Source organism: Meles meles, chromosome 3 (assembly GCF_922984935.1).
Source record: "Meles meles chromosome 3, mMelMel3.1 paternal haplotype, whole genome shotgun sequence".
NCBI classification, from domain to species: Eukaryota; Metazoa; Chordata; class Mammalia; order Carnivora; family Mustelidae; genus Meles; species Meles meles.
Window position 1 is genome coordinate 41,636,832 of NC_060068.1, and position 72,089 is coordinate 41,708,920.

Below are 72,089 nucleotides of genomic sequence, written 5' to 3' on the forward strand. Positions count from 1 at the left end.
CCTCCTTAATACCCACCACCAGGCTCACCGCTCCCCCAAAACCTTCAGTTTGTCTCTCAGAGTCCACAGTCTCTCATGGTTTGTCTCCCCCTCTGATCTCCCCCAACTCACTTCTCCTATCCATCAAGGGAACACACTTAGGTCTTAGGAGTCAGAAGGGACTTTAGTGATGTAATCTATGACTTTTTTTGGTATATCCCTATTACTCAAAATGTTTTTGATGTCAGTATAAATAAATAACCTTGAATTAAAAGCTACAATAAAAGCTACCAGCACATAAATTCACATTTACAAATAGCACAGAAAATACCCCCCACACATCCTGAATTCTCTTCTTTAACAGCCATACAACCAAGGCAAACTTCTTATGTCCCCAAACAAACAAACAAACACAAGCCAAGTGTAGTTACCTAAATTATATGTTTATATTTTCCTTGAAATGCCATCCAGGGAACCTTATGCTGAATCTAGAGGCAACTGGTAAGGCACAGCAACTATTGTAGTTGGAAAAATTCCAACTTATTTATTTATTCTTCCATTTCTTCTCCCCCCCCATCTCCTTGTCTTTAATCTTTTAGCCTTCAAGCTTTGTCCAAAGTAACGTCATCCTCCATTTCAAGTTCTCATTATGTCTTTGTTTATTTTTTCCTCTTAATCTTAAGTAGTAACTTCTTATTCCCTTTTGGTGGGGGGATCCTCCTTGATAGAAGCAAGGTGCTGAGTGAGCCCTCTGAGCAGAAGCTTCTTTGGGTGTCAGCAACTCATGAATGACTTCCTTCAAGGTGGTGATAAAGAGGAGATGTGGCAGGGGTTCGGGAACATTTGATTTCTCTACATTGATCATAGTCACATCACTGAAAGAATAATTATCTCTTTATTACTCAAGATTCTCTTAATCCATTGGACTCTCAAATCTAGATTCTTCCTGAGATCTTCCCTCCAGATTTAGCTGGTTAGAACTCAGGTTTTGCTGCTGATTTCTATTTACTTCATTTGCATAATAGTATCATTAATGGGACAGCTTAAGCTGTAAGCAGAGCAGTGGAGAATGGTACCTGTTCTTCTAAGCTGTATTAGTGTCCATGAATACCTAATTTTTCTGTCTTTTCAGATACCTTAGATGGTGCCCCTCTCAGCTTACATTAGTTTGGGCAGGGCCGTGATTAATCCTGGCAAATGGGTGATGTGTGGAGATGATCTGAGTCACTTTTAGGCCAAGGGATTGAGTTATCAAAGCAAGAGTCTCTCTTTCTGTGCCCTCTTGATCATGGAGACACATGATGAAAGCAACCTGATGGCTGACCTGCCATAGGGAAGACAGAACCTTGGAAATTCACCTGGGCCCAACGCAGACTTTCTGTGAGAAATCAGCCTTTATTACATTACACTGCGGAGACTGTGGAACTTAATCCTGCAGGATAACTTGACCTATTCTTGTCACTTTGCTGGAACTTCTCCTAATTAGTTAAACTTGACATGGTGTTCTTGTCTCACCTAATGCTCAAGGTCCCAGGAATATAACCCCCCTGCATAGATAGCCTGTTTCTCTATCTTGTGTTCCCAGTGCCCTGTTGAATGGCACCTATTTTCTAGAAATAATCAACACATTTTATTTCTGCTAAGTAAACATAAAGCAGTAAAGTTAGTCATAACTTCCATTCTATAAAACCTGTTATTCCATGTTAAAAACTTATTTCACAGACTCATCATTTTTTTCCTTCAATGCAGTAAATTTTTCTCTTCATCAAAATTACATACCCACCCCTAAAATTATAAATTCCCCCAGAATACATGAAAAACTTTTGTCAACTATATTTCTAAGCTATAGCGAGGGATTAGTTATATTATTGATGTTTCTGTGTAATAATACCTGGCAGGTGTGAGCAGCACATTGTAGGCTAGAGTTAAATTCAGTAGGCGGAGAAGTCCCAGTATCTGCCTTCTGCAAGCTGGGGTCCATTGTGCAATTTAGTCCAAAGGCCTGAGAACCAGGGGAGTTGATGGTGTAAATCCCAGCTGAGGGCCAGACAAGAGGAGGCGGTCTGTCCCAGCTCAGTCAGCAAGGTAGAGGAAAAAAAAAAAAAGGTGAATTCCTTTTGTCTTGGCCTTTTGTTCTGTTCAGGCCCTCAAAGGATTCCGCCCACCCTCAGAAGGCTTTACCTAGTCCACCAACTAAAATGCTAATCTCATCTGGAAACGCCCTTACAAACACAGGTAGAAAGAATGGTTCATCTGGATACTCTGTGATGGCTGAAGTTGACATATAAAATGAACCATCATATCATATTATTTTAAAATATTTTTAAAAAACACTTTATTTATTTATTTGTCAGAGAGAGACAGAGGGAAGGGGAGAAGCAGGCTCCCTGCTGAGCGGGGAGCTGAAGCAAGACTTGATCCCAGGACCCTGAGATCATGACCAGAGCTGAAGGCACATGCTTAACTGACTGAGCCACCCAGGTGCCCCCCACCCTTTTAAAACATCCTACCTTATTATTTTATTATTATTATTTTTTAAGATTTTATTTATTTATTTGACAGAGAGAGAGAGAGATCACAAGTAGGCAGAGAGGCAGGCAGAGGGAGAGGGGGAAGCAGGCTCCCTGCTGAGCAGAGAGCCCCAGGACCCTGAGATCATGACCTGAGCCTAAGGCAGTGGCTTAACCCACTGAGCCACCCAGGCGCCCCCTACCTTATTATTTTTAGAGTTAAGCCAGCAGGTATGTTGAGATAGTTGTTTTTTTGTTGTTACTGGTGCTCTTGTCACTGTCCCTATATATTATCCATAACAGAACAGGAAACAGGTACAGACAGAAAAGGAAGACAAGTTTCAGAAATATTCCGTTATTTGGCCAATGTCCCATGCTTGGTAAGTTGCAAAGCATGGATATGGAATCTGCGTCTTTGAACTCTAAATTCTTTTTTTTTTCTTTCCTGTTGGCAAACCTGAATGCCACTAGAGGCAGAGCAATGAGTCTCCTTACCACAGCTCACTGATCTTTCTAAATCTGTGACATTTTGCAGATGTTGAGGAGGTAAAGCAAGATGATTCTGTTTTTCTCCTTGCTGCCCACATAATGTGCTTGAGCTGTGGCACAATCCATAGTACAATCTTACACTGGGTATCTCTAGGTTTCTTTTTTCCCCCTCTTAGTTTTCACTCATCCTAATGGCCAAAATCCAGTGTTAATCTTTCTCTCTTAGTGTCCTTTGTCGAGAAGTATTTTCACCACGGGACATGTTCTCTCACTTCTTTACAGGCAGCTTTTTTTTCTCAGTAGTGAGCACACTATGCTAAGGGATATGTCAAGTTTATTTTATCTTCTTTGGGTATTTGAAGTTGTAGTAAAAGGACCAACTACCTAGAGGCATCACCCTCTCTGGTAGGGTTCTGTGCTGCTCTTAGATGAATGAGACCCATTTAAAAGCACCTTTGCTGGGCTCCTCATGAAAGGACTCTTACAATATTAAAGGTTTAAAAAATTTAAAACTTTCTTTTTAAAGTCATTAAAGCTCTTTTTTTGTCAGAGCAATGATGTCAATGTTAAAATGTTTTTTAAATGACAGTAATTTATAGTAAATAAGTTTACTGTCCTCACTCCATCCTGTCCCCAGTCCTGTTCCCCAGAGGCAATGAACTTACTTCAGTTGTTTCTCTTTTGAGTTCTTTTAATCATTACCTCCATAACTGCAAATAATATACTTACTTTTTAAAAATTTTGATTTATGATCATTAGAGAATAGCCACTTCGTTCCTAAAAATGAGAATTTATCTTCCTTGCACATCTCCTCCCTCTGTGCCTCTTCTCTCTTCTATTGTTTTTATAAATTGTAATATTTTTAATTTTTTTAGGGTATGGAAATGTTCTGTGTCTAGATACTTAGTCATCAAATTTGATTAAATGATACACTTAAAATTTGAGCATTTCATGAACTATAAACTGTATCACAAAAATGGTTTTGAAATGCATATGAAATGTATTACTTAAAAAAATTGGGGGGGGAGTATAATTAACATGCATGTTATATTAGCTTCCGGTGTACAATATAATTCAGATTCAGCAATCTGTATATTACTCAGTGCTCATCATAGTAAGTGTACTTTTGATCCTCTTTATCTATTTTACTCATTCCTTTCCCCCTTCCCTTTTGGCAGCCACCAATTCTCTGTTTTGTTTTTTTTTTATTTTTTTAATTTTTTTGTTTCCATTTTATTTATTTTTTCAGCGTAACAGTATTCATTCTTTTTGCACAACACCCAGTGCTCCATGCAAAACGTGCCCTCCCCATTACCCACCACCTGTTCCCCCAACCTCCCACCCCTGACCCTTCAAAACCCTCAGGTTGCCCCAACCTCCCACCCCTGACCCTTCAAAACCCTCAGGTTGTTTTTCAGAGTCCATAGTCTCTTATGGTTCGCCTCGCCTCCCCAATGTCCATAGCCCGCTCCCCCTCTCCCAATCCCACCTCCCTCCAGCAACCCCCAGTTTGTTTTGTGAGATTAAGAGTCATTTATGGTTTGTCTCCCTCCCAATCCCATCTTGTTTCATTTATTCTTCTCCTATCCCCCTACCCCCCCATGTTGCTTCTCCATGTCCTCATATCAGGGAGATCATATGATAGTTGTCTTTCTCCGATTGACTTATTTCACTAAGCATGATATGCTCTAGCTCCATCCACGTCGTCGCAAATGGCAAGATTTCATTTCTTTTGATGGCTGCATAGTATTCCATTGTGTATATATACCACCTCTTCTTTATCCATTCATCTGTTGATGGACATCTAGGTTCTTTCCATAGTCTGGCTATTGTAGACATTGCTGCTATAAACATTCGGGTACACGTGCCCCTTCGGATCACTATGTTTGTATCTTTAGGGTAAATACCCAGTAGTGCAATTGCTGGGTCATAGGGTAGTTCTATTTTCAACATTTTGAGGAACCTCCATGCTGTTTTCCAGAGTGGTTGCACCAGCTTGCATTCCCACCAACAGTGGAGGAGGGTTCCCCTTTCTCCACATCCTCTCCAGCATCTGTCATTTCCTGACTTGTTAATTTTAGCCATTCTGACTGGTGTGAGGTGATATCTCATTGTGGTTTTGATTTGTATTTCCCTGATGCCGAGTGACGTGGAGCACTTTTTCATGTGTCTGTTGGCCATCTGGATGTCTTCTTTGCAGAAATGTCTGTTCATGTCCTCTGCCCATTTCTTGATTGGATTGTTTGTTCTTTGGGTGTTGAGTTTGCTAAGTTCCTTATAGATTTTGGATACTAGCCCTTTATCTGATATGTCGTTTGCAAATATCTTCTCCCATTCTGTCAGTTGTCTTTTGGTTTTGTTAACTGTTTCCTTTGCTGTACAAAAGCTTTTGATCTTGATGAAATCTCAATAGTTCATTTTTGCCCTTGCTTCCCTTGCCTTTGCCGTTGTTCCTAGGAAGATGTTGCTACGGCTGAGGTCGAAGAGGTTGCTGCCTGCATTCTCCTCAAGGATTTTGATGGATTCCTTTCTCCCATTGAGGTCCTTCATCCATTTGGAGTCTATTTTCGTGTGTGGTGTAAGGAAGTGGTCCAATTTCATTTTTCTGCATGTGGCTGTCCAATTTTCCCAGCACCATTTATTGAAGAGGCTGTCTTTTTTCCATTGGACATTCTTTCCTGCTTTGTCGAAGATTAGTTGACCATAGAGTTGAGGGTCAATTTCTGGGCTCTCTATTCTGTTCCACTGATCTATGTGTCTGTTTTTGTGCCAGTACCATGCTGTCTTGATGATGACAGCTTTGTAATAGAGCTTGAAGTCCGGAATTGTGATGCCACCAACTTTGGCTTTGTTCTTCAGTATTCCTTTGGCTATTCGAGGTCTTTTCTGGTTCCATATAAATTTTAGGATTATTTGTTCCATTTCTTTGAAAAAAATGGATGGTATTTTGATAGGGATTGCATTAAATGTGTAGATTGCTTTAGGTAGCATAGACATTTTCACAATATTTATTCTTCCAATCCAGGAGCATGGAACATTTTTCCATTTTTTTGTGTCTTCCTCAATTTCTTTCATGAGTACTTTATAATTTTCTGTGTATAGATTCTTAGTCTCTTTGGTTAGGTTTATTCCTAGGTATCTTATAGTTTTGGGTACAATTGTAAATGGGATTGACTCCTTAATTTCTCTTTCTTCAGTCGTGTTGTTGGTGTACAGAAATGCAGCTGATTTCTGTGCATTGATTTTATATCCTGACACTTTACTGAATTCCTGTACAAGTTCTAGCAGTTTTGGAGTGGAGTCTTTTGGGTTTTCCACATATAGTATCATATCATCTGCGAAGAGTGATAGTTTGACTTCTTCTTTACCAATTTGGATGCCTTTAATTTCTTTTTGTTGTCTGATTGCTGAGGCTAGGACTTCTAGTACTATGTTGAATAGCAGTGGTGATAATGGATATCCCTGCCGTGTTCCTGACCTTAATGGAAAAGCTTTCAGTTTTTCTCCATTGAGAATGATATTTGCGGTGGGTTTTTCATAGATGGCTTTGATAATATTGAGGTATGTGCCCTCTATCCCTACACTTTGAAGAGTTTTGATCAGGAAGGGATGCTGTACTTTGTCAAATGCTTTTTCAGCATCTATTGAGAGTATCATATGGTTCTTGTTCTTTCTTTTATTAATGTGTTCTATCACATTGATTGATTTGCGGATGTTGAACCAACCCTGCAGCCCTGGAATAAATCCCACTTGATCGTGGTGAATAATCCTTTTAATGTACTGTTGAATCCTATTGGCTAGTATTTTGGCGAGAATTTTTGCGTCTGTGTTCATCAAGGATATTGGTCTGTAGTTCTCTTTTTTGGTGGGATCCTTGTCTGGTTTTGGGATCAAGGTGATGCTGGCCTCATAAAATGAGTTTGGAAGTTTTCCTTCCGTTTCTATTTTTTGGAACAGTTTCAGGAGAATAGGAATTAGTTCTTCTTTAAATGTTTGGTAGAATTCCCCTGGGAAGCCGTCTGGCCCAGGGCTTTTGTTTGTTTGGAGATTTTTGATGACTGTTTCAATCTCCTTACTGGTTATGGGCCTGTTCAGGTTTTCTATTTCTTCCTGGTTCAGTTGTGGTAGTTTATATGTCTCTAGGAATGCATCCATTTCTTCCAGATTGTCCAATTTGTTGGCGTAGAGTTGCTCATAGTATGTACTTATAATTGTCTGTATTTCTTTCGTGTTCGTTGTGATCTCTCCTCTTTCATTCATGATTTTATTGATTTGGGTCCTTTCTCTTTTCTTTTTGATGAGTCTGGCCAGGGGTTTATCAATCTTATTGATTCTTTCAAAGAACCAGCTCCTAGTTTCATTGATTTTTTCTATTGTTTTTTTGGTTTCTATTTCATTGATTTCTGCTCTGATCTTTATGATTTCTCTTCTCCTGCTGGGTTTAGGGTTTCCTTCTTGTTCTTTCTCCAGCTCCTTTACGCGTAGGGTTAGGTTGTGTACTTGAGACCTTTCTTGTTTCTTGAGAAAGGCTTGTACCGCTATATATTTTCCTCTCAGGACTGCCTTTGCTGTGTCCCACAGATTTTGAACTGTTGTGTTTTCATTATCATTTGTTTCCATGAATTTTTTCAATTCTTCTTTAATTTCCTGGTTAACCCATTCATTCTTTAGAAGGATGCTGTCTAGTCTCCATGTATTTGGGTTCTTTCCAGCTTTCCTCTTGTGATTGAGTTCTAGCTTCAGAACATTGTGGTCTGAAAATATGCAGGGAATAATCCTAATCTTTTGATACCGGTTGAGACCTGATTTGTGACCCAGGATGTGATCTATTCTGGAGAAGGTTCCATGTGCACTAGAGAAGAATGTGTATTCTGTTGCTTTGGGATGAAATGTTCTGAATATATCTGTGATGTCCATCTGGTCCAGTGTGTCATTTAAGGCCTTTATTTCCTTGTTGATCTTTTGCTTGGATGATCTGTCCATTTCAGTGAGGGGAGTGGTAAAGTCCCCTACTATTATTGTATTATTATTGATGTGTTTCTTTGATTTTGTTATTAATTGGTTGATATAGTTGGCTGCTCCCACGTTAGGGGCATAGATATTTAAAATTGTTAGATCTTCTTGTTGGACAGACCCTTTGAGTAGGATATAGTGTCCTTCCTCATCTCTTATTATAGTCTTTGGCTTAAAATCTAATTGATCTGATATAAGGATTGCCACCCCAGCTTTCTTCTGATGCCCATTAGCATGGTAAATTGTTTTCCACCCCCTCACTTTAAATCTGGAGGTGTCTTCACGTCTAAAATGAGTTTCTTGTAGGCAACATACTGATGGGTTTTGTTTTTTTATCCATTCTGATACCCTGTGTCTTTTGATTGGGGCATTTAGCCCATTAACATTCAGGGTAACTATTGAGAGATATGAATTTAGTGCCATTATTAGCCTGTAAGGTGACTGTTACTGTATATTGTCTCTGTACCTTTCTGATCTACTACTTTTAGGCTCTCTCTTTGCTTAGAGGACCCCTTTCAATATTTCCTGTAGAGCTGGTTTGGTGTTTGCAAATTCTTTCAGTTTTTGTTTGTCCTGGAAGCTTTTGATCTCTCCTTCTATTTTCAATGATAGCCTAGCTGGATAGAGTATTCTTGGCTGCATGTTTTTCTCGTTGAGTGCTCTGAATATATCATGCCAGCTCTTTCTGGCCTGCCAGGTCTCTGTGGATAAGTCTGCCGCCAATCTAATATTTTTACCATTGTATGTTACAGACTTCTTTTCTCGGGCTGCTTTCAGGATTTTCTCTTTGTCACTAAGACTTGTAAATTTTAGTATTAGGTGACGGGGTGTGGACCTATTCTTGTTGACTTTGAGGGGGGTTCTCTGCATCTCCTGGATTTTGATGCTTGTTCCCTTTGCCATATTAGGGAAATTCTCTCCAATGATTCTCTCCAATAGACCTTCTGCTCCCCTCTCTGTTTCTTCTTCTTCTGGAATCCCAATTATTCTAATGTTGTTTCGTCTTATGGTGTCACTTATCTCTCGAATTCTCCCCTCATGGTCCAGTAGCTGTTTGTCCCTCTTTTGCTCGCCTTCCTTATTCTCTGTCATTTGGTCTTCTATATCACTAATTCTTTCTTCTGCCTCATTTATCCTAGCAGTGAGAGCCTCCATTTTTGATTGCACCTCATTAATAGCTTTTTTGATTTCAACTTGGTTAGATTTTAGTTCTTTAATTTCTCCAGAAAGGGCTTTAATATCTCCAGAGAGGGTTTCTCTAATATCTTCCATGCCTTTTTCGAGCCCGGCTAGAATGTTCAGAATCGTCATTCTGAACTCTTGATCTGACATATTACCCATGTCTGTGTTGATTAGGTCCCTAGCCTTCGGTACTGTCTCTTGTTCTTTTGTTTGTGGTGATTTTTTCCGCCTTGTCATTTTGTCCAGATAAGAGAATATGAAGGAGCAAATAAACTACTAAAAGGGTGTCAAAGTCCCCGGAAAAATGCGCTGTAACCAAATCAGAAGAGACCCCAAATTGTGGGGGGGAGAAAGGGGATAAAAACAGCTTCTGAAAAAAAAAGAAAAAAAAAAAAGAAAGAAAAAAATTTAAAAAATAAAACAAATAAAAAATATAAAAAAGAAAGAAAAAATATATATATTTAGATGAACTAGTCAAAAAATGTTAAAAAAGAAAAGGGTAAAAGTTTTAAAAAAAATTTAGCAGAAGAAGAAAAAAGAAAAAAGAAAAAAAATTGAAAAAAGAAAAAAAAATTGAAGTAGCCACAAGACTAAAGAATCATGGGGAGAAAGCCATGAGTTCCGTGCTTTGCTTTCTCCTCCTCTGGAATTGCTCTGCTGTCTTAGGAATTGAATCTGCTTTCTCCTTGATAGATGAACTTCGTCCTGGCTGGATATTTTGTTGATCTTCTGGGGGAGGGGCCTGTTGTAGTGACTCTCAAGTGTCTTTGCCCGAGGCGGGATTGCACCGCCCTTACCAGCTGCCGGACTAAGTAATCGGCTCGGGTTCGCTTTTGGGAGCTTCTGTTCCCTGAACGCTTTCCGTAGAGTTCCGGAGGACGGGAATGAAAATGGCGGCCTCCCAGTCTCCAGCCCGGAGGAGCAGAGAGCCTGGGGCCCCACTCCTCAGTGCGCCCCCAGAGGACAGCACCCAATCACTCCCGTATCCCCAGCCTCTAGCCGCGCTCCGAGCTCACCCAGCCCGCGACCAGTTCAAGGTAACCCCGAGCTGAGAGTTTAGTCCTTGGCTCTGTCTCTCCAGCCGGCTTCTCCATTCTAATACCTGCGAGCTCTCCAACACTCCGACACCCCCGATCCTTCTGTGACCCTGCGGGGTCTGGGGCCACGCTGGCCCCGCGTGGGCTTCACCCCGGTTTAGCCCCTGGAGCAATGTCCCTCAGTGGAACAGACTTTTAAAAGTCCTGATTTTGTGCTCCGTTCCTCTGCCGCTTGCCGGGAGCCGGCCCCTCCCCCCGCGGTCTATCTTCCCGTCGTTTTAGATTCACTTCTCCGCCAGTCCTACCTTTCAGAAAGTGGTTGATTTTCTGTTTCTAGAGTTGCTGTTCTTCTTCTCTTCGCTCTCCTGTTGGATTTGTAGGTGTTTACAATGTTTAGATAAGCTATCGAGCTGATCTCCTGCTACCTGATGTAGTCTCAGGCTGCTACTTCTCCGCCATCTTGACTCCTCCCCCCCAATTCTCTGTTTTTAAGAGTCTGTTCTTTCGTTTCTTTTTTTCATTTTTCTTTTGCTTTGAGTCTTGAAATCCACATATGGGTGAAATCATCTGGTATTTGTCTTTCTCTGTCTGGCTTATGTCACTTAGCATAATATCCTCTCGATCCATCCATGTCGTTGCAAATGGCAAGATCTCATTTTTTATGGCTGAGTAATACTCCCTTCTTTACATCTTCCATGTTCTCTTTATCCATTAATCACTAGTATTTAAAAATTAATATATTTTACAATATATAATATATTTTAAAAATCTATTGGTTCTTCTTCTAACTTCCAGTCATATCCATATTTTGCATATTTATGTATTTGTGTGTATATATATATGTGTATATATATATCTATTTTGTATCTGTTTTTAGTAATCTTTGAATCCTTCCTCCATAAGATGGATGTTTTAGAACTGTTAAATTTTCTTACTTATTGCTCTTTCTATCGCTTAGCTTCTGAAGGCTATACCTCTGCTTTTGTATTTTTCAGATTGAAAGCATTTATGATTTATTTTGTAACCACAATTAATCTTATCAATTTCTATATGATTCTTCTATATGGTTTTCATTTTCTTAGGTTTTTTTTTCGGATTTGTTTTCTTTTCTTCAAGGTTTTCTTTTCATTTTTGACTTTTTTGCAGTTTGAATATGTGTAGGTATAAACTTTTTTGTATGTATCCTGCTTGGTATTTTCTGAGCTGTATTTGTGGTTCGGTGCCTTTCATTAATTTTGGAAAAAAATTTTTTGAAGCTTTTATTTATTTATATGACAGAGAAAGAGAAAAAAAAAAAACAAGTTAGGAGGGGTGCAGAGGGAGAAGCAGACTCCCTACTGAGCCAGGAGCCCAATGCAGGGCTCAATCTTAAGGACCCTGGGATCATGACCTGAGCTGAAGGCAGACAACTGACTAAGCCACCCAGGTGCCCCGATTTTGGAAAATTCTCAACCATTAGTACTTCAGATGTTTTTTCTATTCCTTTTTTTCTTTTCCTTCTGCAATTCTTGTTATGCAGATATTATACCTTTTATAATTATACCACATTTCCTGGATACTCTGTTCCATGTTTTTATTTTTGTTTCTCTTTGCATTTAAGTTTGGAAGTTTCTGTTGACATATCTTCAGTTCCTTGATTTTATCCTTAGCTGTGTCCAGTCTATTAATGAACTGAATCAGACATTCTTTCTTCTTCTTGTATTTTTTTTTAAATTTCTAACATTTCCTTTTGATTTTTTCTTAGTTTCCATCTGTCTGTTTATACTACCCATCTGTTATTGCCTGTTGTCCACCTTTTCACTAGATCCCTTAGCATATTATTTGTAATTATTTTAAATTCACAGTCTGATAATTCCAAAATCTCTGCCACATCTAATTCTGATGCAGTCCATTCCAGATAAGTTTTTTGTGTTCTTTTAGTATCCTTTGTAATTTTTTTGTTGAAAGCCAGTCATAATGTTTTGGATAAAAGAACAGAGGAATAGAGACCTTTAGTGGGATGCTTTATATTTATCTGGCTAGAAGTTAGTATTTGTTTACTATTGATAGCTTGTGGGTGGTATCAGAGTTGAAAATTTCCCCTGGTATCGTTGTTTTTGTTTTCCCTGTTGTCTTTGTTTTTTCCTGGCCATTCCTGAGTGTGATGATTAATTTTATGTGTCAGCTTGACTGAGATACAGAGTGCCCAAATATTCAGTTAAACATTATTTCTGGGTGTGTTGGTGAGGGTGTTTCCACAAGAGATTAACATTTTAATCTGTAGACTCAGTAAAGAAGAGTGCCTTCCCCAAAGTGGGTGGGCCTCCTCCAGTACTCTGAAGACCTGGATAGAATAATAGGTTGAGTAAGAAGGAATTCTTTCTCTCTCCCTGATTGTCTTTGAGTTGGGACACCCATCTTCTCCCGCCTTTGTGCTAAGACTGAGACTGAACTTTTATACCATCAATTTACTTGAATTTGCTTTTTTCTCCTAGAAATCTGTTGGGCTAATGACCATGCCCCACCCTCTTTTTTCTGGCATTGTTTTTTTTATTTTATTTTATTTATTTGACAGAGAGAAATCACAACTAGGCAGGCAGAGAGAGAGGAGGAAGCAGGCCTCCCCGCGGAGCAGAGAGCCCGATGTGGGGCTCGATCCCAGGACCCTGGGATCATGACCTGAGCCGAAGGCAGAGGCTTGAACCCACTGAGCCACCCAGGCGCCCCTTTTTTGGGCATTGTTACAGGGCTATTCATTTTGTATGTTTATGGTACTCTTTCCATAGAGTTTTTGATGGAATGCAGATGCTTACTTTTTCTCCTTGAATCCAGAATTTTGGTTATTCATAATTCATCTTATTTATCTAAATGAGATTTTAAAAATTCACATAAAAATTCAAGCAACACACAATCATATAGAACAAAAACTTCATATGTGCCTTTATCTCTTACCTGCTTTTCCTTTACTTCATTCCCATCGGCTGACCTTTGCCGTATATAACCCTCTTTTCCCACCCACTGCCCTCCTCATGTTTAACCACTGTAAATAGTTTGGTAGATAGCTTTGTGGCCTTTTTTTTTTTCCAATGCATTTTGAATCAAATGTAATTATAAAGATTTGTTTCATTTTCTAATAGATGAGATTATACTTTATATGTTGTTTATGTAGTTTGCTTTTTTAGGAAGATTATTAAATAATATGTTTTAAATATTGAGGCATAATTAAATACATTTCTTCCCCCAAATTAACTGATACAAGTTTGGATTTTATTATTTTCCTTAGTATAGCTATATTGTATGTCATAGGTCTGATAATATTTCATAATTATCTGATAATCATTTTGTAATTTAGAACCTACTTACTTTTAATTAAACTATGCCACTTGAACATTTTTGTCTATTATAATGAATTCCACAAAAATAGAAATTCTAGGCTATTTAACATCAAAGCATTTCAACTTTTATTATTCTTGTTTTATAAAAGAAGAAACTGAAGCTCAGGAATATTGTGATTTTCCAAGGTCACATGGTCCTCCTTCCTGTTTCCTGACTCACTCATCAAAATTAGTCCTTCTCTCCTATTTTCTCTTAGTAAATGTCATTCTGTACGTTCCCAAGGCCAGAAACCTAGAGTTACCCTAATATCGCCTATATCCTTATATTCTATATTCAATTCATTCCAGGTAGGAGGGCAACTCAGGAGTTGATTTGGACATAACTTTTATGTATCTGTAAGGTGAAGTTGTCGAGAAGACAACTGGGGAGTTGGAGTCTGGAGTCTAAGGAAAGGGTCCAGCTGGACCTGCTTATTTGCAAGCCTTCTGCACACAGGTGAAAAATGAGCCTTGAATGTGAATTAGACTTTTTTTTTAAAGCTTTTATTTATTTATTTGAGAGAGAGCGCAGAAGAGAGAGTGAGCAGAGGGAAGGGGCAGAGGGAAAGGGAGAAGCAGATTCCGCCTGAGCAGGCATCTCATTGTGGGACTCAGTCCCAGGACCCTGAGATCATGATCTGAGCTCAAGACAGATGCTTAACTGACTGAGCCACCCAGGCACCCCATGAATTACTTTTAACAAGTTCCTTCGTCCACAAAAGAATCACTGCCTCTGAGAGACTTTACTGTCTTCCCTGACTACAGCAGGTCTTCCTGTAGTGAGCTAACATACCACCATATACCTTCCTTCCCTTCATGGAACTTTACCATGGTAATAATCTCACTTCTATTTGTGTTTATTAACATAGGTTTATCTCCTGGGCTAGACCATACATTCCATGAGAGGTACCTATACTGTGTTTAACGTTGTCCCCTTGAGTCCTCACTTTTTAGGGAAATCCCCAGCATAGTACTTAATGAATAGTTCTGGAGTAAATGAAGAGCAAAGAAAGGCAGTGAAGTGGGGTTTTGGAAAAAAGGGGAGGTAGTGGGATATGAGCAAGCAAAGGGCAAATAATCTTTATTTTCTTCCTTACTTAGCTCAGGTTCCTCCTAGTGAGAATATGTGCCTTTACTGAGCTGGAACTGTAGTATTAGAGAGAGTGAGATTAAGAGTGTGCAGTAGTGTTGTGCCTTTGAACATTTCTGTACCCTGTTTTGCATTATCTCTTTATGGGTTAGGTTTTGGTATGATAGTATACTTACAGGAAATCATTAATTGTGAGAATGAAAATATAAGAGCTTTGCTTGCTAAAAAATATTTTCATTGGCTGGGAAAATTTTCCTAGTGTGGGAACATTCCTAGGATGGCCTTTTGTATATTCACTTGAATAATTTCTGATGGTATCAACTAGATCTTTTGTAAAGGACTTGCCAAAAAGTGAATCTCTGTTCATTTAAAAATCATCGATTTGTGTGCAGGGAAAATTGCCTGTCATGGTTTGAAAGGATTATTTATGGTTTCTAAACATTCATCTTTCCCAACTCGCCTCATATATTGCCTTTACAAAATGGAATTTTAATTCCATTAGAATGTTCTATTGTCCGATATATACACCTTGTTATAACATGATTACATTCAATTGCTCTGCTTGCTATATTAGAAAATGACAAAACACATCAAGTAGTTTTTGACTTTTTACTATAATATGTATTGGTGACTATGACTAATGCTATTGGTGATCACCTTAAAAGATAATCACTAGGAACAATAATGTTTTGCACTGACCCAAGAAAAAGTAGTTCATGGTAATATAGAAGAGAGTAATAATGGAAAATGATTATATAATATACTCTCCAAGGATAAAGGCTTGCAAATGGAAAAAAGAAGGGGAGAGTTTAAATGACATCTCTTTGTATTTGAGTCTTAGAAATCGTTTCTTTGGTTTATCTTGGATTTCATTGAGTTTGATGTTAAACACACATGACACGAATAGAACATTGTATGAATATGATTTTTTTTTTTTTTTTTTTTGTAACTCAGTGTTCTGGAATTCCTTTGCTTCTTGACATATGTTTCTGTATCAATGTGGTGCTGGTTGGGGGTAAGGGACAGACTGAAATGTGACAAAATTGTCTCAAAGGTGCCTTGTACCTGAGAAATTATGATACAGAGATGCAACCATTCTGAAGGGTACCTGTCAAATTTCAGAAATTGGCTTTGTTGTGCTGTTTGGCCAAATGCTTGCTTCATAGGAGGAGACACCATCTGCTTGAGGCATTACTCACAGTGAGGGATACATGAACAGTAATTAAGAGGAGATGCAGCATAGGTTGTTAACAACTAAAAAAGACTTTGGAAGAATTTGACACTATGCATGAGCATATAATTAGGAAGGACACTCAGATGCAGAAGTTTGAAAGGAAATGTATACCTTAGGTATTCAAATCTGAATTTATTTTTGAAGACCAATTTGTATTTTTTCAGGCAAGAGCAGTCTGTAGAATTTTAAACATCTATGTCTTCCTTTCTCTTTTGTCTTCTTCCACACCTGAGAGTGATGATTTTAGTAACATTGCTGTGTTTTTTGGCCATGACCTTTGAGTTAGAATCTCTGTGGTTCTCTATAGCTACTTTGCAGGAGCAAGTACCTCTGGGGCAGTGGCGGGGGAGGGGGGTATTTATACCTTTAGCCTGTTCACTAACAAGGGCTTAGACAGGTCATTGACTTTAGAGGGAATGAGGTCACTGATGCAAACGGTTTTGATCTTGTCTTTCCATTGTATTTTGAGAGCTACACCATAGAACGAATGTATCTTTCCTTCAGTTTCTGCTGGTAGCTTCAAGTGAAGGAATCTTTTCCATCAGGGAAGTTTTATTTTCAGATAAAATATACAACAATGGCCAAGTGTTGGGATTATTATAAAATTTGTCAAACAATAGCATGTTTTATTAGGATGTCATGATAACTCGTGAACTTTAAGGAGATGTTGGCAGTTATTCCTCAGTTTTAATGACAGTGGAGATATGTTTCAATCAAAAGATTTTAAAAACACTATTGTGTCAGCACCAGAAGAACTTACCAGGGTCTATGTAAATACTTAAGAGATTTATTTTTACAAAAAAATGGCAGTTTTTGTAATGTTTGATTACTCGTCTTTCCTACTAAAATGTAAAACCTGTTGGTATTAATGATGGTATAGTTTAGTTTTTGTGAAAAGAGTGTATGTATTATGGGAAAACAGTTTATAATTTTAGCTTTTTGATGGAATGGACTAATTCAAGGAAATGAATCACACATTTATTTTGAGTCATATTTCCCCCCAAGAATTAGTCTTCAAACTCCATAAGGGCAGGAGCCATGACTGTTTTTTTCACCTGTGGCTGTCCATAGCCTGGGAGAAATAGTGTTCTCAATAAATACTTGTTTGTGTAGGAGAATGGGTAAGAAATAAAGGGAGACTGAAGACCAGTATTATTTAGGTGGCGTATGTAATGAAGACAATCACCGAGTTCTTGCCGAATGCTCAGCATCAGGTAATGTGCTATTCAGATATAAAGTTTAGGTTTCTGCTGCTCATTTTAGACAGGGGAGAGGAAAAATGAGGCACGGTAACAGAAAAAAACCTTCTCTGCTAAAAGTCATTACCATGGATGACAAGAACAGATTGATGAAGAAACTGTCAAGGTGGTTTTTATATAAGTAATTTGCTTTGTAAAATAGGTGTATTTATGAAGGGTTATGTTACTTGATAATAAATTCTCATAATTAAGGGGAAATTACTACATAAAACAATTCATACTGAAGAATTATAAATGTGATAACAATGATTTATTCTATATGTAACTGAATCAGTTTTCTTTCAGAAGAGCATAAAATGTAGAATAGTAATGGAAAAGACACACAGTGTTACTTAGGATAGAACCAAAGATCTCGTTTAAGAGAGTTCTTTAAAGAACTAAAGATTTCTTTTATGTTGCTGTATGGAGCCTTCCATCTTGGAATTCTTACAGAGTGCTCTCAGTATCACATCTACGCTTAGAAATAGAATGCGAATTTCATTACATGAGGCAAACCAGACTAATTTCCTCAGTCTTTTCTAAGGTGGTGTCTTACTTTGTTTTTTCCCAAGAGTATATTGACCTGAAGTCAGGTTGGGCCCAGCCATCTATCCATAGTGTGTGTGTGTATATATATACATACATGTATATGTGTGTATATATATATATATATATATATATATATATATATATATATATGTATATATGTGTATATGTGTGTATATATGTATATATGCGTGTGTGTGTGTATATATGTATATATGCGTGTGTGTGTATATATATGCGTGTGTGTGTATATATATGTGTGTGTGTGTATATATATAGTCTGTATTTTATGTATCTATATGTATATATAGAGTCTATATCTCTCTGTGTGTCTGTCTCTATCATCTCTGTCTGTGTCACTCTATCTACTTACCACATCTCTGTTTAAAAATCCCTGGAAAGATTCCTGAACTTAGAACTTTACCAAGAGTTTTTTGAGAATAATTAGAACTAAGCTAAAGTCATTACTGATGAAAGTATAAGAATATGTAAAGATCTTTAGTGTAAGATTAGAGTTTCTCCTGTTTCTGGCTCTGGTGGGAACTGTTCATTCATGCAGATAGGAAGATAGTTCTGACCATTTCCTGATAGCCTTCCTGGGTGCTTGGCTTGTGACAGATACTTAACAAACACTCATGGAAATCGTCAAATATCCACCTTTCAAATGCCCAGGATCCTTTTGTGTATCATACGCAGATTCCCAGGCTTACCCATAGGTTGTATCCTGTGATGCTGACATTTTGCTCTGGGGCCCTTATTTCCTAAATGAGTGAGTACTTATAGAATTGTAAAAAGAGTACTTACTACATTATAAACATTTAATAGGCACTATTAAATGAAATAGTAGGTAAAGTTAGTACCTACTCTAGAAAAGATAGAGTACTTATGATATAGTAGGGTTAGTACTTATGATATAGTAGGGTTTAGGGAGCAGATAGAAAATTCATTGATGTTTCAGTCGTTGGGCATTAGGAAGCAACGTGTTAGTAGGTGTGAGTCTAGATGGTAGAAAATAAGCTAAAGAGGTAACTGTCAAGGACCGCAAAGAGACCAGGATTTTACCCTACCTTCAACCTGACAGTTTAGTCACAATTTCATGGATGGTGATCAGTGGACTTCTGGACTCAGTTTTCCTGTTCACAGGATTTGTGGTCAGTTCGCTAGTTCTTTTGACTCTAGTCCATCCAAACTGCAGATTGAAAAGCCATTGAAATATTGGGTTTAGCCATGTTAAGTCTGGAGCGTAGCATGAGCTCCTGACAACATTGGTAGCACTTTTTTTTTTTTTTTTTTTTTTTTTTTACAGCCCTCTCTCACATCTTGACGGATGTTAGGGTTAGGGATCCAACACCCTATTTTTTTTGTGGAGGATTTTAAAAAATTCCTCTTTATAGGGATCCTAGCATTTATTGCTGGCTTCAAGAGTTGAGTCATAGAAACTCTGCTTTGACTCCTATTTATCATTTTGGCTTTGACTCCATTTCAAGTTGATAGAGATACCTATGCATATTTAAATTTGTATCCTTTCTCTTTATACTTTGTCATCTTCTCTTTCTGTTTGGAGTAGAAAGGGTTAGTAAAATGTGAGGTGACTGCATCATCTTGACCGATTTATACTTCAGGGGGATTTTAGAGCTGTGATTTTAGGCCAGTATCATCTTCTCTTATCTCATTTTATAATGCACATGAGCATTTCTTTCTAATTTGGTGTGATGGTCTTTGCGCATGGTAACCGTTATATCAGCTGAGCGGTTCCAGTGGTAGGAGAGTAGTCATTTTGATATTACCATCCAGCTGTAGCGGATTAGCATGCATGTGCTTTGAAAAACTTATCTCAAGAAAAAAAAATGTTTTTACTGCATTTCCTCCCACAGTAGGAAAGTTGAGCTGTTTTTTATTTTTCATGTCTCCAAAATGGAGCATCAGCCATCTATATTAGATTAAATGTTAGGTTATAGCATTAGAACAATTCTTCTTGGGAAATTTTGTAGAAAACAGATGGTTGTTAGTCCTACCCTGTGGCCAGAGAAGGGATAAAGTCATCTCTTGAAGTGTCTCCCTGTCTCAATATGTTAGGTGTGAGATGAAGGCAGAATGCTGGTTCTCTTTACCGCTCAGAGTAGATGCTGCTTTCTTCATTTAGTTATTCCTTTACAAGGGAGACTTTACCAATTAAAGTTCATCACCTAGTATAGGTCACAGCTCAGTTTGAGGCAGATTTGTCACTGTTTTGAAAAATTTGAATCATTTATGGCTAAAGCACCTGTAGCATTAGTACAGCAGTTTATTCCGGGATTTACTCCATTATTTTATCCAATTTTCAGATTTGTTGAATTTCACTTTTTTAAATAAACATTTAGTACAGTTTTAACTAGTATGTTGGTGAACTGTACTTGGTTTTATGAATATAGGGACCTGTTTAACTACACATGGCATAGTCACATCTTCTATTTTTAAAGTAGACATCAGTCATTTGCCACGGATTCTTTGTTGCCTCAAAGAGACATTCTTAGCAACAATGTTGTCAAGGGAACACACTGAAACTGTTACATAAAAGAATGTCTCTTTGAGGAAAATCTTTTAAAATGATATTTCTATGTTTTCCCAGATTGTGTGAAATTATAATTTACAAGCAATTCAATTTAAGCAAATAAATTATCAGCAGTCTATGTAATGGTATAGTTCTGGAAATATCTGCCAAATGCAGACATTTTTGAGTTTGAAGTTTAAATAATTAGATATCACTAATATAGTGCAAAGACCTGAGCAAGAGGATATTTAAAAAAATTATATGATGTCAGGTTCCCTTGTTAAACATACTAAATTTCAGTGAAATCTTCAATGTGCAAATGACTTAAGTTCTTAGAAGAATTAAAAGATGGTAATGTTCTGTATTTCCATGTTGAGAGAACATCTGAGGGAGAGAAAAAAGGCAATGAATACCTTTGAAGGTATACATTTCATTCAAAGACCTTAGGAACTGAATAGGAAGTATCATTAAATAGCAAGTACATTATTAATGTGTTCAGGCAACCATGTTAACAAACAGCAGTGGAAGACTAGAATGGTCACAGACTTCTGTCTTTAGCACTTGCTTGCTGTCTTTTTTAAAATTTATCTTCTAGAATTTAAGGCTATAACCTTGAATGAAGAATGCAGAAGAAGATATCCCAGAATATAGATCACATATGTTTTGCTAAAAAGTGTGTATTGGTATGCATTATGTAATAGAATATTTGAATTTGAGGGGAGTGAAGAGATCCTTCAACAGATGAGGAAATGTGCCAAGAAATGCAAAGAAACTTGCCTAAAGTTACTTAGGAACCAAGCCAGAAATAGAACCTAGTTTCCTGATTCTCAGTTCAGTGCTATTTCCATGATACTTTTGGCTGAGGGAACTTGGGTTACCACTTTTCTGTGATTCCTTCCCATCCATTAGCACCACTGATCTCCAACTGAAATGTCAATTCCATCTAGCATTTTGAATGTTATTTAAGTCACTCCTTGTGGGATGAAAGAAAAAAAATGTAAGAAGTAAAAAAAACTTTTTTTTTTTAAGAAACATATAGGAATTCTCAGTAGGCCTTTATGATATACCAGGAAATGAAAGACTTTCAAATATAAAGGAAATATAATAGTCCAGATAGATCTTGAGAGTCAAAATTATGAAAAGGGATAAGTTTTGGCTGGAGGCAAAGTGAAAATAAGATGGTATTCTTCGTGGCTTGTCTTTGAGAACATCCGCGTCTTGACTGGCTTTGTTAAGTAGACTCGCATAGTGAGTATCATGACTGACAGAAGAGTATTTACACTCTTGCCTTTCAAGGCAGCAAAGACATTGATTGCTTCTCATCAGTGATGAATTTTGGTTGATAATTTTATTCACTTGAAAAGACTGTGTATTATTTTTTTTCCTCTGGCTGTTTAAAAGACTTATTTTTTTCTGCTTTAAGTTTTCAGCAAATTTAGTGGTATGTGCCCACATGGGGTGTTCGTTGTAATTGTCCTGCTTCGTTTTCAGAGTGCTTTCTGAATCTGTGACTTAATATGTTTTCCTCACTTTTGTTTTTATCAGTTTTGACACATCTCAGCTAGTATCTCTTCAAATCTTCAAATATTGTTTCTTCGTCATTTTCTCTTTCTCCTCTGGGTCTCCAAATACAGGCAGGTAATACCTTTCTACCAATATGCCATTCATCACTTGCACATTTGTTTCTCTATTTCCCATCTTTTTTTTCTTTTCCAGACTATAGCTTGCATATGTTTCTTGCAGGTCACCAATTCTCTCAGTAGCCATATTTCACACTGTTGTAACTAGTATACTGATTCTAAATTATCCATTAGCTTATTTTTGTTATGCCTTTAGTTATTTGCTGTATTCTATTTACTTGATTATATTGGATGTATTTATTTTAATGCTGTTGTCTCATGATCCCCTGAGTGACTACTTTGCTAATATTTATTGAATATAATTTTAGGATTATGATAATGTTATCTGTTGCAAAAGAGAATTAATATTTGTTTCTGGCAGGTAGATAGGGATAGGAACACTCACAATTCCAGTTCACTTTAATACAATCAAGGGTGGAAATAATTAAACACCGGGCTTCTGTCGTTATGAAAATTATTTTATTTCTAATTTCTAATTATTCCTAGGTTGCCAAACTTAGCTGTGCCAGCCCAGTGGATGGCTCATCAGATCACTTCTCCCTACCCCCACCAACCTACTCTTTGTTGTTTCTTGATTTTCAGGTTTTTGTTCTCGTAACCTCATGAATGGGACTAAAAGTTCTGCTGAGCTTAGCAGGGTTTTCTGTTAAAATGGGCACACACGCTTAGGGCACAGCAGTCCTCCAAGTCCAAGTCCTCAGTCTGAGGTTCCTTCTTTTCTTAGATCTTGTCCTCCTAAGTCTTCACTGCCTTAGGGGTTCTTTGATGCTGTTATATACATTTTGGTTTATTTTGTCTGAAATTTCTGGTTTTTTTTTTCAGGAAAAAAATGGATTCAAATGACCTAGTCTTCCATCATTAGAGGTGAACCTCCCAAATTTTATCTTTGATATTTGTCCCATTTTTATGTACTTGAAAAGTTCTCAATTTTTTAATGTCAAGACTTCTGGGGAATGAGGCTACTGTGCATGTATTTTTTTCCTTTTTAACTAGGAATACGAAGCTATGACATACCAAAAAAAAATTTAACAGTACTTTTAAATCCTTTCAATATGTGCAGGTTGAAATTTAGTAGACTTTCTTGGGGGTGTGGAAAATATACTATGCTATGTCTTTCTCATGATTCATTTAATACCAGAATTGTTTTAGGTATTCCAGAAATTCAAGTAATATCATTTTTATTTCCTTATTAAATATTTTTATTGGGACATACTTTGTAATTATAGAGTTTTTCTGTTGTTAACGTACTGTTGAACATTGTGTAATGTTCTTCAAATAGGAGGCTGTGAAGAATCAACTTTAACATAATTAAAACATCTCATTTCCAGTTTTCAGAAAATTACAAATGAAAGAAAAAGCTATCTGCTATTATAAATAATTTATTAGTGTATATGAACATTACACATAACTAGTTATGTGTATATATATAAATTCTTTTTTTTTTTTTTTTTCCCCCTTTTATTAATTTTTTCAGCGTAACATATATAAATTCTTTTACCATACTTTAGATTTACAAAATTGAATTACTCAGAATTCTTGGTCCATGATACTCTTTTATTATTGACTCATATAGTCCTTATAATTAAGGTAGTAATTCATAATAAATTAACATCCATAAATTTGATCTGAAAATTAGAACATTTACTATAACTTCCATGTATTTATTTCCCTAACCTCTCTTTATTTCTGTCCCCCTCACGCCGCCTTTCAACAAACAAACTTTCCTGAACGTGTGTTTAACATATATGCCTACATGATACACTGCTTTATTTTAGTTGCTTAGTTGTTTTTTCTAGAGTCTTGACTCTTGACAGCATGCTGGTTATTGTCCTCTGGGACTCATTTTATTATTCTGTTTTTCTACTAATATTCTTATTTTTGCATATTCTAATTTTTAAAATTCTGCGAATTTACTATTTATATACTCACCTTTGTGGGCATTGAATGTTCTGTGCTTTATGATACAATGAACAATTCTGCTATGAAAATTTTTGACATCCTACCTTGCATATATTTACAGGATCTTCATTGGTTATATTGATACTAGATTTCTAGGATTTATAAAATGTGAAGGTTCATATTTTAAAAATATGATTGGGTCTGGCCAGCCTGTTATCATGGGCTGGTTAGGTGTGGGTTCCACTGAGTCTCGGGTGTACTCTTGTTGGGTCACTGGGCTGGTCCCTGGGTGGCAGCACTCTTGCTGGATGGACCATGGTAGGGCAGTGCTGGAGTCAGCTTGCAAAGCTGTTTCCAGGACAGTAGTCAGGTCCGAGACCATCAGGCCTGGTATGGTATAGAGGGATGGGGCTCATTCTCGGTGCCCTTGCTGAAGGGGCTGATGGCATGACTGAACAAGTGGCACTACAGCTGAGTCCACAGGGGGACTGGGACCACAGTCAGTGGTTCTGCCTTCTCATAGTGACCGTCTTCAGTCTTGGGCTTTGTCAGAGTTACACAAACTCTTACTTGGGTCCCAGAGCTCCCATAAAGGCACTTTAATGGAAAAGCTGCCAAATACTTGTTTTTGTCAGAGGATGTGGGCTGGGAACTTCCTGTTCTGCCACTTTGCTGATGTTACCGCATGAGAAATCTTATTGATGCCTGGACTCTTCTAATGCTTGTTTTCTTGGATTTGTCGATTTTTGCTTATTGAATGTATATAAAATGATACATTACTATGGCTTAGATTTGAAGTCTGTGATTATTAATGAGATTGGGCAAACCTTCAATTCTTTGCCCATATGTGTTTCCTCTTCTTTGGAATCCCTTTTCATGTCCTTTGCCTAATTTCTCCCATTGGGTTATTTGCCCCTTTCTTACTGTTTTGTTGGAATTCTCATTTGTATCATTGACACTAATCCTTGAGTTTTATGTTTGCAGATTTTTTTTCCCAATGTATACCCAATGTTTTACTTTCTTGATATGTCATTTGATAAAAATTCTCATTTTAAGATAACCTTTAGAGGATATAGAAATTTTTTTTTTTATGAAGGAATAATTTGTCCAGGTCACTGGGAAAAATTGCTTCCCACTTGGGTATTAGAGGGTTGTGAAGCACCAGCATCTTTCTCTCCAATGTTCACTTTCATTCTGATGTCTCCAGAAATGGGTACAAACTAACCGTAAATCTCAATGTTATTGCTAAGCGAGCTGAGTTGAAGCCTGACTTTCCTGTATCTTGGATCCATGGCTCATTCCTATCTAAGAAAAAGAGAACTCTGTGTTAAGGCTCACAGCAAAAGAGGCAGAGCTCCAGCATACGGGCCCAGTAGGCATTGGTGGGTGGAATAATTACGCTGCTTTTATTGCAGCTCTCAGCCAGGTCTAGAGATGGTTTGCAAAGGCAGCTAAGTCCATGTGGGCCACAAATAGCTAGTAGGAATTTTATGCCTGGCGTACAAATGCAGGGCCTCATCAGCTGCCTCCAGTTCTGTTCCTATTTCTGTGAGCTGTATTCAGCACCAAGAGAAGGCCCTGTGGAGCTGCCGACTGCTGGGAATCACGTGGTTTGGGCGCTGAGTGCTTTCTACTCCCGTCCCAGTTCCCCGGGCTCATATGGGCTCTAAACGTGCTAATTATAATAACTCTGACAATGGTTTTTTTATTTCAGAGACCTGGATTTTGGTTTTACCCTTAGGAGGTTGGAGAAATTCACTAAAGAAAAAAAAGAATGGGTAATCTTCGTATGTAGTGAACAGTGCAAAATGTTAACGAAATTATTGTACATCCTGTCTAAAGAAGGAATTAAAATAGGTTGTACCTTATACATTTGCCTTCTGGAGTGGCCTTATTTGCAATTTGAGAAGGATATCTTAGTTTAAAAATGTGCTCTGGATTTATTATTAGAGCAGGAATTTTGGGAAGAGTGAAAGAAAAAGAAAAATAAAGTTGAATAGGCAAATTAAATTAGAGGGAAGAAAACATGTTCTGAAGAGAATGATTGAACTCTTAGAGGTCTGACGGACTAGATAGGACAAATTAAAGAAAATAAGTATTCACTCAACTACTCTTGAAAGTGAGACCATAAAAGAAGGATTTTTTCCCTTTGATTGTTCTAGGATAGGAGAGGGTGACTGGGGCCTAAGCAAGTATCATTGGAGCATAGTATCGGGATCACAGAGAGTACATTGAAATGGTTATGCTGAGGGACCCCAGATCTAACAAACTCTTGGAAAATGTCCTCTTAAAGTTGTAAACAGGGAGTCTTTAATGAGGACTAACCATATGGGTACAGAATACTTGGACAGATTTGAAAGGGAATGAAGGAAAAAACCAGCCTTTAAAAAAAAAAAAAAAGAAGAAGTACTTAACTTTCAGTGGGAATAGAGTTATGGCCTCTCTTGCCCAAAGGAGATAACCCCACTGGAAGGAGAGGACAGCGGAAGATCTGCTGCAGCCTGGTTTCAACGCTTGTATGATGGGACAGTGCTTGGAATGACTTCACTCGGAAGGTGAAAGTCAACAAGAGCTGTTCTAACAGCAGATGTTTTGAGCAGCACCAGAACTCACTGACTGTATGTCTCTTACGATGGGCCCCTTGTAAGACAAGACCTGGAGAAATATGTGTCAGAAAAGCAGATAGTTGGGCTTAAAAATGAAAAGAGATGAAAAGCAAAACAGATACTGAGATCTTCTGAATAGCCAGCCATACATGCGGTAGAGAAGGAAAGGAATCAACTTAAGAACAAGATGATCAATTTTGAGCTTTCTTAGAGTAGCAGAACAGCAGATAAAAATACAATGTCAGGGCCTTCTTCCTTGTTGAAGAAAAATATGTGACAGAAAAAGTGTTGCTTAAAGTCCGGAATATTCAAAAGCTTTTTGAAAGGCAGGGTCTGCAGAGGGTGATTTTTCAGCAGAAACCAAGTTGGGGGTAATAAGAAAACCTACAGTCCTAGGCTGTCTCATAAGCCTAGGACATTCCATAGCAAGTGACATTAGTCACAGGGGAGCAGTTCTGCCTCCTGGACAATTCTCATCCCAAAGGCAGTGCTGGGGGTGGTGTGAGGACAGGAAGTTGAGCCTCAAAAAACAAATAAAATGAAAAAGTTTTTAATATGGTGAATAGTATTGAAAGAACTTCACTGAGTCCTGGTGACTGGGACTGGGTCTGTGACCCCTACAAGTTTCAAAACTTTGCCAGAAGTTTCTTTGACTGAGGATAGATAATGCAAAAGTAGATTCTCCTCCGCTCCATACTGTGGAAGATGTCACAGTTACTGGTTTTGGACCATGCACAGGCAAATAACTGATGATCTAAAAGTCTGGTGACTAGAAATTAAACTTTTCTGCATTTGCTCTCCTTTCCTCACACAGCACTGAACCTTTTCTACAGTCTTTGGGAGCATTATGTGCTGCTTTCTGGGGACATTTTTTTTTTCCCCCTTCCGGGGTAATCACTTTGGAGCTAGGATTAAGCTGTTTTTTCACTGTGACTCCAAAACTTTTTATGGATCCTGTTACCTTTTTATATTTTCTCAGTGGTGGGGCCATAGGCAAAAGAATATAACTCCTGATATCTTGAAGGGACCATACTCATTACCATGGAACACAACTCAGACAACCACCTAACTAGTTAGGACTTTTCTAAAGAATACAAGAAGCTCTTAAGAAAAATAAATTATTTTTTTAATATTATTATTGTTTGAAATTTTACGTATTTATTTGATAGAGAGAGTGAGCAAGAGAGAACATGCAGGAGCAGGGAGGAGGGGTAGGGGGAGAGAGAGAATCTCAAGTAGACTATGCTGAGCATGGAACCCAGCCTAATGCAGAGCTTGACCTCATGACTATGAGATCATGATCTGAGCTGAAATCAAGAGTCAGGCAGTTAACCAACTGAGCCACCCATGTACCTCTATTACCAACTGAGCCACCCATGTACCTCTATTACCTGGGATCATATATATATATAATTATATATATATATATATTTATATATAAAAATTAATATAAATAACTATTATTAATGATAGTTATGATGATGATGATGATGATTAGATTTTAAAAACCAGGATGACAATGTCGGGAGCTTAATTTCCTGCTGAGAACTTCATAATGGAGAGTACTTATGTTCAAATTTGGGTCATTTTTTTGTTGTTGCTACTGTATTATTAGAGTAGTTATGTTTCTGTTTGATTTCCATGTGTAACTTCTTGTGAACTATGATGGACCCAAATTAGAATGGGAAACAAAATAAGGTGCAGTTTTTTAACCTAAGGTACAACAGTGCTTTGGACTATTTATTTTAGTATTCTTACCAAGTCATATTTTTTATGGAGAAAAAGCTAAATTGGCCACAGTGGAGCAGTAGTTGGTAGTTGGAGAAGAGCCCCATGAACCAGGAGAAGACTCACCTGAAGCTCATCTCTTTCCCAGAGGGATGCAATAAACTCTTCACCATTTTTTCCTTGAGGTCTTCAGTCTTGGACAAGGTCAGCTCAGATGAAGGTGAAGGTGTTAGGAGGCCCACTTGGCCACTCATTCAAATAATGTTCTTCAGTTCAATACTATCAGTAATAAAGTTAAATTCTTATATTCACTTCCCTGACTCCTCTATCTGTGTTTCAACTCTGGGAGACTGCAGAATGAGATTATCATCCTGAAATCCCACAGATACTGAGAAATACCAACGGATGCAGAAAGATCAGTAGATGTGCTAGGAGTTCAGTGTAGGAGATGCCTTTCACTGGGCTTCAGTCATTTAGCGACAAGAAAATTTGGGTCATCAAAAGCAAAATAAAAGTAGTGACTCATGATATATCACCTCCTTTCTTGGTGCAGGGGATATGATCTCAAAGGCCTATAAAGGCCAAGTAGGTGAAATGAAAGAGTAACAGATCATGTGTTCATTGTGAGGATGGTGGAGATAGTTGGGGTGTTGGGGGATTACATGAACTGGAGAACATGAGCCCCCTGCCAGAAAGTGGAACTTGTTACACATGCCAGCAGGCTGTAGCTATGGAGGAATTACCAGATGTTATTTTTAAGAGAAAGCAGAAATAAGTATTTCTGTAGAAAATTTTTAAATTTTTAAATGTTGCCTTAAATTGAGGGGGAAAAGCTTTCTCTCTTAAAACAGGTCTATAGACTGGTTGTGGTTTGTGCACTGTCATAATGGAACAAATGTTTTTTCTCAGCATGTTGGGGAATTGCCCCCCAATGCACTTAGATTCAAGGTTCTGTTTTGTTTTTGTTTTTGTTTTTTTAATTCAGGAATTTACTTTATCCTAGTTGGCTAAGGCACTTCAGTCTCCTATCTGCTGTATTTAAACTTCTGCTCCACCTCTTTTATTACCACTGATTTAAGAATTTATCATATATTGCCCTAGACCAAATGTAGAGTTTATGACTCCAGTGTTCATGGGACTTGATTAGATCCAAGGAAGCACATATGGTGAAATGTACCATCTCAACGTTTTGTCAATTATGCCAGTGTACTTGTGCCAGGGAAAGTGATTTCTCCCTCCTGAAGACATATGAGCCAGAAAGAACTTCTTTGATTTCTTGTTTTATGTGACATTCTGTCTGCAATTAGCAGGCTTCCAGATGTTCATGAATTTTATGTTCAACTTATATAGTCATTTATGTTTCCCACCAGAAAGCAGAGTGGTTTATGTTCCAGAAATTCCATCGAAAAACATTTCTTCTAACTTGAACTTGAAACGACTAAATATTTCATGGTGTAACTTCTAATTATAAATGTTCTGAGAGATTAGAGGACTTTTATTTTTAATCTGGATAGTCTGAATTTTATCCACACTCATTGAACAAACATTTGAAAATATTTCCTTCAGTTTAGAGCTGCTTGGGGCTTTCATTTTTTTTTTTCATTGATAGGATTTTTCTGCTCGCCTCCTAAAACTGTACTTGAAACTTCTAATCTCATTTCCAAAAATCACATTTGTTCTCTGTTATAATTATATATTCTACTTCTCTTAGGCTGGAGATTCTGAGAGGCCTCTGCAACACTTAACATAGTGTTAGTACTAAATCATTCTCTCTCGAGATTCAGAGAACAGTTATCCAATCTATAGATCAATTGTTTTAACCGATTTCCCTTTTTAAGAACCAAACGCTATCACCATTATCCAGCATTAAGATATGGAGGTGTCTCTTATGTTACCTGTACAACTGAAACCCGAATTACTACTCTTGTTCTAAGCAGGTATCAATTTAGCACAGTCAGGTTGTATTAAGGTAGGGAAGCCAGATTTACCACAGTTCTTTGAAACAAAGCAAGTTTCTTCTAAAGTCAGTTTTTGTTTACATGTGCCGCAGTTCCAGGATACCAAAAATCAAAACTTCTTTGTATATAACTTTGTTAATGTTCAGATGCAGAAAGCTTTGACTTTGGGAGGTATCCTTTGATATATTTTTTAATTATTATTTTACAGTATTCTTATAAAGAGTACTAACCTTCAAGGGATGAAGAACAATCTTCAATACAGGTTGTTTCTTTTGAAGAAAGTAATGAGCAAATTTTTCCTTATATCGAATAAAATCTACCTTTCCCTACTTTAGTTCATTAGCACTAGTTCTTCACGTCAGCATATGATAAATTTAATTCTTCCTCCACATATGCTTTCAGTATCCTACCTTGGTCTTTTTCTTCCTCGTCTCCCTCTTCCCCACTCTCCTCCTCTCCACCCCGACCCCGATCCTTCATTTTTCTTCTTCTAAAATGGCTTTATTGAAGTATAATTTGCATACCATGAATTTCTTCCACTGTTAGTGTGCATTATAGTAATATGGGGGTATGTTCATTAGAGTTGGGTAATCATCATCACAGTCCACTTTTAGAATATTTTCATCAGCCCAGAAAGCTCCTGTTTGTAGTTTGTAGTCAGTCCCTAGCCCTAGGACAATCACTAATGTGCTTTCTCTGTATATCAATTTGCTTTTCAAGGGGTTTCATATAAATAGTACCATATAATATGAAGTCTTCTGTATCTGGCTTCTTTCAGTTAGTGTAATGGTTTTGAGATTCATTCATGTTGCTGTATGTATCCCTAGTTTCTTTTTAATGCTGAGTAGTATTCTGTTGTACAGCTGTTTCACATTCCTTTTATCTGTTCACTCATGGATGGGCATTTGGATTATTTCCAGCATTTGGTTATTTTGAATAATACTTCTATGAGTATTCATGTTCAAGTCTTCATGTAGACATATGTCTTTGTTTCTCTTGAGGAGATACTTAGGAGTGGGATTATTGCATTGTATCATAAGTATATGATTAACTTTTCAAGAATCTGACAAATGTTACCATTTCGTGGTTTCCATTTTATATCCAACCATAATGTTATGAGTGTCACAATTGGCTCTGTATCTTTGCCAGTGCTTAGAATTGCCAGTCTTTTTAATTATAGCCTTCTTATTGGGGTTTCAGTTTGTACTTCCCTAATGACTAATGATATGGAATGTCTTTTCGTGTGTGTATTAGTCATTTATATATCTTCTTGGAATAAATGTCTAGTCATTTAGGTATCTTCTTTGATGAAATGTATTACCTGCTTTTAAATTGTGTTGTCTTCTTATAATTTATTTGGTAACGGTTTTTTATGTATTCTGGATACGAGTTCTTTGTTAGATTTAGTATGTGCAAATATTTTCTTCCAGTCTCTTTCTTTTCATTTCCTAGTGTTGTCTTTTGAAGAGTGTGTATAATTTTGATGAAATTCAATTTATAATTTAATAGTGACTTTGTAGTAAATTTTGAAATTGGGTAATGTAGATCTTCCAACTTTGTTTTGTTCTTTAAAAATTGTTTTGGCTATTTTAAGTCCTTTGCATTTTTATATAAATTTTAGGGTCAGCTTATAAATTTCTACAAAGAAGTCAGGTGGAAATTTGATAGAGGTAACATGGAATCTATAGATCAGTTTGAGGAGAATTATCACATTAACAGTAGTAAATCTCCTGTAAACATGGCCTCCGTTTATTTAGATTGTCCCTGACTTTTGCAGTTAAAGATGTGGTTTCAGTATACAGGCCCTACATTTCCACTGTTGAATGTCTTAACTCAGCATTTTATTCCTTTTGATGCTCTTATGAAGGCAATTATTTTCTCAATCTCAATTTCCATTTGTTTGTTGGTCTTTGCTTGAAATTGATTTGTATTTTTCTAGTTACTTTAGTTGTCAAAGTAGGATGAGGGAAGAAGCCTGAGCTTGTGTTTTGGGCTTTCTTTCCCTGTTAAATGGCCTTGAAGGGCTGTCATTTTCTCAAGAGCATGGAATATTGATGAGAAGTTGAGTTACTTGTGTTCAGAATATATAAGCATTATATTTGGAAGTTGTATTCTTGTTAGGTGGGTCAACAGTAGGTCTGTTAAGCTTGATAAACATCTCCCAGTCTTGATGAGGGTGATAAACCAGAGAGGTTATTGAATGGGATACCCATTCATCAAAAGGCTGTGAATCCTGGGGGTCCTGTATACAAGACCATACCATTATTCAACAACCTGAAGAGTGAGAAAATTTGTTACCTTTCAGTGGTTATTGAGATGTTACTGTGACCCTGTGTGAATGAGTAGTCTCTTTGTTACACTCATGACCTGCCTGATTCCTATGGCCCTACCATTCTCCCCAGGAAGGAAGAATATTCTGTGCCTTATACACTTCCTCCTGCCTTTCATCAGCTGTAGGAGATCTTGCCCTTATGTGACCAGATAGTTAACTCTCACCTAAAATTTTTTATTAATTACTTATTAAATTGGGATTATTGTTTTTCTACTAGAGTTCCTAAAATACTTAATTAAAAGGGAAAACAATAAGAATCTTTTGTCCCTGACCACCTTGTCAAATCTGGAAGAATCTTTGCACATTATTAAAGATTAAATTTGGAAAAATATAGCAAAAGCCTGGGTATAATGGTTTAACAAAGGCTGGTTCAGTTTCTACCTACCTATCCCTCTATCTACCTGTCCACATGAAGAAGTCTGTAAAGTATTCTGGAGGTGATGAGGGCTATTTTGGCTATTCAGCAAGTTGCCAAGGAGCTATAGCTCCTTCTAGCTGCTGTGCCACCATCTGTAGTATATAGGTCTGTCTGTATAGTTGCAGTGTCCTCAAGCATAGCACCCATTTTCCTGGTTGGAAAAATAGGAGTGTGTAGGGGCCAAAGGAAACATGCTGAGTCTGCCTCCATCAGGCTTTCCTGCTGAACTTCTCATATGTCAGATTTGTGTCTCTTGACCAATCCTAGTACCTGGGAGTCGGAAATTTGAATAGTTAAAGCTGGGAATGTTCTCAGCCAGGAAAAAAAAAAAAAATTGTGCTCCTGTTGGTAAATGTGATAGATATTACCAGTGATTGCCATATGTGACTCTTCCACCCTTCTGGGTATTGTGAAGTCCATACTCCTCAGTCTCCTTCCCATGTGATCAGTGTGGCCAATGAAATTCGGGGAAAAAAAAAAGTAACAAAGGTCACTTGTAAAGGAGAAAGTACAAAATTCATTTAAGGGGTGCCTGGCTGGCTCAGTCAGTAGAGTATGTGACTTTTGATCCTGGGGCCGTGAGTTCAAGCCTGACTTTGGGTGTAGTGCTTGCTTAAAAAAATAAATTCATTTGAGTTTCCTCAATCTTACCTTACGTGCCGGGATCATCCAGACACTGTGTTTCAGACAGCACACCTACAAGAGTGTGGAGCATTTATCAACCTTTGCCAGTCCATGTGGTACAAATGGCATGAGCAAGAAAGGAACTTTGATTAAACAGATTTGTGGTCTGTTACTGCAACATAGCCTAGTCTGCTCTAGATAATATACTAAAGAGAAGGGGTTAGTATATATTGGCCAGGCAAGTGGCTGGACCAGCAACATTCTTCCACAGAGCCTATTTCTACCAAATCACCAGAGCTGTGCTGGTCATCACTTTCCTTTCCAACTAATTTTATTACATTATGGCCAAATTTTAAATATATACAAAACCAGAGAGAATGATAAAACAGCTCAATGCATCCAACAGTCTGTGACCAATCCTGTTTATTTTTACTCCTACCCTCTTCTCCCCACCCAGATTATATTGAATTGAATCCCAGTCATCACAGAATTTCATGTATAAATGTTTAAGTATATGTTTCTTTAAGATAAATATTTTAAGGTTAACCATAATACATATTCACAGCTAAGAAATTAATAATTCCTTAATGTTATCAAATAGTGTTCACATTTTACCTATTGTCTTATAGGATATTTTTCTTTTTTCATAATTTATTTGTTCAAATTGAGATCCACATAAAGTTTATACCTGCGATTGCATGGCATGTCTTTGAATTCTCTGCTAATCTAGAAATTGATCTAGATGTTTTCCCCTCTACTTCTAGAAACCAATTTTTTTTTTTGAGAGTTTCCTACAGTTTGGATGTTGCTCGGTGCCCCCATAGTGTCTGTCTATGTCAGCTATCTCTCCGTTGCATTTTCTTCTCATTTCTACATAGATCTAGAGACTTGATCAGATTGGAATTAATTACTTGGCAGGAGTATTTCATAGTTCTACTTTTATCTGCAGGCACGTAGTATCTGCTTGTCTCTACCCAACCCCTTTTAAATGATTGAACACCCTAGAAATAGCTTCTGTTCTTGACAGCGAGGATGCATGAAGCTTTTGGTAAGATTCCAGGGGTTCACAGGGTGTTCACAGGGTTGTCCTCTCAATTTCAGCACAACCAAATTCTCTCTCTCTCCTTTATCAACTTTTTTGGGGTGTAATTTACATAAACAAAAAATATACATTTTAATTGAATAGTTTGATGAGTTTTGACAAATGCAGACATTCATGTAAGCATCCCCATAATTGAAGTATAGAAGAATTTTATCATCCCCAAATCCCTTGTCTTCTTCCTGGACAATTTCTTCTTCCTGACTCCATGCAACCAGTGATCTGCTTTCTCTCACTATAGATTAAAATTTCATATAGACCGTCCAGAGTTTCATAAAAAGGGAATTATGTGGTATGTACTCTTTTGTGACTTCCTTTTTTTGCTCAGAGTAATATCTGTAAGTTTCATCCATGCTGTTGGGTATATAAGCAATTTTTCCTTTTTATACTTGAATAGAACACTCTCCTTTGGCAATGCCAAAACAATTTATCCATTCAGAAGTCGATGGACATGTGGATTGTTTCAGGGTTTTGGCTACGAAAATATTGCTATAAAAATTCCTGTACAAGTCTCTGAATGGATGTATGTTTTCATCCTACAGTGTAAATCCTAGAAGTGAGATAGCTGGGTTAGAGTATTGGCATATACTCAACTCTATGAAAATGCCAAACAGTTTTCTAAAATTACAGTTGAGAAGTGTTATAGTTCCATCAGAAATGCATGATAGTTCCATGCTTCACATTTTTACTAACATTTGGGATGTCAGTCCTTCTAATTTAGCCATCTAATGGGTGTATAATGGTATCTTATTTTGATTTTAATATTTATTTCCTTGATGACTTATGTTATTGACCATTTTCCCCAAGTACTTATAGGTTTTTATTTTTAGAAAAAATATATATCTTCTGTCTACCTACCTGTCAATCATCATCTATTTACTTGCACTAAGGGAGAGAGACTGATGGCTGGACCCATGTGGGAGGATTTTCCTTGATGCCCCAGATGTTTCCCAAGAGCTCTGCTCCCTAGATGTTTGGACTTTGAATGATTTTCTGTTGTGTGTGATCTCTGGGAATTATTTATCTTACAAATCTTTGGTTGTTTTTCTGTCTCATGAAATTTAATCCTACAATTTTCTACATGTACCACTTAGCTCTCAGCAGCTCTCCCTGGATGCTGTAGGGCCTGAGCTGCTCTGCTCACACCAGCTTGCTCGCAATACCATGTCTGCCACTGTCCAGCAGGAGTTTGAGCAGTTGGACGCTCAAAGTCACGAGCTATGGCTGTACTTGGAAGTTTGCAGTGACTCCCATGACTGTCCTCATAGAATGGCCAAGTTTCCATTAAACAGAAACTGAAACAGATGCAGAGATCTAAGCCCCCTACGATCACAGTCATGTTAAACTGCAGAATGCTGAAAATGATTATATTGGTGCCAATTTAAGATGGCACAGAAGAGGTGCAGAAGAATTATATCTTAACATAGGGGCCACTTCCTAGTACAGGTTGCCGTTTCTGGCCCATGGTTTGGCAGAAAAAGACCAAAGCAGTTGTCATGCTAAACTGAGTTGTGGGGAAGGAATCTGTTAAATGTACCCAGTACTGGCCAACAAAAAAAGACGACCAAGAGATGCTGTTTAAAGAAACAGGATTCAGTGTGTAGTTCTTGTTAGAAGATGTGAAGTCATATTATACATCTACTCTAATTAGAAAACATCAAGAAACGGTGGGAAGAACTTTCTAAGGCACACTTATGTCCTGCTTTTGCTCATTTACCAATCAAAATAATGTCTGAAAAATACCGTGGGGATCGGATAGGCCTAGAAGAAGAGAAACTGACAAGAGACAGCTATACAGGGCTGTCCTCTAAAATGCAGGGTACTATGGAGGAGAGAGCAGCGGGAGTGTTCTACAGCAGCATATTCGAGAGGACAGAAAAGCTAACAGGGCTAAGAAGGTACAGCAGATGAAACAGAGGCCAAAGGAGAGTGAACGAGAAAGGAAGAGTTTTCCCAATTTTTAAAATAAGACAAGCAAAGAAACAAAAATTTTCCCAAAAAACATCTCTGAAGGAAAATTCTCCTTATTGTCACAGTGAGGCTGACATTGACAGATGCCTAAATATCCATGACTTGAGAATGTTCTGCAGCTAATGTACATTTTGAACCATTAATGTGCAAGACCTGAGGCCTACTCCAGAAACTCCAGAAGTGAAGCTCGATAAACCTGTAGATTGCTTCACATCCATCAGTTACAGATTAAACTCTACATCCGGGGAACAGAGAACATCACCACCAGAAGACTTTGCAGAAGCCTCTCAGTTGAAGCTTTCACTGTGAGTATGAAAGTTAGAAAGATGTAAAAAATAAATTAGGAGAGACTACTTGCATTGCCATTCCAACTGTGTTTTTATGTATTTTTGGCAGCGCTCAGTATTTTTATTAAATAGAAAAAAAAACCCCAAATTAGCCTTTGGCTCATATTCAGAGGAATTTATGCAAATTTCTAGAAGACTTCTTGTGCATCTTTTTCTTCTTATTCCTCCGCTCAACCATTCTCTCCATCTTCCCTCCCCCACCTCTCTCCTCTCTTCCCTTGCTTCTTCTTTCCTAGTTTCCTTCTCTGCTTCCAACTTCCAGGCACCTTATTCCCCCCAAACTCTGATCTTTGTCTCTTTAGTTTTCCTAGCTTTTTTGCTCTGCTTAGGATTCTTTTTCATGATCCAGAAAATTCTACCAGGCAATTGTCTTGTATATTTTGTATATTTTGCCCAGTTCTTACTTGTTTCAGGTATGAGGTTGGGTAGGTTTCTTGGTACCCCAAATGGCCCATAGAGAAAAAGCCAATGACTCCTTTTTTTAGGTATTCTTGAGTTTTTTATACTCAGCTGAACCCTCAAATGTTTACAGAATTTACTTGCTCTAATTTTTTTCCTTCTCCTTTACCTATAGTAAGTGTTCCTAATCTTCATTTTTTTCCTTTTGGCTTTATGTAATCTTTTCTCCACTTATTTTTGCAGAATTTTGGCATCTTTCTTTGCTGAAGAAATAAACAGAATCCAGCATGAACTCCTTCAATTTTATTCCCCCATCCCTGTATGTCTGTTAAGACATCCTGTTCCTTATTTTAAAGTGTGGTGACCTCATATGACTGATATTCATGAATTTTGTTTTTTTAACTGACTTTATTCAAAGAGTCACATTTTCTTTACTTTACCCTTCCATTTTCTCAGTTACCTTGTGTTCCAACATTTCTTCCATCTATTGGCATGTCTTTATTTTGCCATTTAAAATTAATGCAATAGGATGGGACTGGAGGAGATTATGCTGAGTGAAATAAGTCAAGCAGAGAGAGTCAATTATCATATGGCTTCACTTCCTTGTGGAGCATAAGGAATAACACAGAGGACATTAGGAGAAGAAAAGGAAAAGTGAATTGGGTAGAAATTAGAAGGGGAGATGAAGCATGAGAGAGTGTGGACTCTGAGAAAGAAACTGAGGGTTTTGGAGGGGAGGGAGTAGGGGGGGGTAGGTGAGCATGGTGGTGGGTATTAAGGAGGGCACGTATTGCATGGAGCTTTGGGTGTGGTATATAAACAATGAATCTTGGAATAATGAAAAAATAAAATAAAAAAAACTTCTAAAAAAAATAAAATTAATGCAATAATTTCCTCTTAGATTTTCACCTGGCTCTTGATTGCCAGTTTTCATCTTTGAGCCAGCACATTTCTGAACGGCCCCTCAGAGTAGCAGTTACCATGGCTAGATCCAATCATTGAGTCTCTTTTTTTTATACATTTTCACCACTTATGCCTTCTAATATTTCGAAGAATAATTTAGGTTAGGGCTACTCATTCTCAGCCTTATTGTCATTTTTGACTAGATAATTCTTAGTTGAGGGCTGTTCTCCGTATTGCAGGATACTCAGCAACATTGATGGCCCCTGCCCACAGGTACCAGGAACATGTGACTTCCCCTCCTCATTTGTGACAGAATGTCTCTGGACATTGTTACTTGTATCCCTGAAAGCAAAATCACCCTTTGTTAAAAACCACTGACTTAGATCAACTTTCCTTGACTCACTCAGAGAAAAAGTTGTCTTAGATTCAGTTTCCCAACTGTAAAGTGAAGATAATGAAATATATTTTCCAGAGCTATTTTGGGGAATCAGGGTGCTGCATGGAAGTTTTTAGCATAGTGTTTGCTCAGAAAATGTTTGCAATTATCATAATAATTATTGGCCTTTCTGTCAATACACTGCTCTCCTCTTCTTAAATCTCAAATACTATTTTATCTGTTATGTGTATATCTATAATATATCTTTTTTTTTTTTTAAAGATTTTATTTATTTATTTGACAGAGAGAGAGATCACAAGTAGGCAGAGAGGCAGAGAGAGAGGAGGAAGCAGGTTCCCTGCGGAGCAGAGAGCCCGATGCGGGGCTTGATCCCAGGACCCTGAGATCATGACCTGAGCCGAAGGCAGCGGCTTAATCCACGAGCCACCCAGGCGCCCCTATAATATATCTTATTAGTTGTACTGTTCCTTATCATTGTCAGTTTAATCAATCTATCTAATTTATTATAGTGCATGCATTTTACTTTGCATTTCTTACACTAACTTCTCTTTTTCTTGTCTCCTTTTCCTAAAAAAATGTTGATCTTTGATACCATATCCTCTTGAGACTGTTGTCCTTTCTTCTTCCCTTTACATTAAATTAATTTAAAAAAGAAGGTGAATCTATGTTTATTGTCATAAATCTTGTTTATATCCTTCTGTCTGGCTACTGTCCCAGTCACTTTACTGAAATTGCTTAGGCAAACATCAGCAGTATATTTTTATTTAAAATTTTTTCTTATCAAAGTTAAATATGCACACAGTTTATATAGATTGTTTTCTCAAGGATTACAGGGAAAAACAGAAAGCAGACAATAAAAACAGCTATCCCTTCCTTCTTTACACCCCATCTAGCACACACTTCCTTGAGTCAAGCATTTTTTATTATCTTCGATGATTCTTTAGGTGTTCATATTCGTGTTTCTGGAAGACATTCTATATTGGTTAATTTTATGTGTCAATTTGACTGAGACAAGGGGTTTGGGTTAAAGATTTTTGGGTGTGTCTGTAGGTTGTTTGTGGAAGAGATTAGTATTTGAACCTCCATTTAAGAAGGGAATCAAAGATATAAACTTAGGAAGCTCCAACATTTAACAGGGTGGATTGAGGACAAAGCAGAGACTGAGGATAAAGAAATTGAAAATTAGGGGACTGATGAGTCTGAGACATGCAGGAGGCCAGTAGAGGAAAGGGAAATGGAAGAATCACTTGGCAGAAGACTGAAAATAAACATTTTGACTTGCCAGTTGGGAGATCATCAGTGGTTTAAGCATTGGTTTCAGAATGGGTTTTGCCAGTGTTCTGTTTCTGTGTATTTGATCATTCTTCAAATCTAAAACAATTCTGTGACAGTATATCTATACTCTTGCTATAACTTGGGGGTGGGGGGGTTTGGTTTAGTGATCTGAACTACTTGGTGTTTTAATGAAGATAGCAATAGCTCATGTTCAAAGTTTTAAGTTTCGGGCCACTGGGTTTGTGGAAGGTCTGTGTTATCTTTCTAGATGGGTTTGATCTCTTGCAGCAGTCAAAAGCAGGATAAACAAACAAGGCAAAGTTGCCACAATGGTAGCAATGCAAATCCATTAGGATGGCTCCCAACCCAGCAGGCCCTGCCGATAGGACAGGAGGCATCATAGACTGAAAAACCCAGAGGCTGTTTACATTAGTTGTGAGCCCACCTGCACAGAAGCTACAGGTAGGTACCATGCCTAAGAAGTTCTCAAGGTCGGAGCAACTTCTTTTTATCAATAACTAATACTTTCACGTATCTGTTCTTGGTCACCCCTCTGCATAAACTACTCCCCATTTATCCTCCTTTCTCCCTGCGATATCAAAATGATGTCATCTCCCCATTATCAGGAGTTGGTCTTTAATTATAATTGAAGCATTTTTGTTGATTCATTCATGCTATCCTTAGTGGTTTTGATTTTTTATGATGATGAGATGCCAAATATTTCCAAACATGCATTCAAAGTATTTTTTCCAATACCTGACATATACTTAAGACTTGGCCTAATTACCTCCTTGACTGCCTTACAATAGATTTCCTTTTTGCCACTGATGACTCATACCCAACACTTTCCATTCGTTGGTTCACTGCATCACACATTCCAGCCTTCAGGCTGGCTGTAGTCACTTCATTGTCTTGTTTGTTCTTCCATTTTCAGTTTTAAGGATTCTTTGATAGAGAGGACACATGAAAAATGAGACTTAAGATGTTCTGTGTTCTCTCTGCCATCTGTTAACATTATACCATCTGTTTCAAATACTGATCTAACCCTCATTTTCTGGGCTTTGGAAATGCGCAGAGTTTCTTTTTCTCCCTTGGATCCTTTGTGATAATGTTGTCAGAAACTTCCTCCTGCCTTTCTCCCTCCCTCCTTCCCTCCTTCTCCTTTTATCTTCCACTTTCCTTTCTTGAGTGGTTCATTCTCTTGAACAATAATTTCATATCTAAGACCAAGTGACCGTATGTATCTTTCATAGGAAATGTTTGAAAAATTTCTTTAAATTCCAGGATACCTGATTGTCCCCGCTCAAGTTCCTAAACTCTATATGTGTGCAGGTGTGCATGTGGGGACACATGGTGGGAGTAGGATGGTAGAAAGGCAGAAACCTGAAGATCTCTGGTTTGTGGTCTACATCTTGACTAATGGCATCACCAGTCAGTCTGATTGCCCGAAATAGGAATTCTCACATCATTGAAGACTTTTCCAGTTTCTTATTCCTTCCATTCACTTAGTCCCAAACTGCTGATCTTACCCCAGGATAGCTCTCAAGATTGACCTCTGCTTTTGACTCTGCTGGTACCCACTCCCTTGGTTAATGTTCTCCTAACCTGGGCAGTTGTGTGACTTTAGATCATACAGACCCATTTTCTCCAGTCCCTCCTTCACATGCTGCCTGGTCACCTGTCTTTTTCCACACCCTCATGAGCCCCATGACTGCTCCTCTCACTGCTGTTGTTTACACCTGGCTAGATGATCTAACCAACCCCAGGCCTCCCGTTTCTGTAACCTCCTGACCTTTAAATTTTTCCTCCATCTTTTCCAGCCACCTACTCACATAGTCATCACTAGTCACTCTCCTGTCTCCCTCATCTTGATTTCAAACATTTCCCTCTTATGTCACTTCCGATCTTTTTAGCTTCCTTGTTACAATATTTCTATTCCAACAATTCCCCAGCCTTTATGAGGCTTTCAGTATGTTGACCTTATCTCTTCTTCACTAGCCTTAATTTCCTAATTTTCCTTACAGCATTAGTCTGTTCAAAGATAGTTTTCTGGTTCCATAATTGGAGATGGAAGCTGATTTATTTCTCTAAATGAGTGGATCTTTACCTAGCGTCTTAGGTTCACAGATCGTAAGATTTAAACAAGCTTTATTATTCCTGTTTATCCTTTTGAGTCCTAAGAATGAAAAGAAATGATTTTTAAGACAAGAAAAGAATCTAGAGATTATAGTTCACTAAATCTCCAGGCAGGTTTTGGACCATGTGACCAGAGAGATGATGAATGGTTATTTGAAAAATTTATAGGCAGCAGGTACAATAATAGCAACATGAGCCCGGTGTATACTTTCTAGCTTTTTTTTTTTTTTAAGATTTTATTTATTTATTTGAGAGAGAGAGAGTGGGAGAGAGCATGAGAGGGGAGAGGCAGACTCCCCAGGGAGCTAGGAGACCAATGCAGGACTCAATCCCAGCACTCCAAGATCATGACCTGAGCCGAAGGCAGTTGCTTAACCAACTGAGCCACCCAGGCACCCTACTTTCTAGCTTAAATCTCAGAGGATCATTCCTATAAATTCCCTCCCATGAGGCCAGCTGGTTTCTGACTGTTATTGAGTAAATCCAAGCAAGTAAGAGTTATAGACACCCCTTGGTGACTTTACCAAAGCAGACGTGTAGACAAATTTAACTTACCAACTTTTTTTCAGCTTCTAGCTAAAGCAAGTAAAATATTTACATTTAAAATATAGCTGTGGACACCTGGGTGGCTTAATGGGTTAAAGCCTCAGCCTTCAGCTCAGGTCATGATCCCAGGGTCCTGGGATCGAGCCCCACATTGGGCTCTCTGCTCAGCAGGGACCCTGCTTTCCCCACCCCTCTCTCTGTTTGCTTCTCTGCCTACTTGTGATCTGTCTGTCAAATAGATAAATAAAATATTTAAAATAAATAAATAAATAAATTAATTAATTAATTAAATAAAATGTAGCTGTGGGGTGCCTGGGTGGCTCAGTGTGCTAAGCGGCTGCCTTTGGCTCAGGTCATGATCCCAGGGTCCTGGGATCAAGCCCCACGTTGGGCTCTCTGCTCAGCGGGGAGCCTGCTTCCCCCTTTTTCTCTCTGCCTGCCTCTCTGCCTACTTGTGATCTCTCTCTCTTTGTGTCAAATAAATATTAAAATCTTAAAAAAAAAATGTAGCTGTGACTCTTAACTTCCAATGACTTTAGCTTTATGGGTGTTTGCTTGAGGGACACCAAGAGAGGCCATCATCTTACCTGACTTCTGAGCACTATTTGGTAGAAGTGACCCTTCCTCCTTATGGCAGCACTTGTTTTTTTAGGCTTCTGTAACATCACACTCATTTAGTTTCTTCCTATTTCCATAGGCTCATCTTTTAGTCTTCTTTTCCAACTCACTCTTCTCTACCAGACCATTAAGTATTAACACACCCCTTGAAATTGTCCTTGTCTTACTTTTTTCACTGTCTAATAGTCTCCCAAGTGATAATTTCCATATTCATAGCTTTAAATATTATTGCTAGGTTAAGACCTATATCACAAATTCTTAGAAAACTCCAGTAGAATAAAGCCTTTATGATGTTGGGTGAGTCATAGTTTTTTAAAGCAGGAGTCAAAAACTGTAAGCTACAAGGAAATATTCATAAATTGGGATTTATCAAAATAAAAAGAAACCATTTTCCTTCTGTAACATAAAACATTACAAAAATGAAAAGAAAGAGAAAATATTTGCAGAACATATATCTGATGGAAGACCTTTAATAAGTATATGTAAAAACCTTTGCCAACTCAAAGTTAAAAAATAAAAATTCAGTTAAAATAAAGGTTTGAATAAGTAATTGATCAAAGAGATATGAATGGCAAAAATTATTATGAAGATTTTCAACATAACTATTCAACATCATTTCAACAGATTCAAAATCATTTTGCATTAGGGAAATCCAAATTAAAACCACAAGGACTGTTAACTCTAGAGAACAAACTGGTGGTTACCAGAGGGGAGTGTGTGGGGGGATGCATGAAATAGGTGATAGGGATTAAGAGCACACTTATATTGGGCACCGGGTGATGTCTGAAATTGTTGGTTCACTATATTGTCAGGTGTATATTGTACACCTAAACTGATAACACTGTATGTTTACTATACTGGAATTAAAATTAGAAATTTAATAAAAATAATAATACATGTTACAAAAGAAATTAAAGGCTAATTGAATATAGTAAAAAAAAAACCATAAGGAGAAACCACTGTATACTTATTAGAATAACAAAGGATTATGATTAGTATGCAGAATAACTAGAATTGTCATTCATTAATGTTGTGAATGTAAATTTAAGACCCAGCCACTTTGGAAGACAATTTGGTGATTTCTTACGAAATTAAGCATACACCTACCATATGATCCAGTAGTTTCATTTCTAGGTGTGTACCCAATATCTGTGTCTCTGTCTACACAAAATCTACATAAGGTCTACACAAAATCTCTTATATTGATGTATACAATAGCTTTGTTCATAACTGTGCAAACTAGAAACAACCCACATATCATTCATCTGATGAATATATATACAAAATTTAGGTATATCCGTGGTTGAATACAAGCCAAAAAAAAAAAAAAAAAAGAAGGACTAAGCTTTTTATTGATACATGTAACAATACTGGTGAATCTTGAATGTTATTTTGCTAGGTGAAAAAAGCCAAACTCAAAAGGCTACATAGTGTACAATCCCATTTATGTGACGTTCTGGAGAAGACAGAAGTACAGATAGTAAGCAGATGTACAGTTCCCAGACCTGCATTCCTGTCCATTATATTTTGAACCTCAGATATAGTGGTTTTCATTTCTTTTAGTTTGATCTGGGCCTTTTTTATAGCCTATATTTTCTACTGTTTGGACATAAAGAATACAGTTACAGTAAGTGTTTTATTGTCCTCTTCTAACTCTAATATCAGTTCTGAGTCAATTATGGTTTTTTTGTTTGTTTTGTTTTTTTTTTGTTTTTTTTTTTTTTTTGGTTACTGACAGTACAAATCATGTTTTCTTCCTCCTTTTCATGCCCAGTAATTTTTGAATGGATTTTAGGCACTGTGATTGCATTTTTAAATTTCAGGTCTTGATCTGAAGTTTTCTTCGATGGGAGGCTTTGTTGCGTGACAGAAAAGTGTTTGTTACAGGGATTGAGGTAAGATCCTTTTGTGTACTATGTGCAATGCCCTGTGAATCTTGAGGCTTTTCATTCGGCTGATATGACCATGCACTGTTGCTGGAGTCTGGAAGCCCCAGGCAGTGCTACCCCTTACCCTTCCAGATGACTCTTCCTCTAGCTTTGGCGATTTCCTTCTGGGTACACACAGACTAATACTCTGCTGTTTGCACACGATGATCGTCTGCACATCTCTGGAGTTCTTTCACTGGGCAGCTGCGTCCTCCCTTGTATGCCTTTTTATAAACTCTGCTACCTTGGTATCACTGAATCCCAACTCTGACTCCTTAGCCTAGAGAATATGTTTCTTTCTGGGCTGCTTCTCTCTGCTGTGGACTGGGACCTCTCCCAGTGCAACAAATGAAGCAGTAAATCACAGGGTTTGCCTCCTTCATTTCCTGTCTCTCAGAGATCACTGCCCTTTGTTGCTTGATGTCCTGTCTTGAAAACCATTGTTTTATATATCGTATCAGTTTTTTGTTGATTAAAGCGAGAAAATAAGTCTGGTTCCTGTTACTGCATCTTGGCCAGAAGTAGAAGTCTACAGTATTGTGTTTTTGCTACCACTGTGGTTCTTTTTTATGTTTTGATTTTTCCTAAGGCTGTTTTGTTTGTTTATTTGTTTTCTCAAGAAATTCCTTGGCCAGATAGAGATCAAGGTGGTTTCACGTTTTGCTGCTGTGCACAATTCAAAATTTCTCTCTCTATTGCCAGAGAGCAGGCTGCTTCATTTACCTGTACTTTTGATTTTTAAAAAATTTTTCCCTTCCTTCTTTCCTTCCTTCCTTCCTTCTTCTTTCTTCACCTGCCTGCTGTACTCTACTGAACCAAACACAGTTGAAGATAATTTCATTTGGTGGCTCATTTTAACCCAGTTCTTGTACTTCACATATATCAAGAGGTATACTTGGGAAACATCAGTCTGAACTTCTCACTTTTACAGATGCATTTTGATTGCACTGTTAGGTATGGTCTCTGCTAGGAAATTTCCCTCTGAAGTGAAATTCAAAGGTTCTTTCTTATCCTCTCCCTTAACCTCAGCTGCTTTTGATTTGATAACCCTTATGTGTAGAAATGGGGATTATTCTGTCTTCATTGGAAATAGAGCTTGCATTAAAAAATTCTCCTTGTTACTTTTGGATGTTTCCTATAAGGAGAAGGTAAGATGCTGATTTATGAAACTTGCTTATTGATGGACTCATCAATTTTCTAGAAAACTTAAAAATCGAGGGACTATCTGGCTGGCTCAATACAGCATGTAACTCTTGATCTCAGGGTTATAAGTTTGAGCCCCACATTGGTTATAGAGATTACTTAAATCTTCTCCATGATAACCTCTCTTTAGTAATTTTTAAACAAAAAAAAGCTTGTATTTATAATGTAAAATTGTTGTTGCCCCAAATTATAGCATATATAGAATTCATGGCAAAACTATGACAACTTAAAGCATGAATTAAGCATCATATCATTACTATATATAGAATTATTCCAAATATACATGCAGATTTACATTAGAATGTTGACATCCTAATACTATTAAATTAAAAACAGCAGTACTTTTTATTTCTATCTATAAAAGGAATCATTTCTTTCTCAAGTAATGTCATCAGTGAGACAGTCTCATAGAATTAGATTTAGTAGGGATCAAACTTTAATGTAGATCACATTTCATCTTCTACCAAAGACTTGCTGGGAAAAAGTCACAGTGGGTCTTCAAGAATTAGTGTGGAGATTGAGTGATGAGCTCTATTACTCCTTCCAGAAATGTTAAGAGTCTTATTGTAGGGGCGCCTGGGTGACTCAGTGGGTTAAAGCCTCTGCCTTCGGCTCAGGTCATGTTCCCATGGTCCTAGGATCAAGCTCGGCATCCGGCTCTCTGCTCAGCGGGAAGCCTGCTTCCTCCTCTCTGCCTGCTTCTCTGCCTACTTGTGATCTCCGTCTGTCAAATAAATAAATAAAATCTTAAAAAAAAAAAAAAAAGAAAAAGGTCTTATTGTATAATGTGTGTATCAAAGTTTCTTCCAGCTGCTGCCAAATATATGTATATCTTAAAGTTGTTTACGTCATTTTTATCTATGTATCTGTCTATTAAATTATTTTCTGTCAGCTGGACTGGCTGTCTGTTGTTTAAGATACTGTTGAGCAAAGAACATGGAGTTCCCAGTCATGATATCCATTTTCTCTTCCCAGTGGTAGACCAAAAATGCATTGCACCAAGATGGCGGTGGTCCCAACTTGATTTCCAGGAGTACTGTGACAACCTGGGAATACTCAGACAGCCTTCTTTGTATAGTGCACACAAGGTGATGATGGCCCTTTGATTTGTAGCAGCATCTGTCATTGCAGAATCTGTGCTAGTCATAAGTTTGTCATTTCATGCTTTCATCTGAGCTTTTGATTTACTTTCTTCATTACTGCTACTGATGGCCAGATGCCCAGCCCTATGATTTTTAAACATGTTTCTCAATTTTACCTAACATCGTTGTTCTTTGCTCGGTAGTTGTCTGTGTCTCCTCAATTGTTGTGCGGACTGCAAATGTGGAAATCACCCATGTCGGCCTTTACACGCATTTAGGATCTTTGGAACTAACTTGTATCTGGGGTTAACTCATTCATTCAAGAACTCTCATGATATGCCTATTATATTTTAGGCACTGAGAATACATAGGTGAATTATCTCTGTGTCAAAGCCTTCTGGTCAGAGATGGTCAGAATTACATCTGTTGTCAGAGGAAGTTTCATTTATTGCCTTAATGAAATGAGGGAGACCCTACACTGTGCAAAAATGTAGAGCTTCCTAATAGAAGGGTGTTAAAAAGGATTTATTATAGGATTTGTGCTTGTGTCAGGTGATTTTTGAGGAATGTTCAAGGAAGGAGGGTTTGCTTTAGATTGGGTGCTGTCAGGGAGTGGGGTAGTTAATTGGATATTTTAGTGAATCTTAGCTAGAAGGCAGGAAAAATAATCTGAGGCTAAGCCTATAATTAACAAGGAAGCAACTGTCATACTTGTTAGCTGGGAAAAGATGTTCTTTGGTAATTTTTGTTGTTTGCCCTGTAATTTTGTTTTGTCTTTGTTTTGAGAAGATCGTGGAATGGTCTTTTTTGTCTTGGTTTGTAACAGTCACAGAGCTACCTCATCTGACATCAGTGCCCTGTGCAGTTAATTTCAAGAAAAGAATGCCACAGTTCAGCTGTAAATGCCAGGCCATCAACTAGTAACACTGAGAGCTAGTGTTAGGGTTAGTTGAGTTCTTATATGTCAGTTCGTTTGATTCTTTATTTAGTGAGAAAGACAGGCCCTTAATCCAATCCTTAGAATAATAACAATAACAACAACAATAACCACAGCAGCAATAATGATAGTAACGACTTCCATGTATTGTTTTTATGTTCCAGGTACTGGTCTGAGCACTTTATATGGATTATGTCATTTAATTCTCATTACAGTTCTATGATGTAGATACTGCTATTACATTATTCCTATTAATAGATGTGGGAACCACAGTTTGGAGAAGTTAAGTGATTTTCCCCACATTGCATAGCTTTATATAATGTTGACATCTACAGGCAGTCTGATTCAAAAGCTTATGTTCTTACACACCCTTTTGCATATATACTACAGTGAAGTGTTATGTGGTGGGGTGGATATTGTTGGTGGATATTGTTGGTTTTACCTTTACGTAAGCAAAACATAAATGAGAATGCAAAAGTAAAAAATTCAATTTTTTTCATTCTAATCATTTACAGAATATATTTGTAAGATTATGGAGGGATGAAATTGATACTTCTAAATACGAAAAGTTTTTGGTAGATCTTGGTTTTCTTCACTGAGAACAGATGGAGCTAATGTGAAGCAATATAGGGAGGCTGGGTTGTACTAATATGAATGTTGTAAGAGGCAGTGCGTCTTAGATTCTTTTGACTATCTTGATGATACATAGAGTTATGAATAAACTACTGTATTTTGTTTTTTGACAAAAAATGGTTCAATACAAATATACTTACTACCACTTTTCATTTTAATTGTAGCTTTCAGATGTTTTACTGTATGATATTTACAAATTTCTTGTATAAATTTAAAACATAGAATACCTCAAAAATAGGAGTCTCAACTTTAGGGCATACTGTGACATAAATTTTGCCTTGTGTTATCAATCAGGGCCTTCTAGCCAACAGTCATAAAGTAAGTGCTAAGGAAAATATGGTAAATGAAATTTAAGCTACTCATATTCCACATCTTTGCATTTTACTAAGTCAATGGGATATTAGCTTGATATCAAATAAAAAAAGATAAGTAAGTAAATAAATAAAATTATTTTAAGTACCAAGGTAAAAAAAAGTGCAATAACTTCCTATTTGACAAACCATAAAATATAAAGAATTAGAGGGGCGCCTGGGTGGCTCAGTGGATTAAGCTGCTGCCTTCAGCTCAGGTCATGATCTCAGGGTCCTGGGATCGAGCCCCGCATCGGGCTCTCTGCTCCGCGGGGAGCCTGCTTCCTCCTCTCTCTCTGCCTGCCTCTCTGCCTACTTGTGATCTCTCTCTCTGTCAAATGAATAAATAAAATCTTTTAAAAAAAATATAAAGAATTAGAAGAACTTGCCCATCATTCTATCACATGGAGGAAACTGTTAATGTTTGGACAAATATAATTTAATGTATTTAAAAATAGTCAAATAATAAGTCATAATATTTATACCTGTGTTTCACATACCTTCTTTGTAGCTTTCATTTTTTTCTTATTGAATTAGTTATGACTTTCAGTATAATGATGATTAGTAAGAGAGGGCATGCTTACCTTTTTCTCAATTTTCAGGGAAGAGTATCTAGTTCTCATTACTACATATGAAGTTCTTTGTAGATGTTTATTATGAAGTTGAAGTTTCCTTCTATTCCTAGATGGCTAAGAATGTCTCTCATAAATGGATATTGGATTCTGTGGAATGCTTTTTCTGCATCTATTGAGATGATCATGTAATTTTTGTCTTTTATTCTATTTCTGTATTTTATAACCTTAATTGATTTTGGAAACTAACTTTGCAATTCTGGGATAAATCTTATTCAGTCTTTTTGTACATTGTAGACATAAATTTATGTCTACTTAAAATTTTATGGAGGATTTTTGCATTATATTCATAGGAAATATTGGTCTGTAGTTTTACTTTCTTGGGCTGCCTTTATTTTATTTTTAGTTTTCGGATATTAAGGTAATTGTGGTCTCAGAATGATTAAGAAGTTCTTTCCTGGGGCGCCTGGGTGGCTCAGTGGGTTAAAGCCTCTGCCTTCAGCTCAGGTCATGATCTCAGGGTACTGGATCAAGCCCCATGTTGGGCTCTCTGCTCAGCGGGGAGCCTGTTTCCCTTCCTCTCTCTCTGCCTGCCTCTCTGCCTACTTGTGATCTCTGTCTGTCAAATAAATAAAATCTTTAAAAAAAAAAGTTCTTTCCTTGTATATTCTGGAAGAGATTGTCAAAAGTTACTATCAGAGGCACCTGGGTGGCTCAGTCATTAAGTATCTGCCTTCGGCTCAGGTCATGATCCTGAGGTCCTGGGATGAAGCCCTGCATCAGGCTTCCTGCCCAGTGGGAAGCCTGCTTCTCCCTCTCCCATTCCCCCTGCTTGTGTTCCCTCTCTCACTGTCTCTCTCTCTGTCAAATAAATAAATAAAATATTAAAAAAGAAAAAAAGTTACTATCATTGCTTTCTTTTTTTTTTTTTAAAGATTTTATTTATTTATTTGACAGAGAGAGATCACAAGTAGGCAGAGAGGCAGGCAGAGAGAGAGGAGGAAGCAGGCTCCCTGCAGAGCAGAGAGCCCGATGCGGGGCTTGATCCCAGGACCCTGAGATCATGACCTGAGCCGAAGGCAGCGGCTTAATCCACTGAGCCACCCAGGCACCCCCTATCATTGCTTTCTTAAATTCTTGGTAGAATTCACCAATGAAACTATCTGGGCCTTGTGCTTTCTTTTTTGGGAAGTTATAAATTATTAGTTTAAATTTATTTTAATAGATATAAAATACTCAGATTACTTATTTCTTCTTGTGTAAGTTTTGTTAAGTTTGTGTCTTTTAAGGAGTTGGTCCATTTCATCTGATCATCATATTTGTAGGCATAGAGTTGCTCAAACTCTTCCTTTACTATCTATTTAATTTCCTTGGGATCAATAAGGATGAACCCTCTTTCATTTGTGATATCATTCATTTATCAATTTTATTGGTCTTTTCAAAGTGTTCCTTTTGATTTCATTGGTTTTTCTCTTTTATTGATTACAAATTCATTGTTTTCTGTTCTTTTTATTTTATATTTTCTGCTTGTTTTAGGCTTAAATTCCTCCTCTTTCTAGTTTTTAAAACTGGAATCTTAGGTTATCAATTTTACACCTTTCATATTTTCTAATATATGGATTTTATTTACATTTAGTTAGGGAACATTTTAAAATTTTTGAGACTTCTTTGACTTGTGGGTTATGTAGAGTTGAGTTATTTAATTTCCAAATATTTGGAGATTTTTTCCAATTATTTTTCTGTTCTCTCTTTTCTCTCATTCTGGTATTCCTATTACAATTGACCCTTGAACAACACAGATTTGAACTGCTCAGGTTCACTTACATTTTTTTTTTTCAGTAAATACACTGCAGAACTGTAAATGTATTTGAGATACAGCAAAAGCTGTTCTTTTTCTGTGTGTGTAAAGGAAAGTTTATAGCAATACAGGATTACCTCAAGAAGCAAGAAATGTCTCAAACAACCTAACGTTATACCTATTGGAGCTAGAAAAGAAAACAAACAAAATCCCAAACCAGTAGGAAGAAGAATGTAATAAAGATGAGAGCATAAATAAATGAAATAGAAAGTAAGAAAATTGAACAGATCAATGAAACCAGGAACTGGCTCTTTGGAAAGATTGACAAAATTGATGAACCTTTAGCCAGACTCGTTAAAAAGAAAAAAAAAAAGAAAAAGGAGAGATGTCTCAAATGAAATCAGGATGAAAGAAGAGGAAATAACAACTGATACCACAGAAATACAAACAATGACAAGAGAATATAATGCAAAATTATGTGCCAGCAGACTGGACAACCTGGAAGAAATGGGTAAATTCCTAGAAACATATAGCCTCCCGAAAACTGAATCAAGAAGAAATAATTACAAAATTTGAACAGACTGGTTACTAGTGATGAAGTTGAATCAGTAATAAAAAACTGTCAACAAAAAAAAAGTCCAGAACCAGATGGCTTCACTGGTGAATTCTCCTGAACATTTAAAGAAGAGTTAACACCCATTCTTCTCAAAATATTCCAAAAAATAGAAGAGGAAGGAAAGCTTTAATATTTGTCCTATGAGGGCAACATTACCTTGATACTGAAACCAGATAAAGGAACTACAAAAAAAAGGGACTATAGGCCAATATCCCTGATGAACATACATGGAAAAATCCTCAACAAAATATTAGCAAACCAAATCTAACAATACATTAAAATATCATGATCAAGTGGGATTTATTCTTGGGATGCAAGAGTGGTTCAGTATTCACTAATTAATCAACATGATACCTTACACCAACAAGAGAGAGATAAGAACCATATAATCATTTCAATAGATGTAGAAAGGCATTTCACAAAGTACAACATTTCACAAAGTACAACAAAGTACAACAACATCTACTAACAAAGTAGTTTTAGAGGGAATGTACCTCAACATATTAAAAGCTGTGTAAGAAATATCCATAGCTAACATCATACTCACTGGTGAAAAACTGAGAACTTTTCCCCTAAGATTAGGAAGAAAACAGTCTTGTCCAATCTCACCACTTTTATTCAACATAGTACTGGAAGTCTGAGGCACAAAATTAGACAAGAAAAAGAAATAAAAGTTATCCAGATAAGTAAGGGAAAGATAAAGCTTTCACTGTTTGATGATGATACTATTCTATATATACAAAACCCTAAAGGCTCCACCAAAAAATTACTAAACTTATAAATGAATTCAGTAAGGTTGCAGGATACAAAATAAATATGCAGAAATCCATTGCATTTATATACACTAAATAATGAAGCAGCAGAAAGAGAAATTAAGAAATGATCCCATTTAAATTATACCAAAAACAATAACAACAACAACAAAAAACAACTAGGAAGAAACTTAAAGAGGTAAAAGATCTGTATTCTGAAAACCATAAAACTCTATAAAAGAAATTCAAGGCAATGCAAAGAAATGGAAAGACAGTCCATGCTTATGGGTTGGAAGAACAGATACTGTTAAAATGTCCATACTACCCAGAGCAATCTAGATTTAATGCAATCCCTGTCAAAATACCAGCAGCATTTTTCACAGAACTAGAGCAGATGGTCCTAAAATTTAATTGTATGGGACCACAGAAGACCTCAAATAGCCAAAGCAATCTTCTTGAACAAACAAAAACCTGGAGGTATCACAGTTCAAGATTTCAAGTTATATTACATAACACTAGTAATTAAAACAGTATGGTATAGGCATAAATATAGACCCATAGATCAGTGGAAGAAAACAGAAAACCCAGAAATAAACCCATAAATATATGGGTTTATTTGACATCTTTGACAAAGGATGGGGGACTATACAATGGGCAAAATACAGACTTTTCAACAAATGATGTTGTGAAAACTGGACAGCCACCTATAAAAGAAAGAAACTCGACCAATTCCTTACACCACACACAAAAATAAATTCAAAATGGTTTTAAGACCTAAATGTGAGACCTGAAACCATAAAAAGCCTTGAAGACAGCATAGGCAATAATCTCTCTGACATCGGCCATAGCAACATTTTTCCAGATGTCTCCTAAGTCAAGAGAAATAAAAGCAAAGATAAACTTATGGGGCTACATCAAAATAAAAAGTTTCTGCACAGTAAAGGAAGCAGTGAACAAAAATAAAGGCAACCTACTAAATGGAAGAAGATATTTGCAAGTGATATATCTGATAAAGGGTTAGTATCTAAAATATATGAAGAACTTATATAACTCAACACCAAAAAGCCCCAAATACTCTAATTTTAAAAGGGCAGAAGACATGAACAGAGGTTTCTTCAAAGAAGATATCAAGATGGCCAACAGACACATGAAAAGATGCTCAACATCGCTCATCACCGGGGAAATGCAAACCAAAACCACAATGAGATATCATGTCACACCTGTCAGAATGGCTAAAATAAAAAACACTAGAACTGCCAACTGTTGGTAAGGATGTGGAGAAAAAGGAACAATTGTGCATTGCTGGTAGGAACGCAAACTGGTGCCCCCACTGTGGAAGACAGTGTGGAGGTTCCTCAAAAAATTAATAATAGAATGACCATATGATTCGGTGTTTCTACTACTGGATATTTATCCCAAGGGTATGAAAGCACTAATTTGAAAAGATATATGCACTCCTGTGTTTATTGCAGCATTATTTACAATATAGCCAAATAATGGAAGCAGCCCAAGTGTCCATCAATAGGTTAATGGATAAAGGAGAGGTATATATGTATATATGCATATACATATATGAAATCTTTCCATTTACAACATGGATAGATCTAGATAACAATGCTAGGTGAAATAAGTCAGAGAATGATCATTTAATTTTACTTATAGGTGGACTTTGAGAAGCAAAACAGCTGAACAAAGGAAAAAAGAGACAAGTCAAAAAACCAGACTCTTAACTATAGAGAACAGACTGAAGGTTACAAGAGGGGAGGTGGGTGTGGGATGGGTGAAATAGGTGAAGGAGATTAAGAGTGCATTTGCCTTGGTGAGCATGGTGTGGAATTGTTAAATCATACTGTACACCTGAAACTAATATAACACTATGTTAACTAAACTGGGATTAAAAAAAAACTGTAAATGTTTTTCATCTTATAACTTTTCTTAATAAGATTTTCTTTACTCCAGCTTGCTTTATTGTAAGAGTTTAGTGTTAGTACATATAATATACAAAATAAATATTAATTGATTGTTGATGTTATCCCTAAGGCTTCTGGTCAACAGTGGCTATTAATAGTTAAACTTCAAGCTTTGGGGACATCAAAAGTTCTAAATGTATTTTTGGCTGCACAGGGGGTCACTGAATGTGTGTTATATTTTTGATATTATCTCACAGTACTTGAATGTTCTACTTTTTTTTTTTTTCATTAATCTCTCTTTAAGGTCATTGGCTATTTCCTCAGCCAATGGAGTCTACTGATTAAGCCCCAAAAGGTGTTATTTATTACTGGTACAGTATTTTTTATTTCTACCATTTCTGTTTGACTCAGAGTATTTGTCTCATTCCTACATTATTTGTTTGTGAAGGTGTCTACTTTTAACATTATAGATATAAAAACATTGATTATTTATTTTAAATTCCTTTATTGAATTTAAGTTTAAATATTGAATTTAAATTTAAATATTGAATTTAAATTCCTATATTAAATTCTTTTTCTGATAATGCCATCAATGGTGTCACATCTGAGTCTCATAATTGCTTTGGCTCCGCAGACTGTGTTCTCTTGTCTTTTGTTATGTCTCATAATATTTTTGGAAAAACAGACTTATGTGATAGGGTAATAGGAACTGAGGGAAACTGGCCATTAGGGAGGGGGGAATATGTTAATATGGCGAGGATTTGCTCTCTGTTTAATGTTTTCTGTAGTTGTATGTGCTAGAGAATTCAGATGCTTTTGGTGTCCTTGTTTTTGTCTCTCCTCTTGACTATAAGATTTTCTTTTTTTTTTTAAGATTTTATTTGTTTATTTGACAGATAGAAATAACAAGTAGGCAGAGAGGCAGGCAGAGAGAAAGAAGGGGAAGCAAGCTCCCTGCTGAGCAGAAAGCCTGACGTGGGGCTCGATCCCAGGACCCTGGGATCATGACCTGAGCTGAAGGCAGAGGCTTTAACCCACTGAGCCACCCAGGTGCCCCGATTATAAGATTTTCCAGGTACTCCTCCTCACAGACAGTCTGTGACTTGCTGTCCTGAGTTGTAACCCACTATTATTATATAATTATTATATTCTATTATTCTCCTTATTTTACCTTAATTATTACCATTGTGTTGTGTTATAATTATCATATATTGTATTATAAGTATTATATTATCCTGGAGCCCTATAAAGTAGTAAGCTGTTGGGTAGGGAGAGTGTTCTTGTAATCTTCTGATTGTAGTCTTTTAGGGGCCCTGTGTCTCATGCTGTGATCTTCACATTGTTTCTCCAGCGGTATGGCTTTCCCCTTCCTGTACTCTGCTTACTTTCTCTCCATTCGGAGTTCCCAATATATTTCGTTGAAGTTCTGACCCTTGCTGACTTCTCTTTACTCTTAGGGGAGACAGGAAGAGCAGAGGAAGATGGAGTGGGAGGAACTCTTTTTCCAGCCTAGCTAAGGCTATGGCAATGTCTTTTCCCCTGGAGGGTAGGCTTTGGTGTGGAGGTAAGCTCTGGACATATTTCACAGTGAAATATGCCCTCCTTCTTCAGGGCCTCGGAAGGGTCTTTCTGGGTTCTTTATTGTGAGAATCTGTGGGTTTTTTCCTGGAGGAAAGGCCCACAAAATCACGATCCCCCCCTCCTCCCAATAATCCAGCCCTCAAGAATTTCTTACTTTGAAAGTAGTCCACAATAAACCTCTAGTAAATCAGTCCATTAATGTTTAAATGTTCCTATAGGTTACTGGCACCAGAGGCATCTTCTCTAGATGAACAGGTCTCGGTTGTGCTTCTTTGTGCCACTTGTGTCCCCAGATTTCCTGGTGCTGGTTTTCCCCAAGACCTTAGTTTCTGTGATATTTAAGAAAAGTCTTTGATTTTTGGTATGTTTAGCTCTTTTTTTTTTTCCTTTGTGAGGATGGGAATGACGGCTTCCAGCCTTTTTGTATGTCAGGCATAAAACTAGATGTTCTCCTTCAAATTTTAAAATTAAACATGCTATCAAAAGCAGAAGTCATAAATAAGCTTATTCAAATATTAGTTGGAATACATGTTTGAACTTGGTAGTTACATTTGATTGACTTTTAATAACCATAAACTAATATGCTTATCAGTATGTACTTATAACATGCTTATCAGTATGTATATGCTTCCCAGTATGTGTGATCTAAAGACAGTGACCCCTACATTTATTATTATATCAACAAATATAAAAGTTGTTTTCTTAGAACAGTAATGCAACTTTTGTGACTTTAATTGAGATAAAATGTGAAGTGTAGTTATAAAAATATCTATGTTTTTAATTTTATCCAAAGTAAAATATCTCCTCCAATAACTTTCATTTGTGGTTTTTAAAGTATTTTTAGACATCCCCTCTTTAACCAGCATGTTTTTTTCTTGATGGAAACAGCATGGTGCTAGGGATCTGTCACCATTTTAAGCTGTAGAAATGGAGACATCAAGAAGTCAAGTAAGTTTTTATGTGTTAATGCAACATCAGTTCCATGGACTTGATGTCGACATGATTCTGAAACAGTTTTTTTTTTTTTTTAAAGATTTTATTTATTTATTTGACACAGAGAGAGATCACAAATAGACAAGAGAGGCAGGCAGAGAGAGAGGAGGAAGCAGGCTCCCTGCGGAGCAGAGAGCGCGATGCGGGGCTCGATCCCAGGACCCTGAGATCATGACCTGAGCCGAAGGCAGCGGCTTAATCCACTGAGCCACCCAGGCACTCCCTGAAACAGTTTTGATTCTGGCCATGTAAGTTAACAAAGTAATTGAAACCCAGTTAAAGTTTTCAGGCTTTAAGGTAAGGAGTAGGAGCCATCATCATTTTATATATGGACACATTTGGAAGAATTCCCTGGAATTAATTGTAAAACTGTGGTCACAACAGAAACTATCCTTATGTCTGGTGTATGAGTAGCGGTCAGTATCATTTGCAGTGATAACGTATTCATCCGTCATCTCCAAAGAGAAATTTTTATTAATCTTACTGCACATGTGCTGTAGCCCTTCTTCCAATAGCCAGCAGAGATGGAACATGCTACTTGGCAATGTAAATACAGTACTGTTTTTAAATTATTACAAATGTGGGTGGTTTCATTTGTTTTTTTCTATATAGCGCACCATGTACTTGACTGTGCTGATATGGAGGCTTAGTTTACTCACCAACTCTTCAACTGAGATCTGCTTTTTGGGGGTAGGATTGCTTTGCTTAAATCTCATATACAACCTAGGATAGATAAGTGGGGCAACACCAGATCCTATAGGTAAAATTTTATTTTAAAGGTCAACTATCATATGATCTCCCTGATATGAGGACATGGAGAAGCAACATGGGGGGGTAGGAGATAGGAGAAGAATAAATGAAACAAGATGGGATTGGGAGGGAGACAAACCATAAATGACTCTTAATCTCACAAAACAAACTGGGGGTTGCTGCGGGGAGGTGGGATTGGGGGAGGGGGAGCGGGCTATGGACATTGGGGAGGGGAAGCGAACCATAAGAGACTATGGACTCTGAAAAACAACCTGAGGGTTTTGAAGGGTCAGGGGTGGGAGGTTGGGGCAACCTGAGGGTTTTGAAGGGTCAGGGGTGGGAGGTTGGGGGAACAGGTGGTGGGTAATGGGGAGGGCACGTTTTGCATGGAGCACTGGGTGTTGTGCAAAAAGAATGAATACTGTTACGCTGAAAAAATAAATAAAATGAGAAAAAAAAAAAAAAAAAAAAAAAAAGAAAATAGTAAAGATCTAAAAAAAAAAAAAAAAAAAAAAAAAAAAAAAAAAATAAAGGTCAAAGGAAGGGGTGCCTGGGTGGCTCAGTGAGTTATAGCCTCTGCCCTTGGCTCGGGTCATGATCCCAGGGTCCTGGGATCGAACCCTGCATCATGCTCTCTGCTCAGTGGGGAGCCTGCTTCCTCCTCTCTCTCTCTCTGCCTGCCTCTCTGCCTGCTTGTGATCTTTGTCTGTCAAACAAATAAATAACTAACTCTAAAAAAAAAAGTCAAAGGGAATGCACCCATTTGAGAGACATTTGCATTTTAATGCTAAATAGTTAATTGAGGAAGAAATTTCAGAAATAAAGAACCAGGCATCTCACTCTGCGTCTCCTGGGAAGCTCCCGTGGGCTGTTAATGAGAACAAAATAAAGCCTTCCAAAGCATAGTGAAGACAACAGAAGACCCAAGTGCAGCTCAGGACTGAGAAAATGATAGACTGGTGGGGAGATTAAGCCCAGGAGATGTAGCAAGAGGAAAGAAATGGCTCCTTATACTTACTGTTAATCATGCTCAGAGTCCAGGGTGAACTTGCAGGCAGCCGGGAGTACCTTAGCACTGCTTCTCTTGGCCTTCACTTTAGAGACAAGGAAACATGGAGCCCATACCAGCCATAGTGCTGAGCACAGAGTACTGATCTATGGATGAGACAGTAAGAGAATCAGAGTTGTATTACTAAAGTCCCCCTATTGCCAAATGATGTCAAACTCTCTAGTATTGCCCTGATCTTATCTTCTCCTCTCCCCAAAGCCAGATAATGTTGGGTTGGCAAGGAGATGGGGCAGGGATGTTAGTATTCATGGATAGTGGCAGAAAGGGAACTAGGAGTTACTCCCACTCCCTTCCCAAACTAAGTTGTTTAGCGAACAACTTCTGATGCTTTCTAAGCAGATGTGGTGGATACAATACTGTAAGCTTACTCCAGTGGTTCCCGAATTTTGTTGCACGTTGGAATCAGCTGGGTGTTTTAAAAAATACTGATGCCTAGTTCCCACACTCAGGCATTCCAGCTTAATTGGTATTAGCTGTTACCTGGCATTGGGATTTTCAAAGGCTCCCCAGGTAGTTCAAGTGTGCCGCAAACTTTCAGAACCACTACTTTATTCTCCAAAATCTTGGTGTGTAGTTTGCTCTGTCTCTGTAGGAATCAAGGATCCCTGTAGAGATTTTGCCAATAAATTGCAGTTTGCCAGCACACAAACTAGTTTGGTGTTTGTTATATTTACATTGGCCCAATGTGACTTCTCAACAGTTCTTTCTTATTAGCTAAGGATTTACTATGTATTTTAATGAGAACAGACTTAGCACAAATGATCAGTATTCCCGTATTCTGAGATTGCTCAAATAATCTCAGAAGCATTGCAGTTGTTCGCTCTTTAAATTCTTCAGAGATCAAGTCATTCAGACAGTGCTGCCAATAAATTCGAAGAGTTGAATATTGTGAAGTTGTTGTTATAGCTAATTTCTGACTTTTGGGCTGGAGACAAAAGTTCATACTCTATAACCCTGACATTATGCTAAATATAATATTTTAAAATTAATTTTAATTTCTACACATTTTTCTGTATGTTCACCTCATTTTTTCTAATGAAAATGAAAGTCACCATAGTCTCATCACATGACTCTTAGGAAAATGTGAACTTAGAAAGAAAACACCGGGGTGAAGGAAGTTCTTAAGCATAGAGTGGATATCTAATAATGGAACTTCAGGCATTAGGCAGAACAAAATTTTTAGGGGGAGAGACTTCACATTCAATATCAGGGCCACTTGTTGTTCATTGCTTCTTTTTCGTTGCCTTATTTGATCTGTGGCCAACTCTGATCTGTCTTTCCTTTGTCTCATATTTGAATTAATCTCATGTCCCAGTGACAGCACATCAATCTGGAATACATTGGAGTAAAAAACAAAGCAAAGCAAAATTTCCTGTGAATACTCCTTAGGCATTGCTGAAACAAGTTCTATATAGATAACAATCATTTTTTCCCCAACTAAGACAGGAACACAGAAAAACAGACACTTCTCTTTAAAAAGGAGATTTTACCTCAATACACATTTCTAACTTAGCAGGTAACATGGCCTAAGAAGGAGAACTTGCACCCCCCCCCCCCCCCCATTTTCACTGGACAGGTTAAAAGCATCACCAGCCACATGGTACTCAAGTCTGAAATCTTGAAATTATTTTGAAATTTTACCCTAACCTCTTAATAATTGTTGCTAAGTTCTATTAGAGCTATTTTGAAAACTCGCCTGAAGTTTTCCTATTTCACTATTCCCACATCTTTGTCTCAATTCTGGTCCTAATCATGTCTTCCCTGAACAGAAACAACAGCTTTCTGTTTCACTTGGAAGACAGACCATTTACCCCCAAAATAATATGCCCTGTGGCCCAGGTTCACGTGAGTTATAAGAGCTGAAGTTCCTATGTGTACTTAGGAGCAAAGCTTCAGACCAAGTAAGAAGAAGAGAAGTTTACATAAGTTGTTTTTATTTTTAAAAGCTCTTTTGTTATGAGATATGACCCACATATAGATAAAGGATACAAAAATATTTCCAGCTCAGTGAATCAGTACAAAGATAACAGTCATGCAGCCACCACACACATGAAAGACTAGAGGATTACTACACCCCAGCAGCTTCCCTCTGCCTCTCTCAATCACAGTCCCTTCTTCCTTCCCAAAGGGAACCCATTATTCTGATGTCTACCTCTGTAGTTTAGCTGTGTCTCTTTTTGGACTGCATAGAAATGGAATCATATAATATGTCCCGTCTAGGCTTTTCCTCAGCACTGTGTGCATTCTTGCAAAGTTCTTCCCTAGTCATACCATCCTGTTCAATTTGAATGAGTTGGGTGAACTCTTGCTCACCCCCAGGCCTTGAGAACATCTTACTCATTTAATACTTCTCTGTCCTTTTATTGTCTGTTACACCGAATTCCACCACGATGCTGCAATTCATAGATAAAAAGGCCTTTTTTTTTTTTTTTTTTTCCTTTCCCTGGGGTTCCAGCCTGGTAGGAGGGAGGCTGATGGAAGGTGCTGAGAACAGTTGGACTCTCACCTACCTCTGTCACCTACTTCCCCATGCAGAGTTTCTACCTTCTAAGAGTTTTCACAGACAGGATACCTTACCCCTCATTACTTGATTTCTCAGTGCCCCTAGGGGCTTTCATAACTACAATTATATCTTGTTAAAGGTACCCCTGGGAAGACAATGACCATATGCTTTTTTTTGCTTTCATTTTGTTTTCATTTCAATACAAGGTGAAATGCTTTCCCCTCATTTTGGGAAAGCAACCTAAAAACATTCATGTCCCTTTAAGTAGAAAGGAATCTTCCAGGCCATTGGGGCATTCTATACAGTAGGTATTCTATGTGCATGATAGGTTTATTCTCATAATTGGATATATTTTCTTAGGAGATACTTAATGGACATAGATAAGGACAACAGAAAATCTTTGATATTTAAAAATTTTTTTAATTGTTAAAAGGAATTTTTAAAAATTATTAAAAGGAATTAAGAATAGGCACATAGATCCTTTATAGTTACAGTAGCCAACTCGATAAAACTTTTTAAACTGGAATTTATAATGTAAAATTTCGTTTGTAAACTCTCTTGCATATACTTCATGTACCTAGTTATGTGTAGGTGGGTATTTCTAGGTGTCTTTTCTCCTGCTAGAGTGTCCTCTCCAGCTGCCTTTTGTCAAGGCCATGTTCATATGACGTGTTTTCCAGGAAGTCTTTGTGAACCCTGGGTTGGACAGATGACTCTTCTTTCTACTCTCATAGCATTTGTTTCTCTGTCTTATTATATTGAAATCCTTTGTATATCTCTTTCTCCCAGGACTGTGAAGCTCTTCAAAATCGGTAATCTTTTCCTGTTTTTTCGGTACTCCAGCACAAAGGCAGTCAGAGAGCATATGTTTGATAACTACTGGTTGAATTGAGTTAGCAATTACTTATAGCTCAAAGTAACCAAAGACTAAAATTGTGATCTAGGGCAGAAGTTCTCCAGGAGTGGTCCCCAGACCAGCACTATCAGTGTTATCTAGGCACTTCTTTTTTTTTTTTTTTTTAAGATTTTACTTATTTATTTGACAGAGAGATCACAAGTAGGCAGAGAGGCAGGGAGAGAGAGAGAGAGGGAAGCAGGCTCCCCGCTGAGCAGAGAGCCCGATGTGGGGCTTGATTCCAGGACCCTGGGATCGTGACCTGAGCTGAAGGCAGAGGCTTTAACCCACTGAGCCACCCAGGTGCCCCCTAGGCACTTCTTAAAAATGAACATTCTCCAGCCCTACTCCAGACATACTGATCAGAAGCCCTGGGGGCTGGGACTCAGCCATCTGTGTTTTCATAGATCCTCCTGCTGATTCTGAGGGATCTTAAAGTTTGAGAACCATGGATCTCAGAGGATTTGTTTCACCTTTGGATGAGGGTGGGATCTAAACGTTTTTTACTATGCCTTCTAAGAAGCTGAAATCCTGTATGGTCGGTCATATGAAAATTCCTGCAACTTCTGTTTCCAAAACAACTTCATTTATTCTTCTTTCTGTTAAGTTTGAATGAAGTAAAGGAGGGGAAAGCATCCCAAAGGTGATTGCTTGCTTGTTTTTGTAGCTGAGTAGTTTGAAAGAATTACTAGGAAGCCGGACTGCTGGGGACAACTTTACTGTAAACACACAGATTATACATTAAATGAGTGTTTCAGAGCCGCACTCGAGGGCCTCCAGGAGTCCTGCTTTTCCTCTAGAGCTCATGCCTCTCCTACACAGCTCTCACTTTCAGACTTCATCCCAAAGAACGGAAGTACAGTTTTGAAACCATGTGGCGTGGGCTGACACAGCTACTTTCTAATTCTCCCATATAAATGACACTGCACTCGATTTTCAATATTTTAATTTATGCTGATTCCTTGAAAAAGCAACTCTCTTCTGAATGATAATGTGGTTGCTTGTCTGCCTGATGATTGTTTTCCCGTATGTGGGAAAAAAAATTTAATTTGGTGCAAAGCATTAATCATATCTTAAGCTATTTGTACCTGAACATGAAAGGTGTACATCTTAAGAAAATCCATCATGATTACAGTGAAACACAGACAAAAGGCAATGGTATTAATATGATCAAGGACTTTTTCACCATAAATTTTGAGATCAAGGTATTATATATGAGCCTTCAGAAGGCTACTTGGTCTCCAAGCATTCTAGCTAATGAACAGTTCTACTGTGATTTTGTGCTATGTGTCTTCAATAGCATCTGACCTTTTGTTCCTTTGGCATATTATCCAGGGTGCCCAGGAACATGCCACCAGTGAAAACACTGCTTCATCATTCTGTTCTCCTTCTATTTACCAAAATTAAAAGGAATGAAGAAATACACGTGTAACCTTTATGGTTATGATAGCCAACTCATCTTTTATTTCTTTTATTGTAATCTATAATGTCAGATTATAGGTTTACAACCTCTGTTGTCTATACTTGATGCCAAGAGGTGCTTAGATAATAAATTTTACAAATATAAGCAGTTCAGCATGTATTATTGCAAATATTATTTCTGGGATTTTATATTAAAGCACACTGTTTTTTATATTCCACTGAGTATATCTTTTAGCTTAACTAACATTTTCAAGTCACTCCCTGTGTGTAGGCACTGTGAAGACAGAAAAATACTAAGATAATAACCTAGTCCTTGCTCTCAAAGAGCTTGTAGCATTATACCCAAGACAGGTATACCAACAAACAAAAAAAAATACCATGCACGCCCAAAGCTGTATTAACATATTTAATTTGCATACACTTAACCTAAAACACATTTTTACTACATTTAATCAAGGATTAGAATATCCAGGTGGTACTCCCTTATCATAGCAGCCCTGCTTTTGTGATTGTCTCTCCTCTTGTTTATGGTCACAGGAAATATGAAGTGTCCGTTTGGGTGATTTCTTCATCACTGCTATAGGAGTTCTTGTGGTTCACTTGGAATGCTCTTCAGTTTTGTAATCCCTCTGCTTGGAGCTTGGAATAACGCTTGGCAGACATTAAGAGTTAAGTAAACCCTGGTTAAATGAAAGTTCTCCAGTATTTTCACTTCTGGTAAGCTTGGCTTAAAACTAAGAGCACATGTCTACATAATAATAAATACATTAATAAATGTGTATATATATATATATATATATATATATATATACACATACATGTATATACAATATTATGCATCATTATTATAGCCATCATTTTACCCATTATTATATGCATATATATTTTTTGCCATTTCTGCCACTGAAAAAATATACAGGAAACATCATGTGTCTAAAATGCTCCAAAAGTAGGGGCACCTGGGTGGCTCAGTGGGTTAAAGCCTCTGCCTTTGGCTTGGGTCATGATCCCAGGGTCCTGGGATTGAGCCCCAAATTGGGTTCTCTGCTCGGCGGGAAGCCTGCTTCCCTTCCTCTCTCTCTGCCTGCCTCTCTGCCTACGTGTGATCTCTGTGTCAAATAAATAAAATAAAAGTCTTTTTAAAGATTTTATTTATGTATTTGACAGACAGAGAGGAAGGGAAGCAGGCTCCATGCCGAGCAGAGAGCCCGATTCAGGGCTCGATCCCAGGACCCTGGGATCATGACCCGAGCCAAAGGCAGAGGCTTTAACCCACTGAGCCACTCAGACGCCCCATAAATAAAATCTTAAAAAAAAAAAATGCTCCAAAAGTAGACTCAATTTGTCACTTTAGATTTCTTTATATAATTTAATTCTATGCTGTAAATAATTAAATAATAGTATTTTTAAACAGTTGTATCTGCCATGCTCATTATAGCTTTCCTCTGGGAAACCACAGAAGTAAAATGTGGCAAAAGTAGCAGAAGATGAGCAGTCTGGATAAGCAGTAGTTTTTCTCTTCACCAACACATAGCATTATGAAAATGAGCATGGCCAAGCAAGCATAAAGGTAGGATTATGAATATTAGGTTATTTATCATAAAAGTCGATCATTATGATTGCTTTTCTTAATACAATGATCTGTAACGTAATGAAATTTGCATAAATACAGAATGAATGTTCCATTTCAAAGAATGTCTATAGGACTTGTGGGAATAATTTAGCGGATAGACATAATTAATTGATAGCTATTGAATAACTTACACTTGGAGATTGCAGATAATTGTAGGGGAAAGAGTTTAGCCCAATCATGGTTCATGTTTCAAAGGGAACTTGAGAAATGAATACTTAACAGCGGAGAGTGAGAGGCCATGACAAATAAAGAAGTGAATAAATCCCACTAGCTATCTTCTTCATAAAAATATTTCTGTTAATATTATAAAGAAAGAGCAAGACATTTTAAATTCTACCATCCTTTATTTTGTACTTTTTTTTCGCTTTTTCTTTGAGGTACTGGTTTTAATCATCATGACACAAAGTTTTATATGTGAGCATTAATTTGGGTCTCATCTACTATAACTAGAAAATACAAACATATTTTAAATAGTGTTAAATTAATTAAACAAGGGGGCCTGGATAAACTTATTTGGCACTAATGTCATGACACCTGGGAAAGGAAAGCAAAATCAGCCTATAAAGACCTCAAAGTTTCAAATAGAAACCTAAGGCCAGCCAGCCAATCAGGAACAGCTTTCTTTCTTTGCTTGGTCTCTTCTCTCTAACGTTTTCCTCTAGCTGCCATTGGCAGCTGCTGATGACTACTGGGTTGGTGCTGCCCAAATGAAATCAATTCTTGCTCAGTTAAATTCTAAACTTTTACTATGCCTCAGTGTACTTCTTAACGATAGTAATGCAATTTTATGGCCTTTAAAAAGGTACAACCTCGGCGATCTCATTATCACCCATAAAATCTTAGTGAAATAGAAAATATGCTGCTGGGGAGCAGAAGAGTTACGAATTCTCTTGACATCAGATCAGAGTGTGGAGCTGACGATGGGAAGGGCACTTTCTGGAGTTTTCAGTAACAATTGGGCTTCAGAATGCATGTTTCGTGGTTTTTATCCTTAGTGGCTGGCATGAGCAAATTGTAATCATCCACCTTAAACTTTGTGGTTTCCTTGGTGGTACAGCAATCCTGTGGCATCTGGTGGCAGCTTCCGAGGTGGGGTGTCCTCATAGTCATTGTCCTAGGAGTTGGAGACATTCGTGAGGTAACTTCACTGGGAGCCTAGCTACTCTTCTGGGCTGCTTTCTGTTTCAACGTGCCTATAGTCAGTGCAGTTCTGAGAGTGTGAACTTCTGGACTGGTGAGGAATCCTTCTTCTTCTGGGCAAAGGACTAAACTCTATGTGAAATTAAAGATTAAGGCAAAACCGTAAAACCAGTTCAGATAAATTCATCCTTTGTTCTCTTAGGGGATGTACATGCCTCAATTTCCCTTCCTGCTCACATCAATCTTTGTTTTAATTGCGGGAGATCTTTTTACATTTGGGTTCAGAAATGAGAAGGAGGTTATTGTGCAAGAATTATTAAGAAAGATGGTCTGTCTTCAATAGCTTTCTACACCACAATCTTTTTAAATCCCTCATAGTTGAACAATGAATCACTCTTTAGCACAACTTTTCCTTTAAAGTTTTACATCAAGGAAGCAGTTTAATTTCAGAAAGATGGACTGGACATTATATTACTTGTGCCAAGAGTCTCAGCAGTTTAACACCCTACACAAAACCCCTTATGAAGTTGGTATCATTATTTTCCCCACAGGGCATTTGGAGCAGCTGGGGCCAAGTGAGATACATATCTTTTCTGAGGTTTCTTGGCTCATAAATATCAGAATTAAGACTCAAACAAAACTCACATTTGCTTTTGATTGCTATGCCATTCTGCCTATCAGCCTTCACGAAAGAAGGTGATTTATACTTTACCTCATTGAATCAGCAACCCAGCAACCCAGATTCACCACGGGTTTAAGCAAGTGACTTTTTAGGTTTTCTCGGTTTCAGTTTTCTACTCAGAAAAATGTACATGGTGGGGCACCTGGGTGGCTCAGTGGGTTAAGCCTCTGCCTTTGGCTCAGGTCATGATCCCAGGGTCCTGGGATCGAGCCCCGCATCGAGGGCTCTCTGCTCAGCAGGGAGCCTGCTTCCCTCTCTCTCTCTGCCTCCTTGTGATCTCTCTCTCTGTCAAATAAGTAAATAAAATCTTTAAAATAAAGAAAAGGTATTCTAAAAAAAAAAAGAAAAAAAGAAAAATGTACATGGTGATATATCTAACACTTAGGATTATTTTCAGGTTAAAGTTGTTAATAGACCCAGAATGACAAGTTCATATTCTGGCACCAAGTTCTTGCTCAAGATATGTTTGTTCTAGGGGCACCTGGGTGGCTCAGCGGGTTAAAGCCTCTGCCTTCGGCTCAGGTCGTGATCCCAGAGTCCTGGCATCGAGCCCCACATCGGGCTCTCTGCTCAGCGGGGAGCCTGCATCCTCCTCTCTCTCTCTCTGCCTGCCTCTCCCCCTACTTGAGATCTCTGTCTATCAAATAAATAAATAAAAATATTAAAAAAAAAAGATATGTTTGTTCCAACTTGGAAAAAAAAAGAAGAAGAATGTTTGTTCTTTTCTTCTTCTTACTTCCTTGTAAAATCTATAACCTACCTCAGCTCAAATTTTGTGTAACTTAAAGCATGTAAATTGGTACAATTGCCGTGACCAATCTTTATTCCCTCCATTTGGAAAGATCAAAAAATATTTTATTGTGGGTCTTTTTACAAGGAAATCCTTGGTATGTCTGAAGATCACCATGAACAAAGTGTTGCAGATTTATAGAGAAGGTATTAAATCAGCTTTTATGCTCAGGGCTGGGAGGCAAGATGAAAACTTGGGAGGCCTCATGGAGTAGATGGCACTTTGAGCTGAGCCTTAAAAAGCCCCACAGGAAGAAGTGGAGAAAGAAGCAACTGCTTTTCATATCCTGGGAACAGCCCCCCAGAGGCAAACAGCAGGTCAGTGGATGGGAGGATCAGCCGGCTTCCTGGGCCAGCCTGAGGTAAGAGGCAGGGAGGTTATAGGACAGGAAAGAACTTGACCTCTGAGCAAATTCCATGCTTTGAAAATTACTGTTCTTTGTTTTATTTAGCTTATCCTAAGTAGCTGGTCAATGTTCTTGTTGGTTGCTTTTTAGTAATAAAACATTGTGAAATATTTTGCCCTTGATCTTGTCAACTACTAAGAAATCACTTATTTCATTAAACGTAGCAATGCCTAAATGTATTATATAATACCAGTGGGCTGAAAGATAATGCATGCTGAGGGATAATCAGTTTGCCTTTTTTTTTTTTTTTTAAACCTGACTGCATGAGGCCTTGTGGGGGGTCACTTGCTCTTTGGGAGCTAACAGATTTAAAACTGTTTGTGGTCATTCTACTGACTTTCAAAGTTTGGGCCTGTCAGCCTTGTAAGGACAGAGATTAGGTACAGTTCCCTGTTTTTTAATATTTTAAAACCACTTAGTTCAACCCATCTTATTAAAAGCTCCTAAAAAGGACTTGCTAACATTGAAAAATGCTTTTCCATCATTTGTTTTGTCATTAACTCATGAAACTCTGTGTGAATCCAGTACTTAAATATATATATATTTATACTTTTTAACTCTAAGAAATGCTACTATACCTTCTCAATATTTCTCTTCCTTAGTTAATTTAGAACTATGGGGTTCTGTGGTTTATAAGGTCATATATTTGAACTCAACCTTAAAGGGAGAGAATGAAAAGTGGATAGTGAAAGAGAATCATTCCTTTCTCTAGGAACATATACTATGTTATGTAACTAATTGCAGTGGTTCACAGATACTGTGTTTCATTAAAAGCCAACTTATATCTAGTTTATACATGATTAGGGTGTGCATTGAGGCTTTGAGCTTCAAATGTAATTTTTCCCCTTTGAGACTCTGAGGCTGCCCTCTGTTCTCTAAGCTCTTGTAGTCTGGTCTGGGATTTTTAAAAAGTATTCTCACAGTCCAGTCTCTTTTGCTGAAGAAATTTGAAATCAGACAAGTGGCTGCAGACTTTCAGTCTGCTCTCTTACGATGAATGTTCCAGGCCACACGATAATCTATTTCATTCAGCTTTATGCTGCAGTATTTCATCTTTTAATTGTCAAGTTAACACTGATAATTACATTTTGTGGGAGTGGGTACTCCTTGACGTTCTGTTTTCTTCTTGTTCATTGTCCTGATACTAATGGAACCGTTGAGTGCTTATTAAATGTCTGATGAAGTGCGTTGGAGTGAATGTGAGCTTATGTTCCTTTCAGAAGCTCATCATCAAATAAAATCAAATCAAATCATCAAACCATCAAATCAAATAAGATTTCTGGTTTTTATAGTTTGGCTTTCACTTTATAATATGCATCTGTGTGTGTGTGTGTGTATATATATATATATATATATATATATATATATATATATAATATGTATCTGATATATACTACAGTCTGACCTTTCTTTGCTTTCTCCTCACCGGTCAGCTTCTTCTCATGATCAGTTAGATATTTTATCTATGTTGCAGTAAAGAGAAGAATAAAAATGTCTAAAGATTAGAAAAGCCATGAAAATATAAACTGTGCCCAGTGCATATAATCTAACATTTCCTTAGTTTTTCCTTATTTGTGGAACAAACCATGGCTTAGAAAAGGTACTTAAAGATAATGCAGAGCACAGAAAAGTATTTGGAAAATTGCACATCAAACTTGCATTACAGTTAACCCTTGAACAGCCTCAAGGGTTAGGGATTCCAATCCCTATGCATTTGAAAATACATGTATAACTTTTTTTGAAAGATTTTTTAATTTTTTAAATTTCTTTTCCTGTACCAGAATTCACTGTTTATGTACCACATTTTCGACTTCTCCAAACCTAAACTATTTATAGTCTACTGTCTACTGGAAGCCTTCCTGATAACATAAATACATATTCTATATGTTATATATATTATATACTATATTCTTACAATAAAGTAAGGTAGTGAAAAGAAAATGTTAAGAGAAGCATAAAGAAGAGAAATATATTTGCATGTGCTATATTTGTTGAAAAAAATCCACATATGAGTGGATTTATGCAGTTCAAACCTGTGTTGTTCAGGGGTCAACCATATGTGGTTCTATCTAAGGAACAGAAATGAAGACAGAGGATAGGGAAATTCTAATTTCTTTTATTTCTAATGTTCATAAACTAGTTTTGGAATGTAAAAAGGGATTATGATGCTATGGGTTAATATTTCCAGAAGTGTGAATCCTAAGAATTTTGTGTAGATCAGCAATGTAACAACCACATCTACATATTAGATCAAAGTAGTCAGAATGCATGCAGAGTCAATTGTTGGAATAAAAGGAAATTTTATGAATAAGAACTATTATAAATATATAACATTTATGGAAAGGAATATATGAAATATATGAAAATTATGTGCTACAAACTTGCTGGTGCTGTACATTTATCCCATTTAATCCTTAAAGCAATCCTATGAAATAGAGATAATTATATCCTCTTTTACAAATTAAGAGATTGCTGCAGAGAGAAGTTTATAATTTAAGTTTCAATATATGACAAGTACTGGTTTAGACTTTGAACTCCTTGGGTGTTAGACTCCAGAACACACACTCCTAAGTTTTACTCTGGTCCGTGGTTGTGCTTGGTTGTCAGAAATCTCTTTCTTCAGTCCTGGTGGTTGAAGATTTTTGTAAGATGATTTCATTTCCGTGCCTTGATTTTTTTTTTTTTTTAAGATTTCATTTATTTATTTGACAGAGATCACAAGTAGCCAGAGAGGCAGGCAGAGAGAGAGGGGGAAGCAGGCTCCCTGCTGAGCAGAGAGCCCGATGTGGGGCTTAATCCCAGGACCCTGAGATCATGACCTGAGGCTTAACCATCTGAGCCACCCAGGCACCCAGCCCATTCCTTGATTTTTTGAGTCTAACTCAATTTTGCCTCCACTGAAGATTTTTGAGTGTGTAAAGTTCGTGTCCAGTTATCTGTTCTTATTCTAGAAGAGCATACATATAGGAAATTAGGTTGACTTTGTACTTATACCAACAGCTATTTTGGAAATTGATCATTAAAATAAATTCCTAATATTTTCCCCCTAGAGTAGAGTTCATAGAGAACATTAATATTTGGGACTAGTACTCTGTTTAGATAGGCTCTGGCCAGTGTGTTTTTAATTCAGTGTTGTGTGCCCTCCAATCCTGAAAGGATCTCAAATGACCATTAACAATTTACATTTGGTAATCTGCTACAGTGTGAAGACAGTGGAATACGTTTTTGTCTGGGAAGGACTTAGGAAAATCAGTCAACTCTACACAGCTTAGTTAATATTACTTTTTAATTTAATACTACAGACTTCCTGGAATGCGGAAATCCCTACAAAAGAGGGAACATGAAAA

At 37.4% G+C, this 72,089-nt stretch overlaps 1 pseudogene; it reads left to right on the forward strand.

Annotated features, from left to right (window-relative positions):
* Window positions 1-35,669: 35,669 nt before the first annotated feature.
* LOC123939213 lies at window positions 35,670-36,416 on the forward strand (annotated as a pseudogene).
* Window positions 36,417-72,089: the final 35,673 nt, after the last annotated feature.